Source organism: Microcaecilia unicolor, chromosome 11, assembly GCF_901765095.1.
Source record: "Microcaecilia unicolor chromosome 11, aMicUni1.1, whole genome shotgun sequence".
NCBI classification, from domain to species: domain Eukaryota; kingdom Metazoa; phylum Chordata; class Amphibia; order Gymnophiona; family Siphonopidae; genus Microcaecilia; species Microcaecilia unicolor.
In genome coordinates, this window is record NC_044041.1 from 115,851,139 (window position 1) to 115,923,227 (window position 72,089).

The 72,089-nt window shown below is 44.7% G+C and overlaps 1 protein-coding gene across 1 annotated transcript; it reads right to left on the minus strand.

The window, feature by feature from the left end:
- Nucleotides 1-14,192: 14,192 nt before the first annotated feature.
- RCOR2 (REST corepressor 2) lies at nt 14,193-53,867 on the minus strand. Its single transcript, XM_030218923.1, has 12 exons — nt 53,738-53,867; nt 51,297-51,353; nt 50,180-50,260; nt 33,269-33,321; nt 32,470-32,631; nt 32,208-32,332; nt 28,999-29,068; nt 23,275-23,490; nt 23,075-23,152; nt 19,803-19,860; nt 18,980-19,215; nt 14,193-14,498 (listed from the first exon to the last, which is right to left on the minus strand). Exons 1-12 carry the CDS (start codon nt 53,865-53,867, stop codon nt 14,193-14,195), a joined length of 1,572 nt encoding a protein of 523 aa, XP_030074783.1.
- Between the last annotated feature and the right edge of the window lie 18,222 nt (nt 53,868-72,089).

Here is a 72,089-nt window from a genome sequence, read left to right on the forward strand (position 1 = left end):
AACGAAATATTTAAAAGCTTTGATTTAGCTTTATTTATTTGAAAACCTGAAACTTCCCCATATTCCTCCAAGATACGCATTACCTCTGGTAGGGAGGATTGCATATCCGTAAGGGTAGCAATACTTATGTACTTAATACTTCATCCGCAATAAGTAACATTTTTTTTTTATGTACACAAATACAGGTGATAACCTTGACCCTTTCACTCTAGTGGATCATCTGGACCAACAGTTCCATCGTAAGAGCAAACAAGATGGGCAAGGAGCGCACAACCAGCCCTGCCTAACTCCCTGGGCCAACTCAGATATCTGTATAAGTCCAATTTACTCATATACTAGCTAAGGGTTCTGTATAAATTGTATGGATCTCCCTGTTATGCCTACCTTTTCTAGGGTCCTAAATAAATAGGGCTGGTAAATCCTATCAAAGGCTTTTTCGGCATCGATGCCCAGCATCAAGACCAATTCTCGACCTTGCCCAGAATACTGTAGGAGGTGACACACCCTTCTGATGTTTTCAAAGGTTTGGCAACCTTTTACAAAGCTTAATTGGTCATTACATACCAATTGCAGCATATAATTGTGCAACTGCTGAACCATAATCTTAGTAAATATTTTACAATCTGTGCCCAATAAGGATATGGATCAATACTAACCACAACTAGTGGGATCTTTCTCAGGTTTTAATATAAACAGTGACACCCGCCAATCTCTAGTAGTGCCCCTTTTCCAAGCTATTAAACAGCCTGGTTAAGGGTCGTACCAAATATGCTTTAAAGATCTTATAACATTCAGTGGTAAACCCATCAAGACCTGGTGCTTTTCCATGCGGCAAGTCCTTGATGGCCCAAAGAGTCTTCTTTTCTGTTATAGGGTGCAATAACTGGGTCGCCTCAGCTGGTGTTAGTTTGCGCAAGTCCACTTGCTCCAAATATTGGTCGGTCTCTACTGAGGTTCATACAGGGTTCAGAAGAATTGAATAAAAGCTTGTTGAATCTGACTCTACGTATCTGTGACCCGTAACATAGAATTTTGCAGCTGTTGTTTTTCAGTTTATAGACTAGCAGTCTCCCTGCTCTGTTGGTTGTCTCAAAATACTCCTGCTTTAGAGATTGTAATTTTACACAGATCTCTTCGAGGTCTAATTCCTGGAGATCAGTACTGAGTTTATCTATTTATGATAACTGCCCTTGGGATAACCCCCCCCCCCCCCCCCATTTGTGGTCACGTTCAAGTCAGTATAATTGCATTCATTGCAGCTATATGACACTACTACTACTTATCATTTCTATAGCATTACAAGACATACGCAGTGCTGTACACTTGAACATGAAGAGACAATCCCTGTTCGACAGAGCTTACAATCTAATTAGGACAGACAAACAGGACAAATAAGAGATAAGGGAATTACTAAGGTGGGAATGATAAAATACGGGTACTGAACAAGTGAGTACGAGTTAGGAGTTAAAAGCAGCATCAAAAAGGTGGGCTTTTAGCATAGATTTGAAGACAGCCAGAGATGGAGCTTGACGTACTGGCTCAGGGAGTCTATTCCAGGCATATGGTGCAGCAAGATAAAAGGAGCAGAGTTAGCAGTGGAGGAGAAGGGTGCAGATAAGGGAGATTTACCCAGTGAACCGAGTTCTCAGGGAGGAGTTTTGGGAGAGATAAGAGTGGAGAGGTACTGAGGAGCTGCAGAGTGAATGCACTTGTAAGTCAATAAGAGGAGTTTGAACTATATGTGGAAATGGATAGGGAGCCAGTGAAGTGAGTTGAGGGCTAATATGAGCATAGCGACACTGGTGGAATATAAGTCGTGTAGCAGAATTTTGAACAGATTGAAGAGGGGAGAGATGGCTGAGTGGGAGACCTGTAAGAAGCAAGTTGCAATGGTCTAAGCGAGAGGTGATAAGAGTGTAGATAAGGGTTCTGGTAGTGTGCTCAGAAAGGAAAGGGCGAATTTTGGTGATATTATAGAGAAAGAAACGACAGGTTTTAGCAGTCTGCTGAATATGTGCAGAGAAGGAGTCGAAGATGACCCCAAGGTTACGAGCTGATGAGACAGGGAGGATGAGAGTGTTATCCACAGAAACAGAGAATGACACTATTAGCTTACCTCTAACAGCAGCTTTCAAATCTTCCCAAGATTTGAGTCAAATCATTAAGTTCAAAATATTCTTTCAAGTCTTTTTCAATCTGTAGTGTATTTTGTGAGTCCAAAAATATGTTGTTGTCAAGCCTCCAATATTGCATTCCCTTGGATTTTTTCAGCAACAGCAAAGCAATTCTCACATGCGCATGATCAGACCAAACCAGGGACTCAATGTGTACACTAAATTCACTAGATCTTTTCCCACCAGCCACATATCAATTCTATAGTAAGAATCATGCTGTGGGAAGAAAAGGCCCCTACATGAGGTACTATGTAGTACACTATTCAGCATCACAAACCTGACTCTAAACGATACAGACTCAGGCCAGCTTCAACTCTCATGTTAAGGCCTGTTGCCTGAATAGGTCTGTGTGCAGTCAGCAAAGTCTTTACATTACATCACCAAGGACAACAGGCCAGTCAAGGACTGCAGGAATTTACCTTGGTAACTAGGCTGAAACAATGGCTGGACAAACAACAACTGCACGTTGTTTACTGAAATATGCACTTCATGGTCAAAATGACCCTGCCTTATCATATTTTGGCACTCCAAAACACAACGTATGGAGTCAACAACATGTTGTTCTAGACTTTGATGCTCATCTTGCCCAGAAAAAGGTATAAGAAGCTTCTGCAAAAACATGAAGTTATCTGGAGCAGTTATCCAAAGGACTGCTGACAGGGGAACAGATGACAACCAGATCTAAGCCTGCCTACCATGATGACATCTCGAGCTTCTTAAACAACTGCCTGCCTGCCTGCCTGCCTGTCTGCCATCATCCAGAGAGAGACAGCACTCAACAACCCTTCCGGCCTGCTTGTTTCTGCCTGCACATCCTGTCATTGTCCTCCTCCGGTGCCTGTGAGAGAGAGAGAGAGACTCCTTCTTCATCATTCAGATTGTAGAACTGTCTTTTTAATTGTGCTGAAAAGTAGTTGTCCTCACTTTGGGATTTATGGTCTTAGTGCGCATGCTCTAGTCCAGATAGGCATACACTCATTCACTGCTCCACCATATGTTTTAGTCTAACATCTGTGCATTATTTCTGAGTTTACCTCTATATCTGCTACCAATAATACATTATTTTTCTATTTTTATAATATCTGAATCTTCTGTCAGTCTTTATCAGTATACCTACAGGCTGTAGGACTCAGGTTCACACTTAAGAGGGATGTCTCATTACACCCAATCTAAATATCAGAGTGCTACCTTTTTTCATCTTTTTTTTTACTAAGAGTGTAAGTTCCTTAATTGCCTGCCCTCTACCTGAGGTGAGGTAGTGTTGTTCATCCCTACAATACACTCTAAAATGATGCGCGTAATCTTTCTCTGCAGGATGGTAAAATCGCCAGATATCTGTTAGGTCCCATTCAGTGAGTAGCTTATGCAATTGTTTTTTCTCTCGGCTTTGCCATACTACACCATCTTAGCCAAGATATCCTGTAATGTGTTCACAGTTATGTTAAAGTCCAACTCCCCCCCCCCCCCCTCCAAATTATGAGCCTACCCTCTGCTTTTGATCCTTGATCATTACTGGTGGCATAAATATTGAGTTAGGTATAAAGTGGACCTCCAACTTCCACTTTTGAGTAGTAAACACCTCCTTATCCCTTACAATATCATGAACTACTGGGGAAATTTTGTTCTGAAAGACTATGGCAATCCCATTCATCTTAGGCTTTACTCTATTTGAAGCAAAAACTACAGTTTGATACTTCTTATGCATGAATACCTTTTCACATTTAGGCAATAAATGGGTCTCCTGGACAAAGTCAATACAAGCATTAGCAGAAAGCCACAGTCAGCATTCTCTCTGCCTCCTTAAAGTACAATTAGAACATAAGAGTAGCCATACTGGGTCAGACTAATGGTCCATCTAGCCCAGTATCCTGTTTTCCAAACAGTGGCCAAGCCAGGTCACAAGTACCTGGTAGAAACCCAAATTGTGGCAACAGTCCATACTACAAATCCCAGGGCAAGCAGTTGCTTCCCATGTCTGCCTCAATAGCAGACTATGGAGTTTTCCTCCAGAAATGTGTCCAAACCTTTTTTAAACCCAGCTATGCTAACCACTGTTACCACATCCTCTGGCAGAGAGTTCCAGAGCTTAACTATTCATTGAGTGAAAATATATTTCTTCCTATTTGTTTTAAAAGTATTTCCATGTAACTTTCTCGAGTGTCCCCTAGTCTTTGTACTTTTGGAACGAGTTGCCTCATGTGAGGCGAATTCAAGCCTTGAATATTCACAGAGACACAAACTTGATGCTGGATCATCCTGTACTACTTTTCCAGACCTCCCATGGCTCTTACTCTCCTCCAGGATACAACCCCCAACAGCTCACCTCAGCTGTTCCCCATCTATTCTCCTAGTCACTCAAGCTAACCCCTCTTATCCCAACCCCTAAAGGTCTCCCCTCTTCACTAACTCCACTATGCCCCCTGCCCCCACTCCTGTCACAAATTAGGCCTCTCTGTAAGCGGGTCAAAGGAGAAGAAACATCAGCTCCTGATTCCCATTACACCTCAAGCACAATATTTCTTCAACTAGAGGAAGACACAAAGGTACACTTTATTAAGCCAACTATAATTTAACATGAGGGCAAACACAATGGATAAAAAACACTGTAACCCTTAACTAAAAAAAAACCTGATAAAACATTTCAGCAGACAGCCCACAAAGGGGGTCCACCTTGCAATCTGTGCTCAAGGGCCATACAGTCTTGTAGTAAGCACAAGCCAGAACTTCAGAGGCAGACAAAGAAAAGTAGCACTTCTCAAAACAGGATTCATTCCGGCTGGTCAGGAAGAGCTGGTGAAACATTAGGATTGCATTGTAAGTGACGCTTCTGTTCTCCTTGATGCCGATGCCAACTTGTGGATGAATGAGCTGGGGCTGACTCTTGACAGCCACATGGTGGGTCTTCTCTCCAAAGCTTAGCTTAATAGAGCAATTGCTGTGCTTCTGAAAGCATAGAAACTTTAATCAGCTTGTCATTAAGGGCAAACAAGAGGCCAAAAGAATAATGCCTCTTATATCACACATTGTTCGTGGACAAATAGCGTGTTATTTCTAGAAATTCTCTCTGGCGATGCAATGTGTTAGCTGATACATCTGCAAAAAGTTAGCACCCTCCACCACAATGTGTCCCACTTTCCTTGCTACTTGAAGCATTCTTTCCTTATGTGGGAACCAGAGAATACATGCAACAAGATCCCGAGGCTGATCAGTACCCGGTGCACTCTTTCAAATTCAATAGGCAATTGATCTGCTTCTGGATTTGCTGCCAGGAGAAACTGATGGCAAACTTTCTGCATGAGACCCGCTACATTTTGCTCCTGAAGATTCTCTGGAATGCCATGCACTCTCAAATTATTCCTGTATGCCCAATTTTCATCATCTTCTATTTTTAATAATGTCTTCCTATTTAGTTTCAATGGTATCACAGCACTTTTGCAGATCAATCACATCTTGATCACGTGCGATGACTCAATTTTGAAACTCATTTAAGCACTGCCCCATATCATCTATTTTTTTATGCAATCCTTCCACATCTGCATGCTTAAAGTACTTCAAGTCCTCAGTTCCTCTTTACTAGTGGGCATGTGTGCCTCTACAGCTACTGGGATCCCGCTCTCCATCTACCTCTCGATACTCATCCTGCCAGGACCCCTTGCTTGCCACTGCCATCTTCACTGCTTCATGGCCTGTCAACCCCACTGGCTGAAACGCATACAACTGAAGGTCAGGTCTTGGTTGTTTGCCCACCGTCGAGACTCGCCACAACTCAGTGAGTTATTAAGCTTATTTGTCCTCAATTCAGCGCTGTTGGATGTGCTTATTATAGCAAAGTATCATGGAGCTTAAGGGAGCTCAATGATTATGCAGCTGTGACATCACTTCCTCTACCAAGCATATGCCTATCCTAAAGGGTCCCCACCAAGACCACCACCAGAAGGGAAGGGGGAGAGGGATCCAATCACACAAAGCACTAAGCCAGAGAAGACATAAGAACATAAGAATAGCCATACTGGGTTAGACCTAAGGTCCATCTAGCCCAGTAGTGCCTGGCAGAAACCCAATTAGTAGCAACATTCCATGCTACCAATCCCAGGGCAAGCAGTGGCTTCCCCCATGCCCATCTCAATAATAGACTATGGACCGACCTTTCCTCCAAGAGCTTGTCCAAACCATTTTAAAATCCAAATACACTAACCGCTCTTACCATATCCTCTGGCAGCGAGTTCTAGAACTATTCTTTGAGTGAAAAAAAGATTTCCTATTTGTTTTAAAACTGTTTTCATGTAATTTCATTGCACGTCCTCTGATCTTTGTATTTTTTGAAACAGTGAAAGATTCACTTCTACCTGTTCTACACCACTCAGGATTTTATAGCCCTCAATCATATCTCCCCTCATCTGTCTGTTTTCCAACCTGAAGAACCCTAACCTCTTTAGCCTTTCCCCATATGGGATGAGTTCCATCCCCTTTATCATTTTGGCTGCTCTTCTTTGAACCTTTTCTAATTCCGCTATATCTTTTTTGAGATATGCGGGGCTCATTTTCGAAAGAGAAGGACGTTCATCTTTCGACATAAATCAGAAGATGGACGTCCTTCTCACAGAGACGTCCAAATCAATATAATCGAAACCCAATTTTGGACATCTCCAACTGCAGTCCGTCGCAAGGATGTCCAAATTTCAAGGGGGCGTGTTGGAGGCCTGGTGAAGGCGGGACTTGGGTGTGCCTAACACTTTGACGTCTTTGACCCATAATCGAAAAAAACAAGGACGTCCCTGATGAACACTTGGACGGTTTCACCTGGATGTGTTTTTATTACGAATAAGGCACAAAAAGGTGCCCGAAATGACCAGATGACCACCAGAGGGAATCGGGGATCACCTCCCCTTACTCCCCCAGTGGTCACTAACCCCCTCCCACCCTCAAAAAAAATCTTTAAAAATATTTTGTGCCAGCCTCAGATGTCATACTCAGGTCCGTGACAGCACATGCAGGTCCCTGGAGCAGTTTTAGTGGGTACTGCAGTGCACTTCAGACAAGCGGACCCAGGCCCATACCCCCCCCCCCCCACCTGTTACATTTGTGGAGGAAACAGCGAGCTCTCCAAAAACCACCACAAACCCACTGTACCCATATATAGGTGCCCCCCTTCACCTGTAAGGGCTACGGTAGTGGTGTACAGTTGTGGGTAGTGGGTTTTGGGGAGCTCAGCACACAAGGTAAGGGAGCTATGTTCCTGCGAGCAATTTATGAAGTCCACTACAGTGCCCCCTGGGGTGCATGGTTGGTGTCCTGGCATGTCAGGGGGACCAGTGCACTACAAATGCTGGCTCCTCTCATGTCCAAATGGCTTGCATTTGGACGTTTTTGACATGGACGTCTTTGGTTTTGAAAATCGCCGAAAGTCAAAGGCGTCCATGTCTAGGGATGTCCAAATCTAGGGACATCCAAATTTAAGGATTTGGATGTCTCTGACAGTATTTTCAAAATGAAAGATGGACGTCCATCTTTTTTCGAAAATACAGGTTTCCCTGCCCCTGGATTTGGACATTTTGCACAGACATCCAAATCGCAAGTTGGACGTTTCTTTTGAAAATGCCCCTCAAGGTGACCTTTGCCATACTCACTAACAGGGACTTCAGCCTGTTTTTTAATCTTACAGGGATCCTCATCCCACTCTCCCAGATATTCAGCCGGCAGCAGGCAATGCGGTTAGCTGCCGTCACCACCCCCACCACTGACCCTGGATATTCAATGCCAGACTGCTAAACTTAGCCAGATAGAGACTGAATATTTGCGAATAGCCAGCTAAGTCATGCAACATAGCCAGTAAGCACTAATATTCAGTGAAGACAACCATCTTGCGCCCAGTGTGTTTTTTTTCTAGCAGAAATGGTGATGGTACTCAAATGCCAGGCTATCCTTCAGGGGTAGGGTGATCACTGAGGGATCTATGCCACAATAGCCAGTTCCCCTGCAACCAGCCATAAAATCTGTGAAAAGGCACATTGGGGTGCAGAACCTGGGCTCTTTAATTAATACTTCGGAACAATAGGTCAATTTTAACATGCAATGGAAAAGATGTTGAGTACCCTTTAGTACCCCCTGTAAAAAAATACCCTGCCTAAACCTATCCTGCCTACCTGCCCAAGTCAGACTGAACAGGCTTAGCCAAGTCTACCATTGGCTGGGGACTTAGAAATACTACTTGGCAGAGGTCTTTACAAGGTAGATATAGGATTCTCTGAAGTTAAGTGTTCTGTCTCCATCTGCTGGTAGGTGTGCCTCACCAGCACACAATCTCTCTAGTGTGCTAATAGTTGCTCTGATCCATTGTTATAAAGTAATGGACTGGCATTTACTGTTAGCAGGGCCTGCTACTGTAGCATGCCAGTTAAACTACATATTACATGCATAGTGAACAGTTAACATCTCCTACAAAGAGGTTTACTGAACAACCTGGGGTCAGTCATCCACGTAACTAAGACTGTTGCTGGGCAAAACAACACCCCTCATGCTTCTCCTCTGACACAGAAGTAGCTGCAAAGATCTTACTGCTTCTACTGCAATGGCAGTGGAAACAGGGGTGTGCAGGCACCCCTCTGACCTAGCACTTCAATCTGGCACCCATCTTACCCACCCCTTCTGATGGCCTTGCATTTATTATTATTATTATTATTTATTGCATTTGTATCCCACATTCCCCCACCTATTTGTAGGCTCAATGTGGCTTACATAGATTTGATAACATTGTCATAACAGGATATCGGATACAATTAGTAATGTGTAGCGCTTAGGAAGGGGTGAGGGAAGAGAGTTGTTAGGGTAATTATAGGAGGTGTGCGCTCATAGCTGAGTGGACTTAGTGAGGTTATAAGTTCTCATTGCAGGCCTTGTTGAAGAAGAATGTTTTCAGAGATTTTCGAAAGATAGATGTTTCTTTGATTGCTTTCAGGTCTGTAGGGAATGCATTCCATATCTGCGTGCTCTTGTAAGAGAAGGTAGTGGCGTGCATCATCTTGTATTTAAGTCCTTTGCAGCTGGGGTAGTACAGGTTGAGAAATTTACGAGATGATCTTGTGGCGTTTCTGGGAGGTAGGTCTACGAGGTTTAGCATGTAGATTTGGGCGTCTTCATGAATAATTTTGTGTACCATCGTGCAGATCTTGAACGCAATGTGTTTCTTCAGTGGAAGTCAGTGCAGTTTCTCTCTTAGTGGTTTTGTGCTTTCATATTTGGCTTTTCCAAATATGAGTCTGGCGGCTGTATTCTGGGCAGTTTGAAGTTTTATGATTGTCTGTTCTTTGCACCCGGCGTATAGTGCATTGCAGTAGTCCAGATGGCTTATTACCATTGACTGTTCCAGGGTGCGGAAGATGTATCTCGGGAAGAAAGGTTTTACTCTTTTAAGTTTCCACAGTGTAGAACACCTTTTTCGTTGTTTTTCACATGGGTATCAAGAGTGAGGTTTCGGTCAATGGCAACTCCGAGAATTTTCAAGTTTTGTGAGACTGAAAGAGAACAGTATGATGTGATTATGGCGTTGAAGTTTTTTGTGTTATGTTGTGAGGTGAGTACAAGGCATTGTGTTTTTTCTGCGTTAAGTTTTAGTTGGAATGCATCTGCCCAGGTGTGCATTATTTGGAGGCTTTGGTTGATCTCGTTGGTGATTTCGATTAGATCTCGTTTGAATGGGATGTAGATTGTGACGTCATCTGCATAAATGTAGGGGTTGAGGTTTTGATTGCCTAATAGTTTGGCTAGAGGTATCATTATTAGGTTGAACAATGTTGGTGAGAGAGGGGATCTCTCTCACTGCTTGAACTTAAACCACATAAGCAAGGAACATTGTAAATCAATCCCAGCTATTCAACAACTTATAAAGAATTAAACACTGCCGTTAAAAATGTTTCTACTTATCGGATCTAGCAGAAAATAAAAACACACACAGCTGTAGTAAAAAATATTTGTATTGAAAATGCCATGACCATTTCATAGCAATAATAATAATCATCATAATAATAATAATAATACAAGCTAAAAAAGGAACACGAGCTGAGCACCCACAGCAAGAGAAACCAAACTAGTAATAAAACATTGATAATCTACAGCACAGGACAATATAACTTAGGAATTTCAGTGTTTCAAACTACAGAAAGAAGAAACTTAAAGGTCTCAGGTGCTCACACAGACACACGCGCAGCATTAACAGTGTTTGCCTGGACTCTGCCTCCAAGCTGGCCAGACAGAATATAAAACTGCACACTTGGAAAAGCCCATCTAGGGTTATTCAAACTCCCCTCCTCCCTGCCCCGTTCACTAGCCAAGTACAATACAACCGGATCAGGGTGCTCAGGAATGGGGCCTATGGAGAGGGAAACAAGCTTTTTTTGTGTGTCATTAGATCAAAAACCAACTGTGGCCAAGGTAGTCAGGGAACACTCTCATTGACCAGAGTGCTCAGGAATGGGGCCTATGGAAAGGGAAGCAAGCTTTTTTGTGTCAACTGTGGCCAAGGTAGTCTGGGAACAATCCCATTGACCAGAGCTCTAAGTGGATCCAACCTATACTTGGGCATTTGAGGAGGCCAGAGCTCTGTCTGAAGAATTAATGATATACCAAACAAGCCCTATTGCTTGTACTCAACTAGGCTGTACCAGCTGAAACCATTACACAACAGAAGCCTGCAGGACAAGGGAGAACAATGTGTACTAAAGATCGTAGCTACATTGTTAATTTAGAAAATATAAAACTGTTGGCCAGTTCCCAAACTGCATTGACTGTGGGGAGTAATTTTTTTTTTCCTTTCTGGATAGTGCTATTTCTTGTGAACCAGCTAAGTAAGACCTGAAGCTGTGCACTCTTTGACCCGTCCATAATTCTTTCCCTTTAAAACATCTCAAAGAGAATGGAATGCTTCAGAAGTACTAACTCAGGCAAAAGCACTTTTCACAGCCAGGTGTTTCCCAAATACAGACATTAGCACAGCCACAGTCTGAGCACATCAGAAAGGACCTGGCATCTCTCAATCAATCCCCATCCTTGAAAATTTGTGAACTATCTTAGTGAGTTCAGCACAGCTATCATACCAGAAGAGGATAAGCAACAGCAGTAATTGGAGCCATGTGCCAGACTCTCTCTTCAAACATGCACTCCCATCCCTGTATCAGGCACAAGCTGACAATGCACAGCAGTGAGCTATAAGAGTCAGGGTGAGAACACTAAGGCTCTATCCATCATGTCTAACTGCCCACCCCACCTGTTGACTATTCCACCAGCACAGAAAGCAGGTTACCCTCTCTGCAGTTCGTACAAAAAACAGTGGAGACTAAAAAAAAAAAAAAACACACTACACCAACCAATGGTGACCTTCAACACTTTAATACAATGTTCCAAAATGGACAGTATCTTCTAAACAACTCGACATGGGCCATGTTTCGGCTGCTTAGCCTGCATCAGGAGCCTAGATTTAACTCACAGGTAAGCAAGTGAAAGTATACTATTAATTTACTCAAAGATCTGAATCACCAAAATAAATTTTAAATACATGTGTCGATTACAGGGAGTTGTTTGGAAATAGACAAAGAAGCATACAGCTAGAATAGTTGGTTTCTGTACTAGTCAGCTTAACAGTGAAGAACAAGAGAACGTACTCGATGCAAGAAAGCAGCAGACTGGTGAAGAGTAACATCATCATCAAACTGAGCACACACTGACACATATATTTAGAATTTATTTTGGTGATGCAGATCCGAGAGTAAATTAATAATATACTTACCCCCGCTTACCTGTGAGTTAAATCCAGACTGCTGATGCAGCCGAAACACGGCCCATGTTGAGTCGTTTAGAAGATACTGTCCAGAACATTGTATTCAAGTGTTGAAGGTTACCACTGCTTGGTGTTGTACTTTATAGTCTCCACTGTTTTTTGTGCTTTGCGCTGTTGTGTGGAGTATTGTTCCTCTGTACTTTGCACCTGTGGCAATCATTAAAGAGATGTACACATGTACTATTAATTTGAGACTTGGTGCAAAGCCCATAGGTAAAAAGTACACGTAGCCTTTGTCTCAATATCAAAAATTTCAGAATTGTCCCCTTACAGACCCAAAAATCGTTGAGTATATATTTTATAATAAAAGGGGAAAAAAACTTCAACAAATATATGTACATATGTGTGTGTACTATACATACACACAATATTCTTCCTTTCATTTAAAATAAAAATCTCACTAATTTTTTCCAAATATTTTTACTTTTTCAGCCCATTCCTAGTGAATTCATCTATGCTGTAACTCAGCTAACATTAAAAAAAAAAAATCCCTATAGAACATGTACTGTTGATTTGAGACTTGGTGCAAAGCCCATAGGTAAAAAGTACATGTAGCCTTTGTCCCAATATGAAAAATTTCAGAATTGTCCTCTTACAGACCTAAAAATCGTTGAGTATATATTTATAATAAAAGGGGGGGGGGGGGGAACCTCAACAAATGTGTATGTATATTATACATACACACAATTCTCTTCCTTTTATTTAAAATAAAAATCTCACTAATTTTTCCCAAATATTTTTACTTTTTCAGCCCGTTCCTAGTGAATTCATGTACACTGTAACTCAGCTAACATTTTTTAAAAATCCCTATACAACATGTACTGTTGATTTGAGACTTGATGCAAAGCCCATAGGTAAAAAGTACATGTAGCCTTTGTCCCAATATGAAAATTTTGAGAATTGTCCCCTTACCAACCTAAAAATCAAGTATATATTTTATAATAAAAGAAAAAAAAAAACCTCAACAAATATATGTACATATATGTGTGTATTATACATACACACAATTTTCTTCCTGTTATTTAAAATAAAAATCTCACTCATTTCTTCCAAATATTTTCACTTTTTCAGCCTGTTCCTAGTGAATTAATCTACGTTCTAACTCAGCTAACACTTTAAAAAGAAATCCCTACTGAAGTTACAATGATTTTCATCCTTGAGAGAGAAGGGTATTATTTGGGAACAATAAAGTTATAATATTCAAAATGCATTATTTTTGGAGGGATGAGGAGAAAGAAGTGGTGCCCCAGCTTAGTTCTCAGCGGTGGCAGACCAGAAGTAGGTGATCTAGTACAGAGAGCATAAAGCTGAAATACCTTCAGATCCAAACTCCAGTCCCACTTTTCTCACACCCTGTTCTAACAGTTTGACCTTGTAGTGAGCTGTTACCCGTAAAAAAATTATCTATGCTGATATTTTAGGGCATCTCTGGGAGCTGCTGTCTTTACCTACCCCAAAGTGTGTCATCAGCTGGTTGGGTGGCTCCCAGTGATGTCTTCACCTTTTCCAAAGTCTATATTCAGCAGTCTGTGCTGTACTCATGCTCTGCATATGGATGGCAGTGTTTACGTAGATTTGTGAAGACAAACACACAGCGGCCTATCTAACTCATCCAGAAAGGAGCAGCTAAAAACAGATGAACTATTGCTCAAAAATGCCATACAAATTGAAATATAAAGGGAAGGGGATGGTGTTCCCCACTTGCTTTGTTACAGCTTAGTGTGAAATAGTTCTGTACGTTTCAGGCTACACATCTCAGCTGGTCTCTGCTGAAAAGACACAGATAACAAGAGTGGGGTGCAAAACAGAATGCCCAAAGGGAAGGGAAATTATCACTCATACCGACAGCTTGTCTTGCTTTGCTATATGCATCAAATAGCCCATCCTTGCCCTTACTGCACACTACAGGAACCAGTTGACTGAAAATCCTAAACAAAATGGGTCACATTTTAACCTCGATGTTCCAGCCTGACTGCCAAGGCAATGCAAAACAAAGGCTGGCAAAATGTAGGGCACCAGAATGCCATGACAACATCTAATGCATACTAACAAATCCTAGTTCTCTACTTTAAAAAGTAGAGATGTCCTGAAGAGTTCCAGCAGTGCAGCCTCTTATCTCCTCTCCATGTAGAGCTGCTAAACATATCTACACAGGGAGCTCAGACAATTCCCTTGGGTCCAACTGATCCTCATAGTGACCCCAAGGAAGGGGGATCCATCTGTACCCCCAGAAGAGAGGGAGGAGCTTGAAGTGCATTCTGGCGAGCAGAAGGAGTGGTAGCTGGCCGTATGAGAGGTGGGGGTGGCTGGTTAAGCGATGGTCGGGGCAGTAGAAAGCGACCCTGCTGCAGTGGAGGGGGCTGGCGGAGTAGCGTTGGTGCCGTAGGAAGTGCAGGACGCAGGAGTGGCGGGGGCTGAGAGAGAGATGCAGGGGCTGGCAATGTTGCTGCTGTTGACACAGGAACTGGAGCCTTGGTGACAGCTGTTATTTGCACCTGCAAAGAAAAAGGAACGTCAAGGAACATGTGCTTCACATGCAGAGGGAGAAAGGTACGAGCACGCACACACACACACACACACACACACACAGGCTCTCAGAAACACAAATTCTATTTTCTATTGATAATAACCTCCAGATGCATGACAACTGAAGAGGCTTCAGACCCCTATTTTGCCATGCTTTGCCCCCTGAGACTACAACAAAATAGATTCTGATACTTCAGATCTCATGCAGACCAACTGGGTGCCCTTTCACACCATGATCTGGGACAGCTTTGCTAACATGGGGAGCAGAGAAGCAGCTTCCAGGAGTAAAGTGCATTATGGGGATAACAGCATAGACCAGAATGATTCCGCCCCCTCCCCCAGTCTCAGAAGCCACTTATTATAGACACTGTTGGCTCAAATTAGTCTGAAGTTACAGCGCCACTAGATAATACAACACCATCACAATACTCTGCCAACTAATTCCAACTCACATGGGCTCTGGATCACCAAAGTGGAGGGTCAAGCCAGGTCTTTGCTTTAGGTTTATTGGTTTAAAAAATGATAAAATAATTCTCCCTTCTTAGAGCATTCCACATCTCAGAATTATGTGCATGTGTAACACCAGCATGCACAAATGTTCTGAAAAAAATTGTATCTGACTCTGCATATATAGACAAAACTGATTTTTCCTTATCATCCATGCCAGACCAGTCCAGACCAGTGGGTTATGTCTCCTGCCAGCAGAGCCAGAGAAAAACAGCTTAGAGTTGACTTCACTCCCCCTTATAGGGGGCTACCTTCAGCTCCTCAGTATTTCTCTGGCTCCAGAAGAAGGTGCAGATATGTGGCCTGGTGCAGCAACTATGAATAGGTTGTGTAGGCCACTTCTGGAAAGGTGTACATCCAGATCTCCAGTGGATCAGACTGGGGATGCTGCAGGCAACAGTTTTGAAGCCAATGTACCTTCTTACTTGGTGTCACGAAATGCCTAGCCACCTGCCTGGGGTTACCCACGGCCACTTAGAGGGTCTATCCCCAGCTCAGGTCTGCCTGCACCTGCCGCTTGTGCTCTACACTAGCACCCTCCTCCCACCGACTGGGTCACAACCACCTCTGGGAGAGTCTCCCGCTCTCAAATTACCCCAGTGATTTCTAGGTTACTGGGGACACACTCCCAGTGGTCCCACAGTTCCTAGAAAGCACTCACAGACCCAACACACAAACCACCGGGATTCTTTATTAGTCTAGACAAGCAGAGCGAACAAACACTTGTGTTTATTCTCAGAACTTGGAACAGTGGACAAAAATGTGCAATTGGCAAACAATAAAAGGTAACTGAAATATGGATCAATTATAACACTAACTAAACACCTATACACTGTCTAAGCAGTACCTGGGAAGATCAGGACATATAATTCACTGAGCCTCAGCAAAGAGATATGTCTCCCACTTCTTCCAGGCTAAGACTGAAGTAACAGCCAGCATCTGTTGGGTAATTTTCAAAAACTCCAGGCCTATCAGAGCCCACAACAGTCAAGTTTCAAATAAAAATGGGTTACATCATTACAGGCACTTCCTACTATCCGTGTGCCAAAAAAAAAAAAAAAAACAGAAGTCAATCCTCTGTAAAAGCTTTAAACATAAACATGTACCATCTGCTGGCCAAACAGGAGAAATACACTTCAGACATATTTAAGACAGGAAAATATCCAATACATTTTACAAGCTTAAAACACACTGTTTCTTCACACTTGGGAACAGACTAGACAGCTAGGGTTAGCAGATGCTGGTCCACAAAGCCCAGAGGTGCTAAATCTGGTGGTACCAGGACCCTCCCTGATCCTTGTGGGGTTTGTGGCTGCAGTACCTACTATCCTCCCCTCTTACTCTTGGGAGGGGGTCAGAGGTACGTTCCCTGAGTGCCAGCCGATTAAGTTTTTGGAGAGGGGTTTAAGATAAATGTGAGTAGTAGGTCTTAAGAATCCAGGCTTCCTGCTTTGACAATGAATGTTGTATTGTTAATTCTACTTTGTATATGGGTGGGGTGGGGAACTTTGTTCTCTTTGTTGGAAGGAAATATTTTGATGTTGTATCATACTATGTTATGTTAACATTGGTTGCATATTTTATTATTGAATCAATAGACTTATACATGATGTTTTTGAACAAGGAAGAAAACAATTTTCAGTACAGGCCCTTCCCAGCATGCCTCCTCCTGTAATTTTAAAGGAAACAGTCTCTCTGTGCCCAATACTCTCCTCCTTCTGAGGGTGGAGCTTTGTTATAGTGGAATCTGACTCCCTCTTGATGGTTAAAGTCTATTGGTGAACACCTCTGAGATGTTTGTAAAGTAAGAACAAAAGAATAGCCATACTGGGTCAGACCAATGGTCCATCAAGCCCAGTATGCTGTTTCCAACAGTGGCCAATCCAGGTCACAAGTACCCGGCAGAAACCCAAATAGTAACAACATTCCATGCTACCAATCCCAGGGTAAGCAGTGGCTTCCCCATGTCTATCTGAATAGCAGATTATCGACTTTCCCTCCAGGAACATTTCCAAACCTTTTTTAAACCCTGATACACTAACCACTGTTACCACATCCTCTGGCAACGAGTTTCAGAGCTTAACTATTGATTCAGTGAAAAAATATTTTGTCCTATTTGTTTTAAATAGTATTTCCATGTAAATTCATTGAGTGTCCCCTAGTCTTTGTAATTTTTGAAAGAGTAAAAAATTGATTCCATCCTACTCGTTCTACACCACTCAGGATTTTGTAAACCTCAATCATATCTCCAATCAGCCATCTCTTTTCCAAGCTGAAGAGCCCTAACCTCTTTAGCCTTTCCTCATATGGGAGTAGTTCCATCCCCTTTATCATTTTGGTCGCTGTTCTTTGAATCTTTTCTAATTCCGCTATATCTTTTTTGAGATACAGTGACCAGATCTGAATGCAATACTCAAGGTGAGGTCGCACCATGGAGTGATATAGAGGCATTATAGTATTCTTGGTCTTATATACCATCCCTTTCCTAATAATTCCTACGATCCTGTTTGCTTTTTTGGCTGCTACCACACACTGACTACAATGAGACCTAGATCTTTTTCTTTGGTGCTGACTCCCAAGGTGGACCCTAGCATCCAGTAACTATGATTCAGATTATTCTTCCCAATGTATATCACTTTGCATTTGTCCACATTAAATTTCATCTGTCATTTGGATGCCCAATCTTCTAATTTCCTAAGGTCTTCCTGCAATTTTTCACAGTCTGCATGTGTTTTAACAACTTTGAATAATTTTGTGCCATCTGCAAATTTAGGAGCCCTTTTACAACGCTGCAGTAGAGCTACTAAGACACGGTTGCACGCCAAATCGGTATTACCGCCGGACTACCACAGGAGCCCAGCAGTACCCTGGAACCCTTTTTTTTTTTTTAAATCAGGCATTACATTGGCCACCCTCCAATCTTCAGGTCCTTCTAAATTTTGGGTTACGCCTTTTTTCTATTGCCATGTCCTAATAAGACATATTGGTCTAAGTCCTTGATTCTAAGAGTAGTCAAGGAGAAGATCACCTTGGATCACACCAACAGAGGTCAGCAAGTGCCAGAAGGCCAGCTAGCCCACTTGATTAGCGTGCAGAAGTTCTCATAGGCAGAGTTAGGATCTGCCTCCAGAGATAATGGTAGGGCTATACCCTTGCTTTCACTGCACCCCTTCTCTAAGTGCAATGGGTATGCAGATCTGGAGGTTTGATACCATAGGTGTAGGAATTATGAGAACTATTATGATTTCCTCCTGCCCAATCTGGTACAGCTTGGGTATATTCTAATTGTCTGGACTGGTTTAGCATGAACGATAAGGATGGGGAAGTTTATACTTACCTGTTAATTTCCTTTCCTTGAGTCTGCCCAGACCAGTCCAGAACCCACTCATGGAAGCCACAGCAGTCAAGAGTTCTCAAGTAAACTAACATTTATACCGAGATCCAGCTGTAATTTTGTGAACTTCCTGTATTTTGCTCTACAAATCCAATAAAGACATGTTGGGGGAAAAAAAAAAGTTATCAGTTCAACAAATTCAGAAAACTAACGAAGAGCATATTGTCGTCCACTCTGAGGGTAGTTGTTCCCTCAATGTATGGAAGTCATGTTCCTGGGATAGTGACCATGAAATGATGACTTTGACTTTGTGGATGAACTGTAAACTAAAAACATAAGACTACTGAAGGCAGTTCTCAGCTTTGAAACAGGATACTGAGGAGATAAAGGCAACACCAGTCTTCTTATAAGGGTAGTGAAGTCAGTGCTGGCTGTTTTTCTCTCGCTTCATATGCTGGCAGTGGGACATAACCCACTCACCTGGACTGGTCTGGTAGGACTGAAGGAAATGAAATTTAACAGGTATGTGCAAAATTCTCCTTTATCCTTCTACCTGGATGGTAGAAGGAAAAAAAAAAGAAGTACAACAAAAAAATCATTCCTTCTTACTTCATCCTCTTCCTCACTGCTAGCCAGCGAGGTTCCGGAAGTCCTGCTGTCCCCCGCAGAAGCCACTGCATTCCCAGAATTCCCCTGCAGCTCCTGCTCTGCCTCCCACTCCTGCAGCACTTCCTTCAGGTTGAAGCGACGCCGGTAGCTGACAAGAAAGGTTTTCACCTGTGCCAGGGTCTTGTTCCCCACCACTTCAGCCACCGCCTGGAAGTCCTTGCCATATTTCCGGACAGCTGCAGGAGATTAATATGGAAAACATCAGTTCTAGGACCCTTCTTTCCTCCCTCCTCATACAGGTAACACACTTAAGCATAAATACAGCACAGACCAGCTAAAGAAATGTTCTTTAAAGAGACAGAAGAGGGTTAAAGTATGATAATAAACATTTAATAGTTTGATCCGCTGAGAACAAAGAAACTGCAAGCATCCAGGTAGCAGAAGGAAAGGCGCAAACCATAGTGGAAAAAACTTTATTCTATAATAGTCGAGGGGTTAAAAACATGTGCCCATAGAAAAAATGTTTTACCACAATTTTTTATTTTTTTTAATTTACTGTGGTTTGCTCTTTTTTTTCTGCTACATATGCTGGGACCATATAACTTCCAGTGATGAGACATTTGACAGGACTAGCAGAGATCAGCAGGTTTCAATGCACATCATATAAGGATCACTGCATGCTAAATGCCAGTTGAGGGACAGGGCAAACAAGTACACAATAAATTTCCGCCTCATAATCTTAGGCATGGTACGATCAGACTGGTGTTGTGGCCTCTATATGCTGAGACCATGCTGTATGGTAGGAAGGGGGAGCTGTACTTACCCTGCACTGCTAGAAGCTGCTCTTCTGTTGTCCAGCGTGAGGTCACCTTCATATTTGCCTGCAATAAATGAGCCACGTTTAACAGGTGGAAGGTGGGGGTAGTGTAAGGCAGTCTTGGCCTGCAGCCACAGAGGAAGATAAAAACAGCAGCTGTGCAAACACAACCATGTCTAACGTGCAGCCACTTCTGGAATGGAATTAATGCAATTTTCTCTGTGCCAGCACACTGTACTGAGTGAAATGGAACTCAGCCATAAGGTACAGGTGTTCGGCCCTGCTCTCCTTCAGCTCACCCTTGATGCACCATACTAATCATTGGATATGGGAACATCTTTTGAAAGTAGGCAATGGAAAATAAGCATTCAGTATTTATTGAAGGTCTCTATAACCACTTATTCAGTAGAAAATTGATATAAAATCCTGTATAGGTGGTATTACACTCCTATTCTAGGTATTTATATCCCGCTAATATCAATAAAGAATCTATGCGGGTTACATAAATGCAAAACATATACTGAAAAGTTTGGAAAACTTACAGAAGTTAATCATTCAAATATTTAACAAAAAGGTACATTTTCAATCCCTTGCAGAATTGTAAATTAACTAGAAATCACACAAACTTGTTCAAGTATAGAGTTCCACAATTTACTAGCCTGGTAAGAAAAAGAATCATTATGGATTTTTTTTTATAACAATTTTTCCTCATAAGCTCCTTAAAATATTTAAGCATGGCTCTGGATGGTGTTGGAGGGAGTGTGGAATAATATTTATTTATTACATTTGTATCCCGCGCTTTCCCACACATGGCAGGCTCAATGCGGCTTACATAGTAACAATATAAATAATTACAAAGTCGTAAGAAGAATATAAGATGTGGTAACAGCAGCTAGCATATCTGGGTTTGGACAGGTTCTTGGAGGAAATGTCCATAATCTGTTCTTACAACAGACATAGAGAAAGCCACTATTTACCCTTGAGACTGGTAGCAAGAAATCTCGCTGTCAGATGCTTTTGACTGTGCTAGATCGACCATTGGTCTGACCCAGTATGGCTATTCTTCTGTTCTTATGTAGTATGTTACGGAAAGGATGATTAATGTGTGGCACAATCTCCCAGTGGAGGTGGTGGAGATGAAGACGGAATTCACAGAAGGATGGGACAAGCTCATAGGATCTCTCAGGGACAGGAGGGGTAGTTGATAATATGCAGAGACAGACTTGATAGGCCATATTCTAATGTTCCCCATTATCTTTTCTGCTACCCCATATCCATTCCTTTCCATCTTTCTACGCCTACCTCCCAATGCTCTTTTCCTTCTGAACCCAATTCCTCCTATGTTTAACTTACCTTCCCCGTTAACCCCATTAGTTTTGCATTTACCACAAACTGTATATTCTAGGAGATATGTTTCATATTTGGTGGTCTTGTCCTAAAGTGTAATCTTTTTGAACTCGGGTATTGGCTTTGATTCACCAGATACCTGCAATACACTAGCCAGCCAAGGTGGAGTCTGTTGCATTTCAAACCCTTCAGGGTAAACAGATAACAGCTTTATGAAAGTGTCACCCGCTGTTACAAGATGAAACACAAGTAGCACCTTGACACAGCTATATTGGTGAAACTTTGGCCACAGTCGGTGTGTGTTTGCAGCAACTTAAGTTTGAAAGAATTATCTTTTGTCACTATTTTTATTTAGACCCTTTAAAAGCTGGTTCAATTTAACATAATCTATCTCAGGGGGTTTTTTAATGCCAGTGAAGTAATCTTGCCCTGATATTCCTACCAAATTTTCTTCTGTTACACAAGAGTGGAGGAGGCTTTTTGTACGCCACTGAACAGATTTGATAATTAAAAAATTGCCAGCTTCTTTATTAGAAAGAGTTTTTGTACGTGAAACCAGAATAAAACCCAGAGTGATGGCTCTTCACTTGACACGTGCCGAGGGGCATAATCGAATGGAGCGCCCAAGTTTTCCGCGAAGGGGCGAGGAAACCCGTATTATCGAAACAAGATGGGCGTCCATCTTTCGTTTCAATAATATGGTCGGGGACGCCCAAATCTCAACATTTAGGTCGACTTTAGAGATGGTCATCCCTGGTTTTCGGCGATAATGGAAACCGAGGACGCCCATCTCAGAAATGACCAAATCCAAGCCATTTGGTTGTGGGAGGAGCCAGCATTTGTAGTGCACTGGTCCCCCTGACATGCCAGGACACCAACTGGGCACCCTAGGGGGTACTGCAGTGGACTTCAGAAAAAGCTCCCAGGTGCATAGCTCCCTTACCTTGTGTGCTGAGTCCTCCAAAATCCACTCCCCACAACTGTACACCACTACCATAGCCCTTAGGGATGAAGGTGGGCACCTAGATGTGGGTACAGTGGGTTTCTGGTGGGTTCTGGAGGGCTCGCTGTTTCCTCCACAAGTGTAACAGGTAGTGGGGGATGGGCCTGGGTCCGCCTGCCTGAAGTGCACTGCAGTACCCACTAAAAATGCTCCAGGGACCTGAATAATGCTGTCATGGAGCTGGGGTATGATATTTGAGACTTGCATAGAGGCTGGAAAAAATATTTTAATTTTTTTTTTTTTTTGGGTGTGAGGGGGTTAGTGACCACTGGGGGAGTAAGGGGAGGTCATCGCCGATTCCCTCCGGTGGTCATCTGGTCATTTAGGGCACATTTTTGTGGCTTGGTCGTTAAAAAAAAAAAAAAAAAGTAAAGTCACCCAAGTGTTCGTCAGGGACGCCCTTCTTTTTTCCATTATAGGCCGAGGATGCCCATGTGTTAAGCATGCCCCAGTCCCGCCTTCGCTATGCTTCCGACATGCCCCCGTGATGGAAAGCAGTTGAGGACGCCCAAAATTGGCTTTTGATTATGCCGATTTGGGCGACCCTGTGAGAAGGACACCCATCTTCCAATTTGTGTTGAAAGATGGGCGCCCTTCTCTTTCGAAAATAAGCCTGATAATCTCATTTTGTGACTATATATATATTTTTGGTGCTTCATGCTGTTTATGAGGGAGGGGGAATTGTTTAATGGGATAGTGATAGTGGTAGGTGTTTTTTGTTGTATTGTTGTACTTCGGACTCTGTAGTTTTGGAATGGATAAATGTAAGGTTGATGATTGCCAATAAAAGCTATTTAAAAAAGGGAGGTATAGGCATTCCCTCCCCCCACATTTCCACCTCTTTACTAAGCTCCAGAGAATGTGGTACTCCTCACTTCACTCCCCAAACAAAGACCATGCAGTCCATGCTTCCAGATATGGGTCCTACCTCCAGGGGCCGCAGCTTGTCAATGCCTCCTTCTAGGATGTGTTTCAAGCTGCTTGTAATCTGTTTAATGCTTTGCACCTGATGAACAAAGGAAGAGATGCCATGAGTGCAAGATGGAGAATGCAAACATTTACTTAGGTGGAGAGTGAGGGAGGACATGCAGGCTTCCATTTCCATTATCCCAATGCTGGTGACTTTACCTGACGTTTCAGAGACACCAGCTGGACATCCAGGTGTCTGAGACTCATCAGGGACATGTCTGGACTAGCAGTGACTGTACTGATGTCACTTGGACTTAGGTACATCCCCTTGGGAGGCCGACGGCGGGAGCGCAGTGGGTGATGGCGGTACTGTGAGATCTGGGGATCTTTTCTGATTGGGCCTGGTTTGCATGTGATGTGCTTCTGATATGTGGGCTGCTGGGAGATGGGGGAGATAAAATGAAGAAATGGTGAAACAAGACAGCAACATCCATGTCTTGTATCTTCCATCAGAAATACATCTGTTATAGCATAAGTCATCTACTATCCACATCCCTCTAGAACCCATTTGCCAAAATTACAACAGAAGGATTACTACTACTATTATTTTAAACCTTTTAACCCAGTTAAAAAAAATAAAATAATAAAATTTATCACATAAAATCAAATCAAAATAATCACATTTAAAATATAAAACAACTAGGGGTGGGCAATTAACACGTTATTAACACTATTAACGCATTCAAAATTTAACACAGAAAATATTTGTTAATGCTGACTGGGATTTTTAATGCTGCCCCCCCCTCCCCCCCGCGTTTACCTCATCTCCAGTCTCAGCAGCGGTACCGGCTCTGTCTCTGCATTTCAAGCCTCTTTCTGGGGCTCCAATAGCATCTCTTATTACTTCCAGACCTCAGGGGCTCCAATAGGAGACTGAGGCGAGTCATGTAGAGAGAGCAGCACATAGGGAGGAGGCAGTGGCAGCGTTGGGGACTTGACCTCATGGTCAGCAGCGCCAGAGAGGAGGTGGAAGTTAACATCGGGGACTTGAGTGCATGGTCAGCAGCGCAGGAGAAGAGGCAGCAGTGTTAGCAGCAGCAACACTGAAGGAACAGGCAGCAAGTTTTGAGTTGTGCAGTGTGAGCACCAGCACTGGAGGAGAGGAGGCAACAAGGTCACCACATGGTCATAACACCAGAAGAGAGCAAGTGGTCGAAGGAAGCATGTAGACGCCATTTTAGTCGCCTTTTCACATCCTTCCAAGGTAAGGCTATAATCAGTTTGAAAATCCATGTCCCAAATTATTCTTGCGCTTAAGTTCACCTCCTTGTACTTTGCCTGCTTGCTTGGGATGGGGGGTGGGGGGGGAGAGGCCAGGAAGCAAAGCAAAGCGAAAAGTCAACCTGGCATCGTGGGGAGGATGAAGCTGTGCTGGGAGGGAGACTGCTAGAGCTGTTTTGGGAGGGAGGGAGAGTGCTAGAGCTCTGCTTGGAGACAGGGAGAGGAAAAGAGTGCTGGAGAGGGCTGGGACTGTGATGGGAGGGAGGATGGGGGCTGATGCTGTAACTGGGAGACAGAGAAGAAGATTATGGATGGAGCTGTGCTGGGGGAGGGGGGGAAGAGATGTGCCAGAACCTTCAGGGAAGAAAGACTTTTTGGTTACAGTACATCAGAGTTTCCCAAGTGGGTCCTAGAGTATCCCCTTGCCAGTCAGGTTTTAAGGATGTCTACAATGACTATGTATCAGATTGTTTTGCAAACACTGGCTCCATTGTATGCTAATCTCTTTCAGGCATATTCATTGTGGATAGCCTAAAAACCTGACTGGCAAGGGGATACTCTAGGACCGACTTGGAAAACACTGAAGTACACTACTTGTGCCTGAACTGTAACCAAAAAAGTCTTTCCCTGAAGATCCTGGCAATTTTCTCCCAACCCCCCCGCACAGCTACAACCATACCTTTCTCCCTCCATTTCCCTCCCTCTCTCTCAGTACAACCCCAGTCCCCTTCCTCCATTCCATCAAATATTTAACTTCCAAGACCACAGGATGGTGGTGGTGAGGGTTATAAAAATGTCATATTGATTTTTACTTCAGTTTCAGTATAATATTTTGTTGGAATTACACTTTATGGCCCAAAATGCATGCCGATTAATCACAATTAAAATTTGTAATCCTTGTCTGCCCCTAAAAACAACTGATTTAACCATTGTTCAATAATTCAGAGCAGTGTTTTCATAAGTAGGTTTTAAGCTCTTTCCTAAACTCTGAAACACTGATGTAACCTTCCAAACACTTGTTCATGCTCTGTTTATGTCCCAATTTGGCTATGGAAACATTGTTTCAGCAGGGCTGCAAGTATCCGTGTAAAAAAGTTGCATGCTTTGCAGAATACTGTGATTAGACTGTTGAGGATGGCACACAGGTTCGATCATGTAACCCCCACTTTATTTACATTATCATTAATAACCAGTCCATTATAGAGTGCTACTTAAAATACTGGTCATAGGGCATGTTATGAGAAGACTCCTACCATTGATGGTTTAATATTATGTGTCTGGAAGATTGTTCAGATCTACATATTAACATTGTAGATGACAGCAAATAAAAACCTGCACAGTCCATCCAGTCTGCCCAAAAAGATAAACTCATAGCATGTGTTGCAATATTCTTGATCTGTCTTTGCCATTTTCAGGGTCCAGACTAGAGAGTTGCACGGGGACAGAAATCCAACCCGTTCCCACTGGAATCCAATCCGTCCCCATTTGTCCCCGTAGAGAATCTAACCCATCCCCGCCTGTCCCTGTGGGGAATCTAACCCAACCCCGCCTGTCCCCACTGGGAATCTTACCCATCCCCGCCCGTCCCCGCCAGAATTTAACCTGTCCTCACCCACAAGAATTTAATGGTACATTAAAAAAAATTCCTGTCAGCTCTCTCAGTCTCTGGGTTTGAGATGCAGCACTGCAGGCAAGGAAGGAACGGAAGTTGGAACACTCTGGTGCGCACATATAAGACTTCTCTGATTCACTGGCACTGTGTGCTAAGAGATCACTACATGCACGCGCCAGTAGGTCAGGTGACATCTGATGCTCATGCCTATGTCAGAGCTGAGGTCTGCGCATCAGCCCAGAAGCAGAGAGGATTAATAGTAATAGCAAATGACAGCAGATAAAAACCGGATCGGTTCATCCAGTCTGCCCAATAGTCATAATCATTATCAATTCATGATTAAATCAACAATGAATGTGACATTATATACTTGATTATGGTCTTTCTGTGGCGTTTCTGGGACATAGACCATAGAAGTCCACCTGGCCCTATATCCTTATGTTCCAGCCACTGGAGTTGCCTTCAAAGCCCACTCCAGCCTATTCATCTTCTCATTTGTGGGACACAGACCGTAAAAGTCTGTCCAGAACTGTCCTCATGTTCCAGCCACTAAAGTTGCTGTCTAAACCCTTTCCAGCCCATCCAAAACCAGATTGCCATATACGAGACACAGACCATACAGGTCTCCCGGTATCGGCCCTAGTTCATCACAGCCAGAGAGTCACCATGTAAGTGTCACGCGACACAACCACACACATGCAGCCATTTAAGTTTAGGTTTTTTATAACTTCCATTTTCTAAATAGAGATCCTCTGTTGTGTTCATCCCATGCCTTTTTGAATTTCGTCACCATTTGTATCTCTACCACCTCCTTAATGGAGGCTTTCCACATCTGTGCTGTTAAAGCAAAGAGGAGAAGGAGGAGGAGACAGCACTCAAAGAACTTGGTACTCGGTAGGTGAGAGGCTGGCGCAAGTGCAGCATACACTTCCACGGGAACTGCTTCCGTCCCCACGGGATCCCGCAGAACTGCTTCCGTCTCCGCGGGATTTCCGTGAACCCCATGCAAGTCTCTAGTCCAGACCGTACTCCCCAACTCCTGGAGTTGCAGTCAAAGCCCACTCCAGTCTATCCAGACCTATCTAGCCACAATCGGGGCACAGAATGTAGAAGTCTTCCCTGCATTGGCCTTATTTCCCAATTTACTGGAGTTACCGTCTAAGTACTGCTACGTTTTGTTTCGATTCCATTCTCTTTCCGTATAAGAATCCTGTGTTTATCCCACACGTTTTTTTAATTGTTACCATTTTCAACTCCACCATCTCCAATGGGGAGACATTTCAGGCATCCGCTATCTTCTCTTTAAAGTACTTCCTGACATTACTCCTGTTGACACCCCTCCCCCCCTCCGGCAACCTCAATTCATGCACTGGGTCTGAGATGAAATTGATAGTACTTTCTATGGGTAGAGCACACTGGGCAACTATAAGGGCAGGGGCAATTTCTATCTGGCCCCTTCCCTATGGAATTCCCTCCCAAAGATATTGTGAAAGGAGGGGGTCATTAAAGCGCGTCAAACGTTTGTTAAAAGCCCACTATTTCGTTCCAACATTTGGGGACAATCCTCCCTGGGGGATTGTGGATGACTGCTCTAGGGTAACTTATTTTATTTTATGCTTCATTGAATTTTAATAAATTTCTCTAGCAACTTTTTTATTTTAGTATTTTTATTCTGTCAAGTTTTTGGCGCTTTTTTTCCCATTTTATGTGAAATCTTTTTTTTATTGAGAAATCCAAACACAATCAAGATGCAATACATTTTCAGAAAGCATAACATTTCGAAAACCAAATCCAACTTTTATTCCCTCCCTCTCCCAGGCTTCTCACTAGTATATGCCACGCCTCTCTTAACGGGCCTAAGAGCACACTATTTCTCAAGTCTCTAGGAATCAAAGACCAATCGACATGCAATAGAGAAAGTCATAAGGGGCAAAATAGGCCATCTGAAACTCCAAAGGAGTAAAACAGCTTTGGGAGAAAAGCCAATCCTGGACATGTTGCAACAAGCAAGCAATATTATACATCCTCAAATTAGGCAGGCCCATCCCTCCTTGTGCCCAGTTCCCCCAGCAAATATTGATAACGCAACTTTGGTTTCTTTTTAGCCCAACAGAAGCCCTGAGCCAGTTGATAAAACCACAGTAAGTCTTTTCTGTAATAAGCGCAGTGGCAATGTCTGAAGAATTTACAGCCATCTAGGCAACACCACCATTTTTTTTCCTATTTCAATAATACTGCTTTGTATTGTTCACCACTGTGTTCTTGCATTAAGGGGTCCTTTTACCACGTTGCAGGAAAAAAGAGACTTGCGGTAGTGGCAGGGCCATTTTTCCCACTCACCAGGGCCCTTTTTACCAGAGCGGGTAAAAAGTCCCTTAAAAAAAAAAGAAAATTAAAAATGGCCATGCGGTAAGATTACGCTTACCACGTGACCATTTGAGGGGGGGAAGCACTTACTGCCACCCATTCAGGTGGAGGTAAGGGCTCCCGCGGTAACCCAACAGCACATGCTAGGATTACTGCTAAGTTAGCGCCATGCTTTTTTTTCCGGCGCACACGCAAGGTTGAACTACCGCCGGCGGCCATGTTGGGCCACTGGTAGTTCAAGGTTAACCCACATTGGGCTTATCGCCATTTTGTAAAAGGGTCCCTAAGATTATAGTTAAATAAACTATAAAGGGCCCTTTCACTAACGCTTAGTGGGACTCTTTTACAAAGCTACACTATCAATTCTTCGTGAGGCAAATGAGAACCCACTCAATTCCTATGGGCTTCCTCTCATTTGCCGCACGGCAATCGCTAGCTCAGCTCTGTAAAAGAAGCCCAGTGCATGCTACATGCTAAGACATCTATAGGTATAAAACAGGCTTCTTAGCATTTAGCACACGCCAATTCTGCTAGCGTGCATTCAGCTTTAGTAAAAGGGCCCCTACCAATGGTGATTAATCCATTCTGGAGACACAGCACCCTTTCACCCTCATCTTTACTTTGTCCTAGCTTAACATTTGTTTTTATCCATTTTCCCACATTGAGGAGGTTTAAATCCTCACCTCTTTCTTCACATCCGTTGCCTCGTTCTCCCCGTCGCTGCCTCGGGGCCCCTCGATCGTCTCCCCATCGCTGCAAGGAAGTGGAAATAGTTTCCAACAAGATCTGAGACAGCACCAGTTCAAATGCTTAAAACAGCAGGTTCCGCCATTTCTCCAAGCTACCACATCCTCTCTATGAATCATTGTCCTGTTTATTCCCCCATAAATTTTACTTTTGTTTGCCTATACATGTTAGAAATAAAAGGTAACACGTTATATTAAGTCACAACACATGTATTAAAAAAAAAATACACAGTCCCTGGCCATCTCTACAACATGCTTGTGAAAAGGGACAAAGTACGCTCATTAAAAGAAACAAGAATCAACTGAGGTTTATCGATGTCTGGAGGATGATTTTATAATTTTTGAGGCTTTGAGATGTGACAGGGGTTCAACAACTTCTGATCCCCCTTGTTTCTCTATTATTTTCTTAGGAGGATAATTCAGAATACAGCTAACAGATGGTTAAGGAAACTCTTTGGCAAGACTCCTAAAAAGACAGTTTAAATAAATGACACACCTGTTTAATCAGGTACCTGAAATGAATGTTACAACCTTGTATGTAACATAATTGGTCATCTCATATCTATTACGTCACACAAAAAGAAAGGAAGAGATGCTAAATTTCACCTATCGGAAAGGAAAATTAAAAATTTCTAAATATAAGGCATGAAGAGTCACAGCAATGACAGTTGGCTGAATGCTCTCAAGTTTGAGAAAGTTGATAAAACTAATGAAAGTAAATAAAAGATCATTTTTGGACAGGGGAAATAAGCCTGAGGGTATTCTAGTGTGATAACTAGGGATGCCAAGCTGCCAACATTATTTAAAAAGCTGAGAACCAAACCATTAACTTTGTTCGATATGGCTAAAACATTCAAAAACATCTTCTTGATATAAATCTCAAGGAGAAATAGAGCACATTAAGTTCCTCTCTTTTTAAAGAGAGATAGCCCTCTCTCAGGTTGATGTTAGTACAAGCTTTGACGGTCCAAGAAAACACACAGGTCCAGTCCACCCATTCTTGGTTCAGACTCACCCAGTGGCGGCACCCCACATCAACATCTCTCTTTCTCACGGCATCCCGTCATCTGCCTGCCTGTCGCTGAACCCTATCCCTCCCAGTGAACCTTACAGGCGTTCCCAGCGCCTGCAGCGATTCATTATTGCTGCCTGCGTCGGCCCCCGCAAGACAGGAAACAGTAAATGACATCTGTGAGGATGGGACCCGACCAATGGAAGCCTGTCGGGACCAGCACAGGCAGCAATAATGAATCACTTCAGGCGCCAGGGATGCCTGTAATGTACACCAGAGAGGGATGGGGTTCAGCGACAGGCGGGCAGATGCTGCAGTAGAGATGTTGATGTGGGGTAGGTGAAAAAAACCCATCTATAATTTATTTATTATTTCCGAGGGGGGGGAAGGGAGCATGGCAAGGGGTGGCATGGAACGGCTCATCTAAGTTAACTCTGGGCCCATCCAAAATACTGGGTCTGGCTATGCCACTGACAGGCAGACAAATCTGCAAAATCCAGAACAGCAGCAATAGAGCAGACCAGCGCAGAATGTCTATATTCAAAATTTGATCACCACAAGCAATATTAGAGTTTTAATGTTCTTATATTGCTTGTGGTGAATAAATTTTGAGTACAGACATTCTGCGCAGGTCTGCACTATTGCTGCTTTGATTTTCTGATTTGCATATTAGAAATTCTTGAAACAATTATGTGACTAAAGCCAGGCAATGCGAATGGTGTGGATGGGTTTAGCATTTTGCTCACTCCAAGGGGAGAAGTTATTAACATGGGCTACCATTAAGATCAGTTGTTTTGCCACAAGTTGTGCTATTTTAGCACAGGGTCCCATTGTATTCAATAGACCCTGTACTACAATAGTATGTGGTAAAATAACCCACCTTGATAACTTCCCTCCCAAATAGGTTATTCTGAAATTTTGGATTTAGCTCATGTTTTTTCGGTAGTAGTTCAGGGAGAGTTACAATAAAGTACAGATGGTGTTTTCCTGTCCCAGATGGCTTACAATCTAAGGGGTCTTTTTTTTTATCAAGCTTCAGGTAAGCTGGCCTTCGTGCAGGAGCCTGAGGGCCCTCCCCCTCCCAACTTTAGTTCAGTCATGGAAGTTGACAGTCCTTGCCTGGGAATTATGCACTAGGCCTTTTTTTGTTCAATCACTGGGTGCTGCCACAATGCAACAATGACAATTCTTTTCTGCAGGGGCTGTGAATGTTATCTCAAGAGCAATTCTGGCTGAATCAGGGCGTGGAGGCCTCATTAGGAATCCAACTCTGGTCCCTCTGAATGATCACCAAGCACTTTTTCTAACGGTTGCTTTAAGACAGCCTATATATACCATCTGTGTAGACAAGAGGAACCGCTTGCCATTAGAGAAACAAAAGTTGCTTACATGAAACAAGTGTTCTTTTAAGACAACAGTTCACCAATCACACATATGCAGCTTTCTTCCCTTTCTTGAACTGCATTCACTAGCACAATTACAAAACTGGGGGATGCCACAACTACAGCATATGCCCAAAGGAGTCTTCAGGTCTTCACGGAAAAGCTGTTCCATATTGTGCCCTCAGATAGCATCAATCATCTGTATGACTGGTTAACTGCTATCTTCACAAAATACTCATTCTAGGTAAGCAACTTTGGTTTACATCTATCAGTGTGATACCTGTATGGAATTCTGATGAGGATCTGTGCTATATCCCCGGTTTACATTTATCAGTGCAACACCTGTAGTAAGTTCTGAATACCCTCTCTTCACTTCTCTTTGCTGCATTCCTGCTCTTCATATTGCACTGCAATGCCTGCAGGAGGCTCTGCTGATCAGCACCCCATAATCACTTTTCACTTCTTCCTTGGCTCTGATTTATTACAATTCATAAGAGTGGGATGCTCAGCAGGAGGAGCCTAACATGAATAAAATATAAAATCAGAACACAAATATGGTGGTGGTCTTAAAGGTTTGATTTTCCTGTTGCTTGTGTTACATAACAATCTTTTCTTAATACCAGTGCTATATAGGGACAATCCTGCAGCAATTCTGCCATTTCACCACTAGATGGCACTATTGTGCCATCTACACAGAAGTAAACAGAGAGATGCGCCCCCCACCCCCCAACCCCACTGCTTGAGACACCCACCTGTCTTCCTTTTCTTTCTTTGCAATGAGTTTTCGTGCCTGCCGGTCCATTACACTCGTACGCATCCGTGTCTTTTTCCAAGAGTAGTAATGCTTTACCAGACTGGGGATAAGTTTGTCGGGTAGCTGTGAGGGAAGCCCAGAATGTTTCCGATCAATACACTTGACTCCTGCCCTGCAATAGCCCCTGATATTCCAGTACTGACACCCACCACAGCTATGCTAAGACCCATTTCTTGCCCACGGGCTGGAGGTGCTGTTACCATTTGCTGGATCCTCTGGAAGCACTTCCCATGGAAACTGAAGGCCTGTTCAAACAGCACTTTATCTTCCACTGTCCACTCATCTGGGAAGGGAGTGAAGTTGGCGAGGTCGGCCAGTGACTTTTCCACATCATGCTTGTGCCACAGAAGCATCCCCAGAGCCTGCAGAATGGGTAGGGAGAAGTAGGTGATGATATACCAGAAAAATCAATGCAAGGCTACTTCTCTCCCATCCTCTGGTTCTGAATAACATATGCACAACACAGAGAGGGTTCAAAGTACACAACAAAGTCCAAATAACCAAAGAAAGCACTAAGAACCTTCAAAATCAGGACAGTCTCTTTAATCTCATAACTTGAACAATCTTCCAAAGTTGACCCAACACAGTGCCTGCGTCAGGGGTCATAGAAGTTTTAAAGTCTAAAAATGCAGTAGCGAGACTTGCTCCTTTGCACAGGTATTAGAGAGGAAAGCTTCATTACAACTTCTACGACCCGTGATGCAGGCGCTGTGCACCAAAACACGGCCCACGTCGGGTCAACTTTGGAAGATTGTTGTCCAAGTTATGAGATTAAAGAGACTTTATCCTGATTTTGAAGGCTCTTAGTGCTTTCTCTGGCTATCTGAATAACATATGGACAGTCACAGAGCTAGAGGGATGGGAGTTTACATGCTTCTGTCTAAGAGTCATTGTAAGGACTGCATCAGAGGGGAACCCCTCCTGAACCATAGTATCAAAGAAAGAAGCCCTCCTCCCCAAAACACCATTTAGTCCAGCCCCGGTCCTGCTCTGACCTACCTGCTCAATATTGTATCCATGCTTCTCCTTTGCCATTGATATGTATTCATCTACTAGAGAGAAACACAGAACAAGAAGTCAGGATCAGAGAATGGTGTCTATACAGATCGGGAGGGGTGGGGTGATAAGGACAAAGATAGGAGAAAAAGCGTGGGATGCAGGGGTCAGAAACAAGAAGGGGAGAAATATGCAAAGGAAAGAGAGCAAGGAAGAGCAACAAAAACCTGCAGAAGTTAAGATTAGGTTCCAACTGAATTTACTCCCCCAAGACTCTGATTAACATGGTGTAGAAAGGCACCCCACTGGGGAGAATGTCAGTATGTTTTATTGACTTGAAAGAAAAGCTCTCATGTATATCTGGCAACCTTAAATTACTGCAAACTGGAATCAAGAGAATGCCTCTGATATAATTGATTCTACATATTCATCCATCAGCTGCAAGGTAAGACAGAGCACCATACAGATAGCTTCAAGTGTGCGGCAAGGTTGCAGTCTCAGTCCCACAGTATCCACCACTGGAGAGATCCTCAGCTCTAGGCCCGAAACCAAATAACTCAGAGATCCAATGCCTACTGGAGGTCACGTTACCCCCTATCCAAAGAAGGTGCCAAACCAGAGCACGTACAGGTGAATCTGAAACTATGATTTTCCAGAAAAAGCTAAAATCCCCAAGAAAAATCCAAATTTTATATAAATAAATCAAGATGTACAACACATCCTTAACTATGCAAACAGTGGTGCCTGAGCAAGCAGGGATACCAGCATTCTCTGACGTTCGGCAGCAGAGTCCTTTCAAAGCCATCAATATGCCCCTAAAGGAGTGGCAACTTGACCATCTCTGTAGGCAATAAAGAAATCTTTGGCCACTTAAAATTCTCCTGTAAAACTACTATGAAAATAACTAATGGCCTCCTTTATCAGGCCACGCTAGCGGTTCACGAATGGCAATGCCAACAGAACCCATTCAAAGTGAATGGAGCCGCTAGCCAGGCTTGATAAACGAGGCCCTTAAATTGTAACATTCAACCAATCCCCATAAGACAGTGAAGTCTTGGGGTCTATCATGAACCTAAAGATATACCAAATGAAACCCTGCACCTACAGTTCTGCAACAAAGACTCAGTGTAGAGCAGAACCAGGACTTTTCCCTTCCTATACACCATACCACAAAACGAATATTCATATGGATGGAGTGGCCTAGTGGTTAGAGCACCAGCCTTGCAATCCAGAGGTGGCCGGTTCAAATCCCACTGCTGCTCCTTGTGATCTTGGGCAAGTCAGTGCCGTAGCGAGGGCAGCTGACACCCGGGGCGGGTCGCTGCTGCGTACCCCCCCCCCCCCCGGGTGCAGCACAGCGCACCCCCCTTCGGCGTGCACCCTCCCCCCACCCCAGAGCATATTCTTACTTGAATTAGGGAAGCGAGGGACAGGCGAGAGGGCCGATCTGCCTCCGACTGTGCGTCGCTGGGAGCTGCGTCGGCTCCGCTGGTTCCCTGCTCTCTCTGCCCCGGAACAGGAAGTAACCTGTTCCGGGGCAGATGAAGCAGGGAATCAGCGGAGCCGACACCCCCCCCCCCCCCCAGCGGCGTGCACATGGGGTGGACCGCCCCCCCCCCCCCCATTCCTACACCACTGGGGCAAGTCACTTAACCCTCCATTGCCTCAGGTACAAACTTAGATTGTGAGCCCTCCTGGGACAGAAAAATATCCAGTGTATCTGAATGTAACTCACCTTGAGCTACTACTGAAAAAGGTGTGAGCAAAATCTAAATAATAAATAAGTTATGGTATCCTGAACACAAACTCCTTCCATTACCAGACCCTTTGTGGCATTAGAGTTGACAATGGAACAACATTATTTGAAATTTTGTAAGACAGTAAAATCATGTTTTTTCTCAAGCTTTTAAACAGATTGCTGATTTTGTTAAATTACTACTAATCATTTCTATAGCGCTACTAGACGTAAGCAGCGCTGTACATATTATATGCACCTTCTCTGTCCCAAGAGGGCTCACAATCTAAGTTGTTGTACCTGGGGCAATGGAGGGTTAAGTGACTTGCCCAAGATCACAAGCAGCTGCAGTGGGAATCGAACCCAGATTGCCGGGCTCAAAGCCCGCTACACTAACCATAATTTTTATGTTATTGTAACTGCTTAGATATAGGAAATGTTAGGTGGAAGACCAAATAGAAATAAACATAAATAAAACAATGTAAAAATCACACTCGCAACTAACTCTCAGGACTGAAACAGCAACAGTAATACAGTACCTATGAAAAGCAACACTGCAAATATTATTTCTAGGATAAGCAGCATAAAATGTATTGTACTGTTTTGGGATCTTGCCAGGTACTTGAGACCTGGATTGGCCACTCTTGGAAACAGGATACTGGGCTTCATGGACCTTCGGTCTGTCCCAGTATGGCAACGATTATGTTCTTATGTACAGCAACCCTAGAATACCAACACATCTCCCACTCAGTGGGAAAAGCAGAACAAGCGAGACTGCTACAGACTCCGCCACAGAAACCACATGCTAGCAGAATTCCTCACCTCAATCACTGACACAAAACACAGACAGACCTTTGTCAAACACAGAATAAGGGACCACAAATTAGCTGTGGAAACACGCAGAAAAAAAAGAAATGAACAAGAAACTCCCAAAAACCAGGAAGCCAGACTCTGCCTACAGTGCAATGCTGGAGAAACGGATGTGCACTCAGAGAACAAACAGGAAAATCTTTATCTAATTCTCTGGGGTGGAACAGAACCAACAGCTACAGAAACAAAACATGACCCGAAACAATCCAGACCAGGACTAGAACCTGGGAACTGTGGTTATCGATATTCAAAGCCCTTTAACCAGCCAGAAATGGCTCCTGGCCGGTTAAATTGCTTGTCCGGGAATAACCAGTCATATTCGAGGGCGTTTAACCAGAGAGTTCCGTTGAAAATATCTGGTTAGCGCCCAAATTAAAACGATGATTTTCAGCACCTAACCAGCCATGATAACTGCATAAATAGGATTGCAGCCCTGCCACCAAGCCTTTATAGAAAGGGCGATGAATGCATGGAACAGGATTTTATGGAAGGCAGCGAGGGCAAACACAGTAATGGAATTTAAGAAAGCCTGAGATACACACAGAATATTCCTAATTGCACAGAAACAAAGAAAAGGCCAGAGATGAACTAGGAATCTCATAGAATTAAACCGATTACACTAGATGGATCCTTCATCTCATATTTCTTAATGGAAGGAATGGATGGAAATGTCTTAGTAAGGAAAGAGAAAAAACACACACACAGAAATCGAGAGTGTCACACATTCCAGGGGCATCACTAGGCACAGGTCTGCCAAGCTCATGCCACGATTCAATTTAAAAGCGCCATGAATACTGAAAGAACCTCACTAAAGTCACAGCTCGAGCTTTCTCCTCCCCTGAGTTGTCAGCCCTTGTGCCTTTAAAATTATGGCTCTAGCATGTCAGGAGGAGTGGCCTAGTGGTTAGGGTGGTGGACTTTGGTCCTGGGGAACTGAGGAACTGAGTTCAATTCCCACTTCAGGCACAGGCATCTCCTTGTGACTCTGGGCAAGTCACTTAACCCTCCATTGCCCCATGAAATCCGCATTGAGCCTGCCATGAGTGGGAAAGTGCGGGGTACAAATGTAACAAAAATAAAATATCACAGGGTTCAAAACAGGCCAAAAATTGCACAAGGATGATCACGCAAAGGCCTGATCTGGAGAAACCAGGAAAAGCACAAAGGTGCCAAGCAAAAGACAGACAACAATATGGCAACAAAAGAAATTTACTGGATAACCTGATGCAGTCATGTTTCGGCAAATGCCTGCATCAGGGGTACAGTGGTCTGATAACAATGATAAGAAAAGTGTCCCAGAATACAGCTGATTTTTTTTTTAATTCAGCTTATGAATACAGGAGTACAGAACTCAAGCCATTAGCACTTGTTTTCATGGCACCTTTACCTTTTCCTAATCTTTATGTGATCACAGGTCTCATCACAGGCCACTGCTTTGACCCCCTAGGACCCCACAGTTTTGAAAAGGGATGAACCCTTACCCTCCCCTCCCCACCACCACACCTCAACCACAGCATCCCAATCCCAAACATCTGACGTATCTAGAGATGCCCCAGACACACACATGCAGAGCAACAGAGATTCAGCTTTAGGAAACTGTACTGACACAACAGGATAAACATACTGCCAAAATAAAGAGGGTAATAAATCCATTTGTGGGTAGCATGCTGTTTTATCCACGAAACTGGGACTTTGGATTACAGTTCTCTCTCTCAATGGGTCAATGTGTACATGCATGTTGATGTGGGTACTTTTACCCGAGGGTACTTTTACCTGCTTCCACCCACCCTACCCCTCTACCCACCCACCCCTAGAGTGACATGTCTTATATAACCTCCCTATCAACCCACTCATTACTTTACCTCACCCATTTCTATTCTTCTATCACCTTCTCCCACTACTCCAACCAGAGTTACACCTAATCACACTGACCACCCTTCAACATCTTCTGTCCTTCTGTGACTGTTCTCTTGTGCTTGACTGCTTAAATATTTTAAATTTAAATGCTTTACTTTTTGTCTATTAGATTGTAAGCTCTTTGAGCAGGGACTGTCTTTCTTCTGTGTTTGTACAGCGCTGCGTACACTTTGTAGCGCTCTAGAAATGTTAAATAGTAGTAGTAGTAGTAGGTTTAGGAAGATTTCATAAGGCAGTGTTAGATGTGGGGGTGGGAGGAGTTCAAAAAACAAAAAATACAGAAAAAGCTGACAAACATTTGTGTAGATACTTTTCCTTGGGCAAGAATACATTCATTTATTTAGTTATTTTTACAACTGTACAGTCTCGATTATCCAACTTTTGCTAATCCAACCTATGTTGGATAATCCATCCGGCATATCCAACAGACCCCTCCCCCCCCCAGTGACGTCACCGTTAAGAAGCGCGCAGCTTCTCTTTCTATTCTCCGGCGTAGCACAGAGGGAAGTTTTGCACCTGAGACAATTAGTTTCGGACCCGGGAACCCTGCTTTTACTGCAAAACAGCACCGTTGTGACCAGAGAACTTTATACCTTTGTTTATGCATTGTTTGAGGGGTTACCATTGTTTTCCATATTATCTGACTTTTCATTTATCCAACAACAGGTCAGTCCCGTTTACATCAGATAATAAATTGGAAGATGAAAAATATTCATAGGGTCTAAAAAATCAATTACTTAGTGTACCTCCTTTTGCAGTGTACACCTGGGCACTGTATAAGGTTATCTCAACTTTTTTTGTTTGTTTGTTTTTGTTACATTTGTACCCCGCGCTTTCCCACTCATGGCAGGCTCAATGCGGCAGGCAATGGAGGGTTAAGTGACTTGCCCAGAGTCACAAGGAGCTGCCTGTGCCGGGAATCTAACTCAGTTCCCCAGGACCAAAGTCCACCACCCTAACCACTAGGCCAGTCCTCCACACTTGGCTTCTTAACTATGACATCACCAACAAAAATACAACTAGAAACTCATTTCATTACATAGCTCCCTACTTTTGAGACATCCTACACATCTATATAAGTGCCCCTTAAAACAGGACAGAAACTATATCTCTTCCCATAGGCTTACAAGGTGCAGCATTGAGCACGATTCAAGTAACCTTCCATGGCTTCTCTATAATTCCCACCCTACCTTCTTTATCTTTGTTCATCCATTATTGACTGTAAACTGCATTCATGGTTGTTCCCAAAGGGCAGTTTATCAAGAAAACAAAACTATTATCTACTCAAATGATGGTAATCTTCAGACCACACTGGAAGTTTGCCGGCCATTTTGCCCCAAGGGGAAATTTTCAAAGCTTTACCCACATGTAAACAGTTGTTTACCCATGGGAAAATCTTGCTGAAAATCATAAACCCCCTTTTTTCTTCACTGAACCCAGAACAAGATAGAGTCAGGGTAGAGAGAGGCTGGGGGACACTAAGTCCCAAATGGATGTTCCAGGAATACCTGTGCACCTGCTTTGAAAATCTGTATGAATGCCTTGGACCTGCTGTCCTCCCTGCCTTTAAGTACAACATACCCATGGGCCTGCAACTCCATGGCTAGATTAATAATTACCCCAAAAGAAAGTGAATTTCACAATATTTCACCTAGGGAACTAGGAAACTGTTCTCCCCTTTCTTTACCCATGCTGCAAAGGGTCAAGGCAGGCAACAAAGGGGGATTTAATTATGAAATCCCTATGCATGATTTACAGTGTACTCTGCACCCGCAGGGACCGATAGCACTGCTGGCACCCAAATTTTCAACTAAGAGTTTCCCTTTGAAAAGTTTGCTTGCAGAGCCACAAGTAGATAGTGAGCAAAGCCCCATGTAAATTCTCAAAAAAGAACAGAGAAAAAAAATCTATAATAGAAACAAAAAATTAAAATGACAGAAGTACAGAAAAGCCAACTATGAGTTGGTCTGCATTATCTTTGGTAATGTTATGTTTCTGGCCTGGTGACAGGATACAATGTATTTTGCTGTTCGAGCTGCTGTTTCTCCTGTTTTCTTTGCGATTGCAAGACTTTTTCCTGCTCATTCTTTTGTGGGAAGTCTGATTTGCCCTATCAGTTTTTGGAAATGTGCATTCTTGCTCTGTACAGGACAGGCATTTCTGTTTCCAATCCTCTTGTGCTGCACCTTGGGGGTTTTCAATTTAGTTTTTGTCTGCACATTTCCATATCTAACTTGTGGGGAAGATCTGTCTGTGCTGTGTGTGACTGAGCTGAAGGATTTTGCTAGTGGGTTGTTTGTGCTGGGATTTGTATCAGTCTGGTTTGTCCTGTTTTCCCAGTAGGAAGTGTACTGGTGTGCTAGGGCCAGTATATTTGAAGGGCTGCTTTTTCATAGGTTGAGATGTTGTTTGAGGTCTGGAAGTTCGTGTTATTAGGGTCTGATGCATTTGCTCCATAGGTATCAAGTTAGTGTTACACAGAAACAGATATGGCAAAAAAGGATCACTTCAGCCTTTTAATCTGCTCTTTTGTACCTGCCTATTGTGATGTCACAGATGCTATAAATGTATCTATCCAATGGATACTTAGATTATGATAGTTTTGGTTCTTATAACTTCTGCTAGACATTTATTCCAGGTGTCCACCGTTCTCTCAGTGATAAAGTATTTTCCCTTCCTTCAGCTTAATACATTGATCCTTTGTTCTTAAAATGTTCACACTTTTTTGCTAGGAATAAGTTTTCCTATTCTGTATTTTATTTAATGTTTGTAAGCCACATTGTGCCTGCATGAGTGGGAAAATGTGGGATATAAGTGAACAATAAATAAAATAAATAAATAAATATTGCCATACTGGGACAGACCAAAGGTCCAGCAAGTCCAGCATCCTGTTTCCAACAGTGGCCAATCCAGATCACAAATACTTGGCAAGATCCCAAAAAAGTACAAAATATTTTGTGCTGCTTATCCCAAAAATAAGGAGTTTCCCCAAGTCAATTTTAATAATGGTCTGTGAACTTCTCCTTTAGGAAGCCGTTCAAACCTTTTTTAAACCCCGCTAAGCTAACCACCTTTACCACATTCTCTGGCAACAAATTTCAGAGTTTAATTGCACGCTGAGTGAAGAAACATTTTCTCCGATTTGTTTTAAATTTACTACTAGGCAAAGTGAAGCTAAGAGTGAGCAGGGTAGACTAGAGAGAAGAGGTGAATTTTCAGAGGACTAGAATTTGGTGTAGGAGGATTCTGAGCGAAGGTGGGTGGGTAGGGCATTCCATAGTCTGGGACCAACATAACCGAGAGCTGATGCACATGTAGATTCAAGACTGATGACGGAGGGAGGGGGAAGTTGAAGCAGACCAGCATTTGTGGAACGGAGTGAGCAAACAGGTGTATAGGGGATGAGGAGGCGGAAAAGGTAATCTGGGGCAGTTGGAAGGCGGGATTTGAACACTAAGATTAGGAGTTTAAGGGAGGAAGTGACGTCATCGCTAGAAGATGGACGCTTGAGAATTTAGCTCCGCTGGAGCGGCTAATAAATTGCCTGTGTATCTGATCTCCTGTGCCCTATCTCCTCCGATCTGACGCTGCAAATACTTAGGGTGATGTCAGCCCGAAAGAGACTGGAAAAATATACATTTTCAACAACCCTTTAGGATTGCACACTGGGCTCCGGCTGGACGCCAGTGAAGCTCCGTACCAACATGGCGGCCGCAGACTTGGGGTCAGATGCAGAGGATCCAGCTGAGTTCACAGAGAGCGATGGAGAGCTAACAAAACAAGATGTGGCCAGATGGTTTAAAGTGTTAAAAGCAGAGGTGTCCAAGGTGAGAAAAACGATTCAAGCAGCGGTAGAGGATATCCGTAAAGAGATGCACGAGGTTGGGCACTGCATGGAGCAGGCCGAGGAAAAAATTGAGTCTCTCGAAGGAGAAATGCAGGCAGTTCATGAGGAGCTCAACAGTAGCGCGAATCCCTGAAATTAGCGATTGAAGATCTGGAAAACCAATCTAGGTGAAGTAACTTACGCTTCATGGGCATTCCAGAAGGTGAACAAAATAAAAACTGTGAGCATATTATTTGGGAGATATGCACCATGATCTTGTTGACAACTGCAGGGGAACACTCGACAGAATCCCCACCTATTCTCAAGTTTAACCGGGTCCATAGGAGTCTGAGTCCCCAGCAGAATTCTCTTCCCAGAGGTATTGTTGTCTGTTTCCATGATTATGTGGTTAAGGAAGACGTCTGGAGACGGGCACGAGCCATGGGGGAAATTCCATGGGAAAACTGTAAAATTACAGTTTTTCAAGACCTGGCCAGGGCAACACTTCAAAGGCAAAAGGAGTTTAGAGACCTTACCAAATACTTGCAACAATCCAGTTACCGCTATCGTTGGCTATACCCGAATGGATTACAGATTACAGTGGCTGGTCAGTCAAGACGGGCCCACAATGTGGCGGAGGCTTGGAAGGCCCTTGTAGAACTTGGATTTAAGGATCTCCTGGCTAGAATCCCCATGGGGGCTTCACCTCTGCGGGAGCATTTGGTGAAGAAATTGACCTGGCAAAAACCGCGCCCTAGCCGTGGCTCTAAGGGGCAGGCCCAGAGCACTGGTCCAGGATTTTGGACTATTCAGGAGATTCAGCTTATTTGCTAAAAGACTTGTAAAGGTTGGATATGAGTGGGAGGGGGAATACTGTTGGAATTTAAGTGTTATGGGAGAGTGCTGGAGACGCATTAGAAGAAAGTGTTGGTATTATGGAGTGAATGGGGGCATGACTTGAGGTGGTATGGGGAAGGGAGGATAGGATGAATGGAGAAGAGCGCATGTTATAAGGGAGACAGGGAGGTAATTGCATGGAGGGTCCGCTCTGGTGGTGGTGGACTTCCTCAGGGTCCGAGCTGGCCAGTGATATTGCTGATCAGTCAGGAGGAGGGGGAGGAAGAGAGGGGTGGGGGGGGGGTTGGGACAAAAACGGTTGAAAATTGGGTCATGGAATGTTAACGGGTTAAATTCACCTGGTAAACGTAGTTTAATTCATAGGGAGTTACAGCATCTTCATTGGGATGTTGTTTTGTTGCAAGAAACGCATATTCGGAAACAGGATACACATTTGCTTAGCCATAGAGCATATAGCGAGTACATGGCGCATTCAGATTCAAGGGGGGCGAAAGGTGGGTGGGCTGGTTATATATATATTCGTAATGAGTTCCTTTTGTTAAAGAGGCTGTATATAGAGATGAACAAGGCAGATGTATGGCAATACGGGGCCTTCTTTTTGGGCAGACAAGTCACTTTAGTAAATCTTTATGCACCTAATTCGGGTCAGGGGGGATTCTTGGGAACCATTTGTGAAGCCTTACTCCAGTTTACATAGGGAGGGATCATATTAAGGGGAAATGTTAACCTTTCCCTTACTGATCTGGATCATTCAAGGGGAGGCAGTGGATCCAGCTTAGCACATCGCAAGCAGTTGAAGCTACTAATGACTGGCTTGGATCTTGTAGATGTCTAGCGTTTGCAACACCCAGGCCAGAGGTCTTATTCTTTTTATTCACATGCACAATCCACATATACTAGGATAGATACTTTGTGGTGAAGTCGACAGTTATGGGGTCAAGTCTCTGATTCTATGATAGATGCTATTTCTATTTCAGATCATGCACCTGTGGAAATGATATTAGGAGGCCTGGAGGCAGAGAGACGACAATTGTTTTGGAGACTGAATGAGAGTCTCTAGGTGATAAAAAGGTGTGCAATGAGCTTAAAGAAGTTATTCGAGATTATCTTGTGACCAATGATACGGGGGAGAACTCTGAAGGGATCGTTTGGGATGCTTTCAAGGCAGTTATTCGGGGGCATTTAATTAAATGGGGGGCCCGCAAGAAACATGAACGTGAGACAAAAGAATTGGAGCTCAGGTCGCATTTGGTTTATCTGGAAGGTCTGCACCAAGAGGGAGGCTCTGATCCGGTTTTCCTGCAGTTGAGACAATGTCACATGGAACTTAATAAGTTACTAGTGGAAAGGGTAGAATATATTAGGAAAATAGTTCAACAAAAATGCTTTGAATTTGGTAATAAATCCGGTAGAATGCTTGCACACCATCTTCACCACAGACAACATTTAAATTTAATTACAAAATTTAAAGGGCCTGGGGATAAAATGTACTACTAGGATAGTGATATTCAGACCCAATTCACTCAGTTTTACCAATCTTTATATAGTAGAGGGGATGGGATAGAGGTCACGAGGATTCAGGATTTTTTTACAAGGTCTTGAGTTGCCTACATTGACTGCAGAGGAATTTGCACAGTTAGAGGCCCCTTTTCGATTGGAAGAACTGGTCTCAGTCATCAAAGGCCTCAAAGGGGGCAAAGCTCCTGGCCTAGATGGCTTTTCGGGGAAATCTTATAAAATATTTGTGGGGGAGGTTGGACCTCTTTTGGTGCGAGTAGGGAATGCCTGTTTTGAAGGTCAATCACTCCCCGCAAGTATGCATGAAGCAGGGATTTCCATGCTTTTGAAGCCAGGATGAAACCCGGCACTTTGTAGCTCCTACCGCCCAATTTCCCTGTTAAATCTAGATGTTAAAATCTTGACTAAAGTCTTAGCGGATAGACTGGGGCGGGTACTACCTCGGTTGATACACACTGATCAATCAGGCTTTGCGGCACAGAGGCAAGTGGCAGATAACATTCGATGCACATTAAATATATTGTGGGAAGCTTGACAAAAGGGGACCCCAATATCATCTTTAAGTACAGATGTCGAGAAGGTGTTCGATAGGGTCAACTGGCCATATATGTGGCAAGTGTTGCAAAGGATGGGGCTAGGCTCGGGAATCTTGGGTTGGTTGGGTTGTTTATATCAGGCTCCAGTGGCACGACTAAAGATCAATGGTAGCTATTCCTTACCTTTCGCCATTGAGAGGGGCACTAGACAAGGATGCCCACTGTCTCCTTTACTTTTTGCCCTCTTTATCGAGCCTGTGGCACAGAGAATCCGGTCACTAGGGGATATTAAAGGGGTGAGAGTTGGAGATAGAGAACATAAGTTGGCGCTGTTTGCCAACGATATCTTGTTTTATGTGGGGACTCCAGGTATTACATTATCATTAATTTTAACATTGTATCAGGATTTAAGATAAATTATGATAAATCAGAGCTTATGGACATATCTATCATACAACAGGAGTGAGAGTCTCTAGCTCGAGAGTTCTCATTTCGTAGGGGTAGTTTTAAATACCTAGGGATTAGGATATCCCAGGAAGTTTCCCAACTATATGATTTGAATTACACCCCCTTGTTTAGACAGCGCCGTAAAGACCTGGCAGATTGGAGGGGTAAATGGTTATCATGGTTGGGCCGGATTGCATCTATATGGAAGAACATCTTACCCAGGTTATTATTTTTATTCCAGACCCTACCAATGCTGGTTCCTAGAGTAGAGTTGGTGCGATTTCAGCGGGACCTCTCGAGATTTCTCTGGGGAGGACGAGCACTGTGGTTGAACAAAAGAATTATGAGGCGCTCGGTTGAATTAGGGGGAAGAGGTGTGCCTAATTTACTTTGGTACTATTGGGCAGCTCAGCTGAAATTGGTTTCAGCTTGGAGCTACGAAAGCATACTGGTCGCGGCAACTATGGAGCAGACTTATGTGCGAGATTATATTGTGAGGGCAGCCTTGTGGGCCTCTCTCTCCTCCAGGGCCTATAGCAGGCTTTCTGACAATCTATTTGTCCGACATCTATTAATACTATGGAGTTTTCTTAAATCTAAATTAAGAAGGCCCCAGAGGTTTTCTTCATACACTCATATTAGTTTTGAACAAGGGTTCTCAGCAGGATTTAGGCATCCCGTGTTTCACCGATGGGCAGATCAGGGATTGGTCCATTTCTGGGACCTCTTAGAGGTGGGTGAGATGCGACCTTTCACTGAACTCAGGGATAAATACGGGATACCCAATTCAGATGCCTTTTATTACTTGCAGGTTAAACACTACATTGCCCAACAGGGGTGGTTGAGGGATGATCCAGATGATTTTGAACATTTTGAAAACATTTGGGGATTGCTGGGGAAAATGAGAGGCATCATTTCTATTCTCTATAAATTTATTAGAGGTGCAGATTTTCAGAGGTATACCTACATGACCCAGTGGGCAATGCTGAATTTACTATGCATGAATGGAAAGCAATTTTTTTTGGAAGTTAAGAAAGCTTCAATATGTGTGCTTTTGAAAGAGAATGCTTATAAGGTCTTGACGAGATGGTATTATAAGCCTGTGAAATTACACCTGATATTCCCCACAGCCTCCCTTAACTGTTGGCGTTGCGGCACCGAGGTTGGAACACCCCTACATATCTGGTGGTCTTGTGACCAGATAAAATCTCTTTGGGAAAAGATTGTTTTTCAAATTGCTGATCACACAGGTGTCCCCTTTCCATTAGATCTGAGATGGTGTTTATTGGGGCTGGGTAAAAGGCGGGGTAAGAGGTGGCAACACCGCTTTAAAACAATGTGCTTGACGGTGACCAAGTGTGTCATTGCAGGCCACTGGAAAAAAGCAGAAATTGACTGGACTTTGAAACTATCTCTGGTTGGAGAAATGGAACAATTAACAGACAAGAGATCCTGCTTCTGATCTATGGACACACTTTGCCAGTTTAACTCTACATTCTTAAGAGTTTTGCAGGGAAGGGGCTGGGGATGATGTAGGGGGATAATATGGGGTTTATGGTAGGAATAAATTAAGGTGATGGATAGTTGGAAACAACTTAATGTTATGAATCTAATTACAAATGGTAGGTTCGATGTTTATTCTGTAAAATTTGTGTTGGATAATTTGTTTTTTTCCATGCCTATTATTTCAATAAAAAAGTAATGTTAAAAAAAAAAAAGATTAGGAGTTTAAACTGAATATGTTCTTGGTACAGCACGGGAGCGATATGGTCAAAAGGTTTTGCAAAATGAAGAAGGCAGACAGCTGTGGGTTGCACTAATTGAAGATGCTTTAAAGATAGAAGTGGTTAAACCAGCATACATAATAAGAGTGACAGGAGAAGGGCCGAACAGATGTAAAATTTGAATCTGAAATAAAGAGTTTGGGGCTTTTTTTTTCTGGAAAACCGTTCATTTTGTCCCTGGGTTTGTATGTCGGAGTCTCACACACAGACACAGAGAAGCAGAGACACTACACAGATATAGAAGATAGATAATCACATCCTTGTGATAGAGAAATACACAGATATGTAGAAGAGAGTCTCACACATACACACAGCTTTCATTGGAAGAAAAAACCGTATATCTGGCTAATCCTTTTAAAAGTCTTACAGCTTACAAAGATTCAAGGACACATACAACTACACAGTGCGTTTTTTCTAGCAAAAAAGGAGCCGGTATTCAAATGCTAGGCCACCCTTCAGGAGTGGGGTGATCACTGAGGGACCCACCCCATAACAGCCAGGCCCCTGTAACCAGTCACAGAATCTATGACAACTGAATTGGTGTGTAGAGCCTGAGCTTTTTCATTAAAAACTTGGGGTTCATGGGTCAATTTTAGCAGACAATGGAAAAGGTGCCGGTACTCAGTACCCCCAAGTACCCCTCAAAAAAAGCACTGCACTACACATAGACACACATGTGGTGTCACATAAGCGAACTCTTGCACACTGATACAAAGGCAGACTCTCTGAGTCACATACACACAGTCATGTGTATCCCAAATCTGGCACCTTCAATAACTTGCTCAGACACAGATGGCTCTCAACCTCTTGTTCTTGCCTGGCTTAGTCTCTCCATTGCCAGTCTCCTGCTCAGTCTCCCTTCCCTACATCTTACTGCTTCTCTTTTGTTCACTCTCTCTCTCAGCCTCCTGTTCCTTCTCCCAGGCCTCTCTTCTTCTTGGCCTGGTGTTTCTTCTCCCTCAGCCTTCACATATTCTCTCACTCTCTCCTTCCCAGCCTTCCCCTTTAGGATTTCTCTGGTTCAACCTGTCCTCCTCAGACCTCTAGCATTTCATTATAACTCAGCCTCTCCTCTTTCCTGGCTTTGCCTCTGTTCCTGCCCTTTCTCTATGCAGAGGCTGATTCAGCCTCTCCTGGCCTCCTGTTGCTCTTCCCTGACTCAACCTTTTCTCCTTCCCATTTCCCTACTGGCCTCTTGTTTCTTCTCCCTGGCTCAGCTTTTTTTTTTTTCCTTGCCACCACCCCTCCCCCAATCTTCTGCTGCTTGTCTCCAGCTCAGCCTTTTCTCTTCCCACCCACTTCCAGCCTCTTGCTGCTTATGGGGCCCATGCAGAAAGCAACCATGAGCTTAGCTGCAGGGTTCTCCACTGGCTGAACATGGATTGTATGCACCGAGCAATGCACAGAAGAATTGTGCGTCGGTATTAGCTCATGCAGGAAGATATAATGCATGTTGTATTAAAATATATACTAATGAGCTAATTAAGGTATTCTGTGCAATACAGAGAGTACTCTGGCCACTTTCGATGCATACACAACGCAAGAAGTTTTCTGTGAGAGTCCAGGGTAATGTAGAACGTTTTGCTGAGAGAATTTCTTGCCTATCTTTCACATTAAAGTGTTGGTTTTGTCTTGTTACGCAAGGTATTAATCCACAAACAAACCTTTTCCAGAGACGGGAAGGTGGTAGAACTAGAGGACATGAATTGAGGTTTAAGGGGGGCAGACTCAGGAGTAATGTTTTTTTTACGGAAAATGTGGTAGATACGTGGAATACCCTCCCGCGGGAGGTGGTGGAGATGAAAACGGTAATGCAAACATGCGTGGGATAAACACAAAGGAATCCCGTTTAGAAGGAATGGATACACAGACCCTTAGCAGAGATTGAGTGGCAACGCCGGTAATTGGGAAGCAAAACTGGTGCTGGGCAGACTTCTACAGACTACACCCTGATCGTAACTGAATAGATATGGATGGGCTGGAGTGTAAATTTAAGGGGCTTAGACGTTAGCGTCAGAACTTTTAGTACAAGAACAATGCTGGGCAGACTTCTATGGTCTGTGCCCTGAGAATGGTAAGGACAAATCAAACTCTGGTATATATATAAAGTATCACATACCATGTAAAATAAGTTTATCTTGTTGGGCAGACTGGATGGACCGTTCAGGTCTTTATCTACCGTCATTTATTATGTTACTATGTAAGTGGAGGGTAGCCCATGCAAGTTTTTAAAGGCAGATGGTAAGTAACAAACGTGTGTGTGTCCGAACAAAACTGCAAGTGAGAACATAGATCAGTGCCTGTTCTTCTGCACCTAAATATGAGCCTCTTAAATATTTCAAGTGCAAATAATTTGTGCAAGGCTCATATTTAGGCGCAAAAAAACAAACGCCAATTGTGCTGACACTTTCGTTTTTGGCTTGGACATTCACACAAGAAGCTGTGCTTTCAGTGAAACCTCGCGCACATGCATCCAACATACTCCTCCCGCATGTACCCCAGGTTTGCCGTGCATAAAACCTGTATGCATTTACTTCTCTATGCCATGGTATTATGCTCGTGGTAGAAGCCACACACTCGGACATCTGCGTGCAGCTCTGCTGCTTGCTTTTCTGCATCAGGCTTCAGCCTTTTCTAACCTCCCCCCACTGCTGCTTCTCCCTTTCTATCCCCACTCCCATGGCCTCATGCTGCTTCTCCCTGGCTCAGCCTTTTCTATCCCCACCCAACCTGGCCTCCTGCTGTTTCTCGCTGGCTCAGCCTTTTCTTAGCCACACCCTCCCCCCTCCTGCTGCCCTCCCTCCCTCACTTTTCTAACCCCCCCCCCCCCCCCCCACCACCACAACCCAGCCTCCTGCTGCTTCTCCTTGGCTCAGCCTTTTCTCCTCCCTCCTGCCCCACAAGCCTCCTACTGCTTCACCCCAGCCCAGCCTCTCCTCTCTCAATTTAATAAATCATCCCATAGGTGACTGGAAACCTCTGACTCTGTAATTGTTTTTATCAGTCCCTGGAGGCCAGCTGTCAGTCAGACACTTCCCAGCTCACAGCAGTCAGCAATAGTCTCATCCCCTGCCTTCCCCATAAGAGAAAGGTAGAGGTGCTCAGCTTGTCACAAGGTGCACCCCCAGTTCCCCTCCATGGAATCGAGGCATGGGCAACGGGGAGATAGATGCTCAGCTCCTGAAAGCTGCACGTCCTCCCAAACTATGCTGGGTTTGGCAACCATCACATCACATATCTGCTGCTATCTCAGGAGGGGGTGGGGGTACCTCTTACAAACAGTGCATCAACAGAAAAGCACCAACCATGGATCTGTCCTGCCTCTCTCAAAGAATTTGCCAGATCCATCTCGCCAGGAGAATCCGGAATAGATCAATTTAGAGTGTGCACGCACACATTCACAGCATATGTTAAAAGACTCACATTTTGTGTCAGACACACAGTGTGTGGGACTCCAAACCAGCATTCCCTTCAGCTCCTTGTTGCTGTATCGTGCTGGGCTGTCTATATTATGAATGAAAAATACAGAGCACAAGAATGAAGCAGGCAAATGCTGAAGCTGATGAAGTCACAGCTAAGCAGAGGACACTTCCCTGAAAATTCAGAGACAGAACATGCCCCAGGGGTCTCTCTCTATTCTGCTTCACTATATCAATGGTGCAGAGAATAAAGACCATCCCAAGCATTTCTATTACTCCTATTGCACTATATATATCATACAACATTCTGCCTCACCATTTCACATGGTGCAAGACATAAAAACCATCCCCAGGTGTATCAGCCTCTTCTCTCTCACTATATCACATGGTGTAAGGAATAAAGACAATCCCTGATTCTCTCTCTCTCTCACATAGTGCAGGGAATAAAAATCATTTGTGGGTGTTTCTGCCTCTGCTTTCTCACCAAATCACATGGTGCAGGAAAGCCTTGTGCCAAGTTTTTTTGTCCCTGATGATTGACTATTAAACATGCATAATCCTGATGGGAAAAGCATATCTTTACAAGGCTACTGTTCATATGCTTGCATCGTATTATGACTCTTATTTGAATTTCAGTGCTTTTAAATGTGTATATTTTTGATCCTGTTTCATGGTAGTCTTATTACTAGGTTTCAATTTGCTGTTTTCCACTTTCATTATATTTATGTTTATACTTATACATCTTACTATTGTTATACTGTTAACAAAATTGTAAGTTTGATGTCAAACTGTACCTTCCACCGCCTTGGGTGAATCTCTTCATAAAGGCAGTTAATAAATCCCAAGCATAAATAAATATCCCAGCTCAACTAATGAAGAGAATGAACAACATGCATCATTTTGTAAGCCAAGTGCCCCATGCCTCCAGTGAATCCTCCTCCCCCCTCCTTGCAGGGCTTTAGTGACATCAGATGTCAGATGCAGACTTCTCTGCGCAGCCTCCATCTTTCTGTCATGGAAGTGCTCTTGACAGGTGCCTTAAAGGATCCCTCCATACAGCAAAATTTGTTCAAACTGAAACAGAAAAACCTCTTCCTAGGAAGAGAAAATATGCCTGCTACCTGGCTTACATTCTGGGATCATGGCCTGATAGTCGGCTCCCACACGGATCATGCTGTCTGAAAGAGAAAAGAATGATCAGGATGTATCAAGAGAGACATTTACATGTGACGGACCTACTCTGCACGTTTGTGTCTATTACTATCAAGAAGTTTAAGCTAAGTATTTTTTCACTTCTATATTTTTGGGAGGATCCATGAGTTGTCATTCCTGTGAAGTTTTTAGCAATAAGGAGTAAAAGAGATAAGGGTTTTTTTATGCCGATGAAGAAAGTAGACCCATGTTATTTCCTCCATACCCTAGTCAAAAACATTTATTGGGTGGAGGTTTAGGCAGAGGTCTTTTTCCCTTTCTCATTAATATTCTCTTTGCACTTCACAGGAATATAGTATTGTATTAAGTACTTTGCAATTCATACAAAGAGAAGTTTTTTTGTGTTTGTATATCAAGAGAGACAGCAGCCAGCCCCCTCCCCAGTCCACATACTGTATGCCAAGTTCAGTATCCAGGCTGAAAGCAATGGTAACCTCTTAAGCAGATAAGAGTGTTTCCAACAACCTCGTGTGAGAACTTGCAAATGGCTACTCGAAGTAACAACTCAGACACTAAAAGTGACTCCTCTTGCCCTTACCAATAATTAATCATTCTAGGGAAACAAGCAACCAATATGTCCTATATAACTGAGGCTAGGGCCCAGGTCTGCTAATATTGTAGGTCCCCCACCAATCCAAGAATGGGACCCATATTTCTTAACCTCTGCCCAGCCCACTTCCAGCCTGAGGAAAAGTCTGAGTTGGTTCTGCAGTGCTTCTAGCTTGAGGAGCAGAACCCTGGACTAGAAGTGGAACCTTGCACTACCACAGAGCAAGACTCAGGGATGGGAATGGAACCCAGGTTGCCCAGCTTCAAGAACCTTAACTTCAATACAGAGCCAACTGTGCTTACATGAAGAAAACAAATGTAACACCTAGCTGCACCATCTCTGGACTGTTGACATGGGGTGGGGGCTCAGATGACAGAAATGATTAAGAGCACAGAAATTGTCTGCCTGGGATGGTAGCTCCCTCTGACTCCCAGATTTGGCTCCTGTGTCTGCTCTCAAAGATCCCTGTCCTTGTGTTGGCTGCTGAGAAACTGTGGAGATCTGGAATTATTTAAGACTGACCCAGCCCAGCTCACCAGTAGCAACTGATCCTTTCCAAGAGCCAAGCAGTCAAAGCTGTTTCTATATCCCCTCCCCCTACACTGCCTCTCTTCATCCAGCACTAATCAGGGAGTCATCATCCCTCCTTTACAGCTCATCTAACTCAACAGGGCTCCAACACACTTGACCCTCACCACGCCTTCTCATTCAGCTCTCATCATGGAGGTACTCTCTCCCCTGAAGAGAGAGTAAGCAGCAAGGACATAGGATCTCTCACCACTCCACCCATCATCTACAATCATGTATCCTTATCCTTCCTTGAGCTCTCATCAGGGAGTTATCATGTACAGCCTGTCTCCAGACAGAAATACTGACAAGAGGGCGTTAACAGAGACTCAAGAAAACAAGCACAGGAGAGACAGGGTGGCTGGTGGACTTCAAGGCAGCAGACTAGAGTAGAGAGAGAGAGAAACAAAAAAACTGGAGACAGTAACAGAAAGAGAGAGCAGCTCTAAAGAAGAGACAACCAGGAGACAGAGATGGTGAAAAAAGCCTAGGAGACAACAGCAATACAGAAAGCCAGGGAGAAAGAAATAACACCAGAGAGACAAAAACAGTGTAAGCACAGAATAGAGCAACAGCAGAAGAGACGACCAGAGAGCGCCCAGGGCACAATTTCTCCTCCAAGCACAGAGCTGCACACACAATGAACAAAGCTCAGAGCCCAGGAACCAATCCCTCCTGAGTCCTGGGGGCGCCTTTCAGTGGCTCCCACTCACCCTCCTGGAAACTGTACAATGGCAGGAGCAGCCTGGAGGGAGGGGAGAGGGCCTTTGTTCTGAGACAGGGTCATCTGCGGCTACTCGGCTCGTTTTACACTCTTCGGCCATTTCTACTGCAATTCCTCACTCCTTCCCCTAAAACTTTTCAACTTCTTAGGCTATCTGTAATTTATTTTTACAAAAGCCCTTGCCTACAGAGTACAAATCCATTAACAAGACTATTTTCAGTAGCGAATAACTCGTTCTCTCCAAGCCCAGAACACCTGCTGAGCTCAGCCCGGGGATGTCTCACGTCTGTAGCATTATTTGCAGGGATACGGTGATATGGTGATGTCACCAAGCAAGTCCCTTCTATCATAACCAATCCATCCAAAGGGTCAGCCTCCCACCCTGCCATGATTCGACTCCAACCTCCTTATACATTTCACCTGTTTTCAGATATGAATGCACAAACTTCTATTAAAGTGTGCTGCTGCTGTGGCTAAGGATGATAGTGATGCAAGAAGGAGATCCTCACCACGGGGATGCTCTTCCTCGCTGTTCTCCTCCTCCGAAGCGTGCGTCTGGTTGCCATTAGACGCCGGTTTAGCCCGACTCCGGGACAGGATTCCAGATCCAGGACCAGGCTTCTCCACCACAGACGGCATAGTGAGCACCAGGTGTAGATGCACCGTCCCCTCCCTTCCCCCAGCACTGTGCACAACACTCCACCACCAAAAAAGTCAGTAAGAAAAAAAAAACCTCACACACACCTGGCAACTTCAATAAGAATTCTCAAAGCCAAAATTCTACCATTGTCTTTTACATTTAAGCAAAACAATAAGTTACTATTAAGGTTGCAAAGTTATCACAAGCAGCTGCTTCAGCTGTAAACTTGCAGCAAAAAATGTTAATATCCTTTCAAATAAATTCCCCAAAAGTTTTTCTTTGCAAAATAAGTGATTTTTCCTTTCTGAAAAGTGTTTACATGGAGAAAAAAAGGACAAAAAAATCCTTTGCAAACAGATAATTTTAAAAATAATTTTAAAATGGTGCCATAGCAAAAAAAAAAAAACGAGAGGAAGGGGCGGGGAAGAGATCAGATCATGACCTCTCTCAGCATCTCTGGCTGAGTGAGGGTCCCTGTGCATGGGACAGAGTCAGCTGCCCCAGACAATGAAAGCTAGCATAGGGCACAAGATGTCCCTGAAATAAAAACAGCCCAAACACCTCAAAACAAAAATAATAATAATTAAAGAAAAATAAAGAAAGAAATGCTATTCCTCGGCAAGAAGGCAAAATCCCCAAACAGCTGAGCTCCCAGGGAGCGAGTTTGCAGAGTTTGTGACTAAAGCCTGGGAGCAGACTGCTCTGTTCCTGGTGATAGAGAAAGGGGACGGAGGATTTCCCAGGTGCCCCCTATCCCACGAGAGAACCCCCAGGCAGCTGGTACAAGCTTGATCCTAATGCCAGCCCATAACCTCCAACTCCTGCTCCTCTTGCTGCTCGCCACACAATGAGCCCGGCACTTGGAAGCAGGCAGGCTGCAACCCAAAGTAGTGCCGGTTCCAACCGCATCACCAGCCTCTGTCTGGAGACTCCCTCCGCTCCTGCATCCGATACCTTCTCCTCTTCCTCTTCTTCTTCCTCTTCCTCCATGGGGCACAGGAGGGGGGCAGGGAGGGAGAGGTGAGAGCTGCAGGATAGCAGTAGCAGCCGTTCGAAAGACAAGGAACGTGCACATACAGTCCAGGCACTCTTTATTATGGCGAAGGCGGAAGTATCCGAATCCTAGACCTTAACCTTAAAAGAGAATGCTAACACTGTCTGGGGGGGGGGGGGGGGGGGGGGCATCAAGTCATGAAATCTTCCCTTTAATTCTACTTTCCCAAAATACTGTCAGTCTTTCTCCCAGTACTCTGGTCCTACCCAATTCATTTCTCTCTTCTAATATCTCTTCCTCTGCACTAGTCTCTCTCGTTTGCCCCATACTGTCTCGAAGATGCTTTATGTTGGTGGAGGGGGTGCTGAGGAGGAGAGAGAGAGGATTAATTTCTGTACATCCTTCTAAATATTGCTGGCTGTTTAATTTTAAAAATTAATCTAAAAGGTTTATATTATTATTATTATTTGTGATACTGATGATGATGATCTGGGAGACAAGATAGCTATCTACTCACTTTTATCCCAGCATGGGTTTATCCCGGATTCCCCGGGTCAACGAAAAGAGGATATAATTCCTAAAATTCACCTAAATAATTACTGTCTTTATACAAGATCTATATCATAAGCTACAGATCCGTATACAACCAAAGATATACAAACATACCACATTCAAAACAACAAAAAAAGGTTTAAATACTCGTTACCCAGCACGCAGCTCTTAACATCAACCAATTAAAATAATGTGCCTGAGAGGTGTGTTTATTTCCACTTGGAGATATTTTATGCTTTGTGGTTTCTTTGGGGAATTTTACATTACAATTTTTGTCAGAGTGTTTACAAAATATTCCCGATCTCTTTCCCTATTCTCTACCTTTCCTCCTCTTTTCCCAAAATGCCGATAACAGAAGCGACATATCTGGGCTAAACGGGTCAGTTCTCAGTGCCAGGGGGGAGGAGCTCCTGGTCCCATACAGCATGGTGGACGCCTACAGGAGGGAGGAAGGGAAGAGTTGAAACAGTAGGCAGCAGGCAGGCGGACCGCATAGAGAACAACCACGTTCTCCCATCTGCAGAGAAGGGGCTCCCCCAGCCTGTAAACTATTGATTCACTCGTTCCTGGGCTTCCTGCCAAAAGCGTGCAATGCACCGGGGAGCCCCAGCCAGCCGCTGAGCTAAAATAGGCAAAAAAAAAATCTATTGCCTACCTAGAGGCTGTCCAGCCTCCTGATATGTGGGGAGGACCGCCCACCGCTGAGCTGAGGCCGTACAAACTTATTGGCCTGCTACCCACGGCTGAGAAAGTGCCCGAAACGTCTTGGGGACCTTCAAAAGCTTGTTAATTGGAAGAGTGCCAGGCAAGGAGAGAGACTGCGAAAAAGTCCTCCCGCAGGGAGAGACCATATGGTAGGAGAATGTTAAACTCCTCACCAAGGAGAGGCGCCAGACACTGCGCTGAGACTTCTAAACTCATCGCAGGGAAGGGATTGAGTATCACCAGGGGGAGAGGAAAGCGAGAGTATGAAGACTAGAACGAGTAATGGGCAAATAAAAGACTGTTTCTGTCTCTTGTTCCTCTGCCTGCCCTGCAGTACTGTAGACTTTAATCGATTTTTTACTTTACCTATGTTTTCCACTCGTCCTGGACTTTACACCTCACTCCCCCATCACTAAGAATCCTCTTATCTTATCCTAGGCTTTATCTTCCCCCCCCCCCCCCCCCCCACACACACACACACACACAGTATGTTGATAATCTACTTATCCCAGGCTCACTCCCCCTCTGCTGAGGAATCTCTGTGCTTATTTCAAGCTTTACCCCACATTCCCCCACTGCTGAGGACCCTCTGTGTTTATTGTAAACTTTATCCCTCACCCCCCCCCCCCCAGTACTGAGGGTCTTAGTGCTTATCCCACTGAAGGTCCTATGTCATTACCTAGGCTTTATCCCTCACTCCTCCAGTACTGAGAATCTGTTGCTTTTATTTTAGGCTGTCTTTTATCCTGTTACTGTTTTTGCCTCTAGTGTTTTTTTTTTTCTCTGGGAGACTGTTCCATGCGTCTACTACCTTTTCTAAGACTAAATCGGTCTTGCTACTGCAGTCTGCCCTCTTCCAGATCGATGACCCTGTGCCATGGAGTTTGCTTTCCCACTGGTAACTGCATGCCTCTTGTGCATTATTTATACCCCTTGAAGAAGCAAGCAAATGAAACCCCACCCACCCACACAGAGAGGCCTGAAAAATGTTTTGGGTATATGCTGCCATAGGAGCCAAAATTATTGGGGGTGCTAAGTCCAATGAAAACACCCCCTTCCTGGATACATAAAAGGAATTGCCTCGATATATTGGGGGTGCTCAAACACCCACAGCACTCACAGAACCGTCTCCTATCTCATTGGCTTGTTCTCGGTTGCTCCTGTGGCCTGGGGCAGGATGTGAGACACAGGGGAGTATGCCTGGAGGCTGCAGCTATCCTTTGTCAGCAGGAAATGACATTTAAAATTACAAAAAAAAAAATATATAGAAAGTGTCTTCTGCTGACAAAGGCTAGATCTTGCCCGCTCCTGGATAGGATGGGATCTACCCTCTATTTCTCAGGTGTGCAGGTAGCAAAAGTGAAAAATCAGCCTAAACAGAAATCGTTCCATGAATCCCAGCAGCGCCCTTCAGACCCTTCTGCACTTCCTCCAAGGCTGTAACAACAAAGAAGACCTATCTATGATGTAATAGTGAGTGATTATGATATCACCAGAGAAATCAGAGGGCTGGTGAGAGAACCGTGATGTCACCAGAAGAGCTTGCTATAACAGTACAGGAGAAAAATTACTGTACACACAGACAAATCTTCAGTAATAAGCCTAGCTGGAAAACTGAGCAATTTTTCTTAATATTCAGGTAGCACACACACAATATTATATATACACACACACTCAAATTGTATATATGTATATTTTTTATTTCTCATGTGGGCAAAGAGAGAGAACGGCACAAAAATATTTGGAACTAGGATTGAAAGGGAGAGCAAAGGGATTGGAGATACTTGGGGAGGCAGAGGGCTGTCTGAGGCCGCTGGGGACTCGGCTAGAAAGGAGCTATTTTAGGAAATGCAACGTCAAGGCACAGGAGTGATGCCAAAAGATCACTGCTAGTCGCCCACACAGCTCGGGAGGGGGTCAAAAAAGAAGGGGCACAGGTAGTAATGAAGGGCAGAAATTAGTTCCCCCACCACCAACACAGTACACACATAACACACAACCCTTTGGTGAGAAGAAACCTGGTAGAGAGGGTAATGCGGGGGTGGCTATATTGTTTGTCACTTCTTATTTCACTGAAGGGAGGCTGACACAAAAGTGGGCACGTTTTGGAAACTGGTTTGTGAAAAGGAAGGGGAAAGAAGGGACTCTAGTTCCATCACCTTTAATGTATGATTCTGAAGCTTATTTCAACATCCCATGGCAAAATCAAACAATCCAGGTGTAATAAATCTATTTCTACGCCCCCCTCCCCATTTCTCCATTCTTTTGTCCATAGCTCACACAAAGAGGCTACGGCAGATGCTCCCTGAAGGCTCAGACTCTTAAAGGGACATGCTCCCCTCCCCCACCTCCACCCAACGACCCCAGCTCGCTTTTTGTTCAGGGGGGAGCAGGCGGTGGGAGGTAAGGGACTGGAGATCTTGCTTAGATCAGAGGGCAAAAACTAGTTCCACCCTTTCCAGCAATGCTTTTAGACACTCTTGTTTTGTTTTTCACCCAGACTCTTGCAGAGCTGATGATTCTTACGCCTTGGGGGGGATGGGCTAGGTATTTTCTCCCATCCCTCCCCCGCTTAAATAAAATCACCCAAGCCCCATGCGTTTCAGTGAAGGATTAATAGATTCCAGCCTTCGGCCCCCAAAGCTTTCACTCAGCCGTTTTATGATTGCATTAAAAGCAATGATATCTTCAATGTCTTGTCTTTCAGTTTTATTTACACTGTCCCCATCTGCCCATATGTCTTCACAGTAATGCCCTGTACGCCTATTGCCCCCTGCTTCCCTCCTGTCTGCCTCTCACCCCCTAGCAGTTTCTGTATCTCTTGTTTATTGCCTTCTGTCTGCCTCTCTTACCCCTTTACAGTTTCTGAATCCCTTATGTCCCTGCTTCTCCATACACCCCTCCCCCCTTCTCCCTCTCCTGGGCAGTTAGTTCATCCACTTATTTATGTCCCAGCCATAGGAGCCAACATTTCAAAATGATTGGGGTGCTAAGGCTAATGGAAATGACTCCTCTGTGGACACAGTTGAGGAGTTTGCACCCACAGAAATGGCTCTCCCCCCCCCCCCCCAGCAGATTCTGTATCTCTATTTATTGCCCTTGCTTCCCCCCTCTCCACCCAACACATCTCCTTGCCAGTGTGTTTTTTCTAGCGAAAAAGGTGCCGGTACTCAAATGCTAGGCCACCCTTCAGGAGTGGGGTGATCACTGAGGGACCCACCCCACAATAGCCAGGCCCTCTGCAACCAGTCACAGAATGTATGACAAGGCAGAATTGGTATGTAGATCCTGAGCTCTTTCATTAGAACTTAGGGGTCCATGGGTCAGTTTTAGCAGACAATGGAAAAGGTGCCGGTACTCAGTACCCCCTCAAAAAAAGCCCTGCTCCTTGCTCTCCTGGGCCCGCCCTTCTTATGTTTATTGCCCTGCCTTCTCCCCCCACCCACCCCAGTTTCTGTAGATCCCTATAATATCTCTGCTTATATCCCCAGCTTCTCTCCTGTCTGCCTTTTTTACCCCCAGAGCAGTTTCTGTAACTCCTTTTATTGCTCTGGGGAAAACCCCTTCAGCAGTGCCTGTATCTCTGTTTATTGCCTCTCCTTTTCCTCCTACCTGCCCTTCTCTCCCCTCTGCAGTTCTCCATGTTTATTAATCCCGGCTGTCTTCTTGCTCTCTCTGCTCTTTTCTCCAAGAGCTAAGATTTAGACCCAAAGATCCTAGCCTAAAGATGGCTGATGACATCCTAGCTTTTGTCTCAACAGCTAATTTGTTTTATAGTATTGTAAAAAAGATGCTCCCCCCCCCCACACACACACACAAAATGTGGATTTGGGGGGTACAGGAGCACATGTATATGTGGGTGGGTGGGAGGAGGGTGAATGTAGGAAGTAGTTCTTTTCTGCTATCCCCTTAAATTTGAAGCTTATTGGTGTTAGAAGGTGAGACAGCTCCACAGTCTCATGCACAAATCTAAGCTTGTTCTCAGACAGTCCTGAGCCGACCTTCCAGAAAGCAGGGTTGTGTCAGAGACGAAGACACACAGAGATAGACAGAAGCAGAGGGGGAGGCAGAAAGAACCTCAGCCAGTCTCTCAGAAAATGTGTTAGAAGTGTACAACAGAGCACAGAGATAAATAAAGAAGACACAAACACAATAAGGATGAGGAGATGGGAGAAATAAATGCTGTGAGGGGAGAGAAAAATAGGCAGGGGTCAAAGAGAGACAGAAAAAAAGGAGAGGAGGAGGAAGAGAGACAGAGATAATGGAGGGTTAGGGGAGATGAATAATGTAAATCCTGTAATGTGGGTTCTCCATGGACAGCAGAATGTCAGCAACATATAGGTGATGTCATCCGATGTCGCCCATTGGACTGAAAAAGCTCTCCAATCAGGGTTGCCATATAAAAAAAAAATTCCCACACAAAACCGCTCAAAACCCGCCCAAAAACCGCACACACCCCACCCCCGACGTCATCACCCCGCCCCTTCTGTCATCACCCCCACCCCCGCCCCATCAACCCCGCCCCTTCCATCATCAGCCCCACCCCTTCCGTCATCACCCCTGCCCCTGCCGTCATCAGCCCTGCCCCCACCGTCATCACCCCGCCCAAAATGTCACAAACCCCGCCTCTGTCACCATTAGCCCCACCCCCCCACCGGCTGAAAAACCGCCCAAAACCCGTACCGAAAAAAGAAAACGAGCCCAAAAAACTGCAACCCGCCTTGGGCAAAAGTTTCCCGCGGCAGGTTCCAGAAAACCGCCCATTTGGGCGGGAAAACCGCCCATCTGGCAACCCTGTCTCCAATAGCTCAGAGGGTTTTTTTTTTCAAACCCTCTGAGCATGTGTAGTGTTCTCCCTCCCCTATAGTTAGGCGTGCCCAGGTACTTCCCCTTCCTTCTCCAGTTTGTCTGTAGCTAGTGCTGGATCGGCCTTGAGAGGAGGAGGGCGGGTTGTGTGGCTGACTTATCCTGCTGTCCACAGAGAACCTATATTACAGGTAAGTAACTATACTTTCTCCTAGGACAAGCAGGATGCATCAGCCACATATAGGTGATTCCCTAGCTGAGGGGTGCGTTTCACCATGTTGTGGTGACCTTGTCGTTGCACAGCCCTCAAGTAGCTGTGGTAGGCCGAGGCGGCCAGTGTTAGATAAAAGAAAATTAGGAGTCGCCTTGGTGCAAAATGCGCATGCAATGGTTTATTGTATACTAACAATCTGTGGAGAAGAACCACCTTGTTTTGTAACAATTAGTTATGACTAACAAGGATTAACTTGCAACATACTTAGGCAGGAAGGAGTAACTTCCCACAGGCTGCTTCAATAACTAGGATGGGCAACACAACTGGAGCCGTAAGTCTGGCTCAAAATGCACAGTGTTTGTAAGTGGAAAGTTTTAGTTCTAGACTATGTCTTCTTGGTCCTGGTGTATTGTCAGGTCCGTGCTGATGTCCCGTTGTCTCTGTGGTGGGTGCTGGTCTGGCCATAGTGTGGCTTGTAGTACTGTTCCTTCGAAGGAAGTTGGTGCAAGGAAGACTCTATTGAGGCAATAGTGTCATTCAAAGGTGTGGATGAAGGACCAGGTGGCAGCAGTGCAGATGTCCTCAAGAGGTGTTGAGTGGAGGTGTGCTAGTATAGGGCTAAGGCTCTGAGTTGATGAGTGTGAGCTTCCATCGGTACCTGTAGGTGAACATGATGCATTGTGCTATCCATTTGGAGAGGGCACGTTTGGTAACCAGTAGGCTGGGCCTATTGGGGTCATAGGACATAGCAGTCCTGACCGGTTTTGTCCTGTCGAGGTAGGTCCTGGGGACCCTCACACAGTCCAGGGGGTGTCACTGACGCTGCTCTGATGCATCATTCGGGATTGTGAAAAGTACAGGAAGGACGATGGATTGGTTGAGGTGGAAGGCTGAGATCACCTTAGGAGGAATCTGGTGTGGGTTCTGAGCACTGTCCAGTCTTGGAGAAGTAGTATGTAGGATGGGGGAACGACCAGCGCTTGGAGCTCACTGATGTGTCTGGCCGAGGCGATAGTGGTGAGGAACAGGGTCTTCCAAGTTAGGAACGGGGGCTGTTTTGTCCAGTGGTTCAAAGGGCAGAAGGGTGAGCTGTTGTAATACAGTGTTAAAGTCTAATGTTGGCAGCGGTGGTCTCACTGGTGGATGTAAGTTGGTTAGTCCTTTCATGAACCGGGTTACCAGGGGATGAGTAGAGACTGGTTTGTCGTCTACATGGTCATGGTAGGCCACCATGGCACTTAGGTGTACCTTGATGGTTGTGGGTTTCAGGCCTCCCTCTGATAAACAGGTATTGTAGGACGGTCGGGATGGAGCAGGACAGCGGTTTGAGCTAAGTGGTGGAACACTATATGTGGAAACGTTTCCATTTAAAGGCGTAGGCCCATCTTGTGGATGGTCTTCGGGCCACTAGCAGAACTTGTTCAATGTTGAGTGCAAGGATCAGCCTTTCAACATCCAGGTGGTCTGCGCCAGTGTTTGTAGGTCGTGGTGAAGAGTGGACCTGCTGCCTTGGGTGATGAAGTCTGCCGTTTCACAGAGGTGGCAAGGTGGGTGGGTAGCCAGGCGCTGAAGATAAGGGAACCAGGGTTGTTGAGGCCAGAAGGGGGTGATCATGATCACCGAGGCTCTGTCTCGGATAATCTTCAGTAGGGTTTTGGCAATCAGCGGTGTCTGGGGGTAAGCATAGAGTAGTCCTTGACTCCATTCGAGTGAGAATGCAGAGGCGTTGGGAGGGTCGTTTGGAGCAGAAGTTGGGACACATTGCATTGTGCTCCCCAGTGAAGAGGTCTATGGCAGGAGTTCCCCACTGATGGAATAGGTCCCTGGTTGTCTTGGAGTTGAGGGACCATTCATATGGGTCTAGTTTCCAGCTTAGGTTGTTGGCCAGTCCATTCTCTTTCCCCGGTAGATACGAGGCTTGTAGGGGGCAGCTGATGGAGACGGAGAATCTCCATATTCTGCAGGCCTCTGTGCAGAGTGAGTGAGATTGAGTCTGTACCTCCCTTCTTGTTGATGCAGAACATGACGACTTGGTTGTCCATTTAGAGGAGGACTGTCTTGCCCGCAATCCATGAGCTGAAAGCCTTGAGGGCATTGCCCATGGCCCTGAGTTCTAGCATGTTGATGTGAAGGAGTTCTGTTTTGGTGGACCAGGTTCCTCCCGTGCGAAGGTGGAGGAAGTGTGCTCCCCATCCACGTTGTGAGGCATCTGTGGTGATGGTCATCTGATGGGGTGGTGCCTTAAATGGTTTGCCTCTGGTGAGATTAGTCCGAGATATCCAGCAGGCCAGTGCTCTGCGGATGGATTGTAGAATTGGGATTTGGAGTGAGAGGGGCTGTGTGTTCTGGTTCCAATGATGGCAAAGATGCCACTGAATAGGTTGCATGTGGAGCCTGGTGTGTTGGATGGCATAGACTGCTGTTGCCATGTGGCCGAGAAGGCGAAGAAAGGATCATGCTGATGCCTGCTTGCAGGCTGAGATGCATTGGGCCAGGTGGGAGATCGTGTCAGCACATCTGGTCAGGAGGAAGTCCTTGCCCTGAGTTGTGTGTATTTCTGCCCCAATGAATGTGAGAGTCTGGGACGGTGTCAGGTGAGATTTCCGGAGGTTGATGAGGACGCCCAGGCTGTGGAGGAGAGATAATGGTCATTTGGAGCGAGGTCTGCGTCTCCTGAGGCAAGCATCCCACTATGAGCCAGTCATCGAGGTACGGGAAAACACATATACCCTGTTGAAGTAGCTGTGCTGCCGCTACTGCAATGAATTTGGTGAACACCCACAGTGCAGTTGAGAGTCCAAATGGGAGGAACTTGTACTGGTAGTGTAGGTCTTGTACCTTGAATCGGAGGTATTTTCTCTGTGATGTGTGCATGGGTATATGTGTGTATGCATCCTGGAGGTCCAGGGTGGCAAGCCAGTCGTCAGGCTGGATCAGAGGCAGTATGGTAAGGTCCCCAAGGAGTGCACGTGGAAGCGTTCTTTGTTCCAGGATCAGGCAACTTCCCTTGTCCTTTTTAGGGATGAGGAAGTAGCAGGAGTAGAACCCCTTGTTGATCTCTTGTGGTGGGATGGGCTCCACCGCCTATGCATGGAGGAGGACCTCCACCTCCTGGATGAGGAGTGATGTGTTGGGGTCTGTTTTGGCAGTGGAGTATGGAGGTCTGGTTGGTGGGGGGTATCAGAACTTGATGCGGTAACCTTGTTTGATGATGCTGAGGACCTATTCGTCTGAGGAGATCTGGGACCAGGCACTCGCAGTGTATCTGATGTGGCCACTTACCAAGATGTGTTCCATCGGCGGGCTGTCAAAGGTCCTGGTTCTGCTTGGGGCCTATAGGTGGTCGTTGTTTTCCTTTGTCCTTTTGTCGTCATTTTTGTGAATAAATGTTAAAATGCTGTTGTCGGTGGCGGTTGTTTTGTTGCCATTTTGGTGCTGCAGAGTAGCGTAGCTCTTGTAATGTTGTCTAGAGGGCGTGGTTCTTTCCATTTCATCTGTGGCAAGAGTTTGGAGTGTTGTGCAGTTGTCCTTGATGTCGTCCACTCTTTTTTTTTTTGTTACATTTGTACCCCGCACTTGGCAGGCTCAATGCGGCTTACATGGGGCAATGGAGGGTTAAGTGACTTGCCCAGAGTCACAAGGAGCTGCCTGTGCCTGAAGTGGGAATTGAACTCAGTTCCTCAGTTCCCCAGGACCAAAGTCCACCACCCTAACCACTAGGCAACTCCTCCACTCTTTCCTTGACCTTGTCACTAAATAGGTTCTCACCTGTGCAGGGGGCATCAGCCAGAGGATTGTGGAGGTCCTCATGAAGAGACGATGCATGGAGCCAGGTGAGATGGCAGGCGGAGATCGATATGCCCGTAGCGCAGGCAGAGGTCTCGAAGGCATCAAAGGCAGATCTGAAGAGGTGTTTGCTGCATTCCTCCAGATCGTCAATGAAGGATGAGAAGAGTTCCCGGGCTACTGTGGTGGTGGATAGGATGCTATCCTTGATATTGTTCAGTATGGTCTGGTGGTACAGGAGCATCTGGAACTGGTGGGCAGCTATATGTGAGCTGAGCTTAGCACTCTGGAAGGTCCTCTTGCCAATAGAGTCCAGGATCTTGGAGTCCTTCCCTGGTGGTGCAGAGGAGCTGGTTCGTGAGGTCCTGTGTCTCTTGAGAACCAAGGTGACGACAATGGATATGTGGGGTAATTGGTTCTTGTCAAAATTCGGCATGGAATTCATCTGATATTTGAGTTCCAGTCTTTTGGATGTTGGCAGGCCTAAGAAGGGTGTTCACCATATCCTGTCCTTGCAATCCAAGAGTGTTTTGTGTACCGGGATCGCAATCGAGTGTTTGGGTGATTCCAGGCACTGGAGAAGCCCTGGCCACTGGATGGGTCTGTCATGCTGTTGGTGGGGAGGTTGAGGTGGATGGAAATCTTCTGGAGGAATTTGAGGTAAGCTAGGTCCTCCTGGCATGTCGTGGGGGTTTGCTTGGTGCTACTCTGTAGCGGTGCTGGGTTCTGTCAGTGGTGAGGAGGGGGGTGTTTTGGTTGGTGAGTAGTCAGAATTGTAGCTCCTGAGGAAGCTGGATTCAGTCCCTGCAGTCTTCCTCCTGATGTCCTTTAGGTGGTTCAGTCCTGGCCGTGTTCAATCCTGTTGGTTCTGCTGGTCCCAGTTGTTGTGGGTTGGAGCCAGTGGTCACCCTAGGTGGGACTGGGAGATGGATGAGGTGTTGTGTCCTGGAGACTGCAGGGCATGTGAGGAGCGGCTTGATGATTGTCCAGGGTTGTGGACATTCTGTCGCTTCCAGGGCTGTGGGGAAGCTGAAAGTGAGCTGACAGTAGAGTGTTTGTGACTGCAGTGGTGCTTCCTATGGCTGTTAGACTCCCCCCAGTGTCCATGCCTCTGGTGTCTGTGTGTTGAGGCAGAGTGGGAGGAGGATTTTTGCCTTTCTCTCCTGTGCCCATGGTCCGTGTGGTTCCTGCTGTGTTTGTGTCTCCTCCTGTGCTCCTCCGCCTGTGATGCTGTGTTCTATAGTGCCCCGGGGTTACCCTCCACAGAAGGAAATTCCAAAGCAATTTCAGGGGGCATGATCAGGATTGTGACATCAGTGCCAACGTCAGTGCCGACAAGAAGGGCAAGCTCCGAGAGCTGTACTCCTGATGTAGGTCAGCACTGAATCAATTGTGGATTGACTGTAGGAGCTGTCCCTCATGCTCGGCTTGTGTGGACAGGGCCTAGAGAAGATCTGGGGCTGGGAGCATGCCGGTAGGAGTGGAGGAGTGGCCTAGTGGTTAGGGTGGTGGACTTTGGTCCTGGGGAACTGAGGAACAGAGTTCGATTCCCACTTCAGGCAAAGGCAGCTCCTTGTAACTCTGGGCAAGTCACTTAACCCTCCATTGCCCCAGGTACAAATAAGTACCTGTATACAATATGAAAGCCGCATTGAGCCTGCCATGAGTGGGAAAGCGCGGGGTACAAATGTAACAAAAAAAAAAAGGGCCTGATGGAGGGAAGGTATTCTGGCAGTAGCAGGGCTTAGTGAGGCCCTGAAGTTGGGGAAACAGTTCGGCGGTGGTGGGGCTGATCACCAAGCCCAGAGGTATAGTGGGGAGACTTGCCTGGCCGGAGAAGGGAGCATAGCTGCTTCCTTGAGCTGCGGGGAGGGTCGCAACAGTTGGAAGAGGTGTGGTAGAGTTGATTCCAGTATTGCTGCTCTCTGATGGAGCATTGAAGGGCAGCAGCACATGTTGTGCAACCCGCAATAGTTTGGGGGGATGTACCAACATCGGCGACCTGGTCAGTAGTTCCAGTCTTTCCCTCTTCTTTAGATGTTCCCAGAGGGTGCGCTTTCTTTGCTTGCAGGCATGCGGAGACATGCAGGCACAATGCAAGGAGGGCTGTATTTTGTGGGATGACCCCCAAGCATCAGACGCACAAATCGTGTGGGTCCAGGGTGCTAATCTTTTTGTTGCAGCTCGGGCACCTCTTAAAACCAGCTTTCTCTTTGTCTGGCATGATTTAAGGTAAGATGAATTTCTGTAATAGAATGGAGAGCTAAGAAAAAGAAACAACTGTTGAGAACAGTGGAAATTGTAGACTGGAGAAGGAAGGGGAAGTACCTGGGCATTCCTAGCTATAGGGGAGGGAGGAACACTACACATTCTCAGAGGATTCAGGGGCGTAGCCAGACAACAGATTCTGGGTGGGCCTAGGCAAGAAGTGGGTGGGCACCAAGTGTTCTTCACCACCACCACCACCAAAAAAATATCTCAGCTGGCGAGAAAACGCTTCTTTCCACCTTGGCTTACCATGAAAGGGAAGTCTTTAGTTGACAGAGCTTGGGATCTCCACCAGCTACCACTAAACGTATGCTTCTGTTGGGTGGGCCTGAACCCTAAATGGGTGGGCCCTGGCCCACCCAGGCCCACCTGTGGCTACGCCACTGATTTGAATAAAACCCCTTCTGAGCTATTGGAGAGCTTTTTTTGTCCAATAGGAGCCATCAGATGACATCACCTATATGTAGCTTACACATCTTGCTTGTCCTAAAAGAACATAGGCAACCGTGACACCCTGTCCCAGTCCCTTAGCACTCCAAACCCAAATTAAAAAATGATAACACATTCACTTTATAATTTTATTTATTTATTTATTTTTATTAGGATTTATTTACTGTCTTTTTGAAGGAATTCACTCAAGGCAGTGTACAGTAAGAATAAATCAAACATAAGCAATAGACAATTGCAGCAGTAAAAATATTCAAATAACAATACAAAGTATGGCATAAAGGGGCATAATCGAATGGAAACGTCTATCTCCATGGGTGTTTATCTCCGAGAACGGGTCCGTGAAGGGGCGGACCGAACTGTATTTTCGGAAAAAATAGACGTCCATGTTTTATTCGACAATTTGTGAGGTGGGCGTTTTTGTTGTTCAGCGATAACGGAAAATGAAAGCACCCAGCTCAAAAACGAATAACTCCAAGACATTTATTCATGGGAGGGGCCAGGATTCATAGTGCACTGGTCCCCCTCACATGCCAGGACACCAACCGGGCACCCTAGGGGGCACTTCTACAAAAACAAAAAAAAAGGTAAAAGAGCTCCCAGGTGCATAGCACCCTTCCCTTGTGTGTTGAGCCCCCCAAATCCCCCTCAAAACCCACTGCCCACAAGTCTACACCATTACTATAGCCCTAAGGGGTGAAGGGGGGCACCTACATGTGGGTACAGTGGGTTTGGGGGGGCGGTTTGGAGGGCTCCCATTTACCAGCACAAGTGTAACAGGTGGGGGGGGGGGATGGGCCTGGGTCCACCTGCCTGAAGTCCACTGCACCCCCTAATAACTGCTCCAGTGACCTGCATACTGCTGCCAGGGAGGTGGGTATGACATTTGAGGGTGAAAATAAAAAGTTGTGAAACGGCATATTTTGTGGTGGGAGGGGGTTTGTGACCACTGGGGGAGTCAGGGTAGGTCATCCCCGATTCCCTCCAGTGGTCATTTGGTCATTTAGGGCACTTATTGGGGCCTTATTCGTGGAAAAACAGGGTCCAGGAAAAGTGCCCTAAATTCTCGCTACAAACGCATATTTTTTTTCCATTATCGGCGAAAGGCGCCCATCTCTGATCGGCCGATAACCACGCCCCAGTTCCGGCTTCACCACGCCTTCGACACACCCACATCAACTTTGTCCGCATCCGCGACGGAGTGCAGTTGAAAACGTCCAAATTCGGCTTTCGATTATACCGCTTTATTCATTTTTGTGAGATAAACGTCTATCTCCCGATTTGGGTCACAATATAGGCGTTTTTCTATTTCGATTATAAGCAGGATAGTATACTACTTAAAATGTAATACGTAATAAAACAGTTTAATACACTGTGTAGGGTAAAAGCAAAGATGGAACATATAGATAGGTAAGAGAATGGGAGTTAGAAAGTAAGGGGACTAATTTAAAGAAAGTTGCACATGAGGTCAGAGAGGTGATTAAATATTACCTCAGCTAGGGTAGAAGTGGATAAACATGTCCTGCTGCAGTATGTGCAGCCCATGTAACTCCTTGTGTGTGTGTGTGAGTGAGACTAACAAGTTAGTTACTTCTGCCATTAAATGCCTGGTTGAAGAGCCAAGCTTTCACCTGCTTCCTGAACTAGAGATAGTCTTGTGTTAAGCAGAGCTTTTTAGGGAGTGCATTCCAGAGTGTGGGTGCTACTCCTGAGAAGGCTCACTTGCGGGTAAATTAAGTGGTAATAACTTGGCCGCAGCTCACATGTGTCAGATATGTGGAATATAACGTGGCAGCGGAAACCGCAACTATTATTTGATAAGTTTCATTTGTCTCAACAGCCCCCTAAAGGGATGCGTCCGTTTCTTAAACGGACGGTACTGCTAGGTAAGAGGGCAATCTTGAGCTTGTGGATCACTTCAGAGTGCCCATTATTGTCCCACTGGAGAGCGAAGATGATTTTTCAATGTTCTCTGGAACGCAGAGCAGTGGGTGATTTGGCCTCACCCAGAGGGGAGATCTTTTGCCAGACTTGGGCCCCCTTCTGGGACTCATTAACGATGGTGGCTAGGAGCAGGATATTAAACTCGTAAGGCACAGTTAGATGTAGCAAATGGCACGGCGACAGAGGTGAGAAAGGGAAGAGTTTGGGGGAGGCTTTGGGGGGAGGAGAGGGGAAGGGGAGGGGGGAGGGGAAATGTTAACCGTTTTTTGAGGAGGGATTGGCACATTTTGTTCTAATGCACAGGCCTATTTTGGCCCTGCTATGTGTTCATGCTGTCAGATGTATCTCTCAAAGACTTGATATTAATACACATTACAACTTGAAACGCGAGTAGAAGAAATGAGGGAGGGTGCTGAGGGTGGGGTGTAAAGGCATGAAAAGAAATGGAATGGCAACAGCAGAGGAACTGGTAATTGTTGATGATGTTGTTAATGCTTTCTTGTTGCAATATTTTGTACGTAACCTTGAACCTTACGCCAATAAACAGATTTAAATAATAACTTGGCCGCAGCTTTATTAAAAGACATGACTGTAATACATTTAAACTAGAAATGGGGGAAAGGCCGACAGTCGCTCAAAAGCGCATGGTTCGGGATAAGTTATCGTGCAAGGATACCTCACAAACAGGGAAGATAGGGTTTCTGGATAGTGAGGTTGCACAACAGACCATGGTAGGCCAGGTGTCCTTAAACTCAACTAAAGATCAGACAAAAGATGGCAAATCAATAGTGTCAAGTACTAAGCATCATGCAAATAGGAACAACAAACATACTCTGTAGCGGAGAGATTGAATGAATTCTTTGCTTCGGTCTTCACTGAGGAAGATTTGGGTGGGATACCAGTGTCGGAAATGGTATTTCAAGCGGACAAGTCGGAGAAACTTACTGACTTCACGGTAAACCTGGAGGACTAAATGGGGCAGTTCAGCAAACTGAAGAGTAGCAAATGTCCTGGACCGGATGGTATTCATCCTAGAGTACTGATAGAACTGAAAAATGAGCTTGCAGAGCTACTGCTAATGATATGCAATTTATCCTTAAAATCAAGCATGATACCGGAAGATTGGAGGGTGGCCAATGTAACGCCAATTTTTAAAAAAGGTTCCAGGGGAGATCCAGGAAATTATAGACCGGTGAGTCTGACATCGGTGCCTGGGAAAATGGTAGAGGCTATTATTAAAAACAAAATTACAGAGCACATCCAAGGACATGGATTACTGAGACCAAGTCAGCACGGCTTTAGTGTGAGGAAATCTTGCCTGACCAATTTACTTCAATTCTTTGAAGGAGTAAACAAACATGTGGACAAAGGGGAACCGGTTGATATTGTATATCTGGATTTTCAAAAGGAGATTGACAAGGTACCTCATGAAAGGCTACAGAGAAAATTGGAGGGTCATGGGATAGGAGGAAATGTCCTATTGTGGATTAAAAACTGGTTGAAGGATAGGAAACAGAGTGGGGTTAAATGGGCAGTATTCACAATGGAGAAGGGTAGTTAGTGGGGTTCCTCAGGGGTCTGTGCTAGGACTGCTGCTTTTTAATATATTTATAAATGATGTAGAGATGGGGGTAACTAGCGAGGTAATTAATTTGCTGATGACACAAAGTTATTCAAAGTTGTTAACTCGCGACAGGATTGTGAAAAATTACAGAAGGACCTTACGAGACTGGGTGGCTAAATGGCAGATGACGTTTAATGTGAGCAAGTGCAAGGTGATGCATGTGGGAAAAAAGAACCCGAATTATAGCTACGTCATGCAAGGTTCCACATTAGGAGTTACAGACCAAGAAAGGGATCTGGGTGTCATTGTTGATAATACACTGAAACCTTCTGCTCAGTGTGCTGCTGCGGCTAGGAAAGCGAATAGAATGTTGGGTATTATTAGGAAAGGTATGGAAAACAGGTGTGAGGATGTCATAATGCCGTTATATCGCTCCATGGTGCGACCGCAACTTGAGTATTGTGTTCAATTCTGGTCGCCGCATCTCAAGAAAGATGTAGCAGAATTGGAAAAGATGCAGCGAAGGGCGACTAAAATGATAGCGGGGATGGGATGACTTCCCTATGAAGAAAGACTAAGGAGGCTAGGGCTTTTCAGCGTGGAGAAGTGACGGCTGAGGGGAGACATGATAGAGGTATGTAAAATAATGAGTGGAGTGGAACAGGTGGATGTGAAGCGTCTGTTCACGCTTTCCAAAAATACTAGGACTAGGGGGGCATGCGATGAAACTACAGTGTAGTAAATTTAAAACAAATCAGAGAAAATGTTTCTTCACCCAACGCATAATTAAACTCTGGAATTCGTTGCCGGAGAACGTGGTGAAGGCGGTTAGCTTGCAGAGTTTTAAAAGGGGTTAGACGGTTTCCTAAAGGACAAGTCCATAAACCACTACTAAATGGACTTGGGAAAAATCCGCAATTCCAGGAATAACATGTATAGAA

Excerpts from the sequence above, each read along its gene's own strand:
- RCOR2 (XM_030218923.1), bottom strand. The coding sequence starts at position 53,867 with ATGCCGTCTGTGGTGGAGAAGCCTGGTCCTGGATCTGGAATCCTGTCC. Across the intron at positions 32,333-32,469 it reads TCCAGAGGATCCAGCAAATG|CTACCCGACAAACTTATCCC; the intron begins GTAACAGCACCT and ends CTTCCCTCACAG. Across the intron at positions 19,216-19,802 it reads GCAGCTTCTAGCAGTGCAGG|CTGTCCGGAAATATGGCAAG; the intron begins GTAAGTACAGCT and ends AATCTCCTGCAG.